General features: G+C 36.5%; 1 protein-coding gene and 2 pseudogenes across 1 annotated transcript; 1 reads left to right on the top strand and 2 right to left on the bottom strand.

Annotated features, from left to right (window-relative positions):
• Window positions 1-11,090: 11,090 nt before the first annotated feature.
• Window positions 11,091-19,329, bottom strand: LOC123845699 (cytochrome c oxidase subunit 1-like; annotated as a pseudogene).
• Window positions 19,330-30,761: 11,432 nt separating this feature from the next.
• Window positions 30,762-58,459, top strand: LOC123845393 (complement factor H-related protein 2-like). The gene is made up of 5 exons (XM_064593525.1): window positions 30,762-30,962; window positions 34,044-34,238; window positions 35,285-35,461; window positions 56,977-57,159; window positions 57,615-58,459. Exons 1-5 carry the CDS (start codon window positions 30,905-30,907, stop codon window positions 57,809-57,811), a joined length of 810 nt encoding a protein of 269 aa, XP_064449595.1. The 5' UTR covers window positions 30,762-30,904; the 3' UTR covers window positions 57,812-58,459.
• LOC123845392 (protein BUD31 homolog) lies at window positions 45,663-46,104 on the bottom strand (annotated as a pseudogene).
• Window positions 58,460-59,136: the final 677 nt, after the last annotated feature.

Genomic DNA, 59,136 nt, shown 5'->3' with positions numbered 1-59,136 from the left:
CTGTTAGCCATTTGTATGTCTTCTTTGGAGAAGTGTCTGTTCATGTCTTCTGGCCATTTATTGACTGAATTATTTGTTTTTTGGGTGTTGAGTTTGAGAAGTTCTTTATAGATCTGGGATACCAGCCCTTTATCTGTAATGTCGTTTGTAAATATCTTCTCCCATTCTCTGGGTTGCCTTTTAGTTTTGTTGACTGTTTCCTTTGCTGTGCAAAAGCTTTTTATCTTGATGAAGTCCCAAAAGTTCATTTTTGCTTTTGTTTCCCTTGCCTTTAGAGACATGTCTTGAAAGAGGTTGCTGTGGCCAATGTTGAAGAGGTTACTGCCTATGTTCTCCTCTAGGATTTTGATGGATTCCTGTCTCACATCGAGGTCTTTCACCCATTTTGAGCTTATCTTTGTGTATGATGTAAGAGAATGGTCCAGTTTCATTCTTCTGCATGTGGCTGTCCAATTTTCCCAGCACCATTTATTGAAGAGACTGTCTTTGTTCCATTGGATATTCTTTCTTGATTTGTCAAAGATTAGTTGACCATAGAGTTGAGGGTCCATTTCTGGGGTCTCTATTCTGTTCCACTGAGTCCAGGGCCAGATGACTTCCCAGGGGAATTCTACCAAACATTTAAAGAAGAAATCATACCTATTCTATTGAAGCTGTTTCAAAAAATAGAAATGGAAGGAAAACTTCCAAACTCGTTCTATGAGGCCAACATTACCCTGATCCCCAAACCAGACAAAGACCCCATCAAAAAGGAGAACTACAGACCAATATCCCTGATGAACTTGGATGCCAAAATACTCAACAAAATCCTAGATAATAGGATCCAACAGTACATTAAAAGGATTATTCACCATGACCAGGTGGGGTTTATTCCTGGGATGCAAGGGTGGTTCAACATTTGCAAATCAATCAATGTGATAGATCACATTTATAAGAAAAGATACAAGAACCATATGATCCTCTCACTTGATGCAGAAAAAGTATTTGACAAAATACAATATCCTTTCCTGATTAAAACTCTTCAAAATATAGGGACAGAAGGAACATACCTCAATATCATAAAAGCCATCTATGAAAAGCCCACAGCAAATATTCTCAATGGGAAAAAACTGAGAGCTTTTCCCTTAAGGTCAGGAACATTACAGGGATGCCCACTCTCACCACTTTTGTTCAACATGGTACTAGAAATCCTAGCCTCAGCAATCAGACAACAAAAAGAAATAAAAGGCATTCAAATTGGCAAAGAAGAAGTCAAATTTTCTCTCTTTGCAGATGACATGATACTTTATGTGGAAAACCCAAAAGACTCCACCTCCAAATTACTAGAACTCATACAGCAATTCAGCAATGTGGCAGGATACAAAATCAATGCACAGTTGCATTTCTATATATTAACAATGTGAGTGAAGATAGAGAAATTAAGGAATTGATTCCATTTATAATAGCACCAAAAACCATAAAATACCTAGGAATAAACCTAACCAAAGAGGTAAAGGATCTATACTCTAGAAACTACAGAACACTTATGAAAGAAATTGAGGAAGACACAAAGAGATGAAAAAATATTCCATGCTCATGGATTGGAAGAATGAACATTGTGAAAATGTCTATGCTGCCCAGAGAAATCTACACATTCAATGCAATCCCTATCAAAATAGCATTGACATTTTTCACAGAGCTGGAACAAACAATCCTAAAATTTGTATGGAACCAGAAAAGACCCTGAATCACCAGGGGATTGTTGAAAAAGAAAACCAAAGCTATATTACAAAGCTGTGATCATCAAGACAGCATGGTATTGGCACAAAAACAAATGAATCACTTCTTAAAAGCACCACATTAGGGGTGCCTGGGTAGCTCAGTGGGATGGGTGTGACCTCAGGGTGTGGGATTTAGTCCCGCCTCAGGCTCTCTGCTCAGCGGGGAATCTACTTCTCCTTCTCCCTCTGCCCCTCCCCCCACCACTCATGTGCACTCTCTCTCCCCCTCTCAAATAAATAAAAATCTTTAAAAAAAAAAGCACCACATTAAAAATTGACAAACCAAAATGCTATGTGTCCTATTCATAAAATATCTATGGCAAGAAATTAGGTTCAATCACTTCAGGGCCTGCTTCTATCCATCTTTTTCCTAACTTTCTCAAAGCTCCCTCCATGACTTCTGAGGCTTCCTGAGACCCTGTTTCAGCAGAAATGGGAGAAAATGCTTTTCTCCATCTTCAAAATAATATCATTTCAAAAACACATAAAACCTAACTATGTCATATCTATGTTAGTAATATGACGTAAGTAGTTATCACTTACTTTTGCTTATCAATAGATGTATATACCAAAAAAATGATGAAATGCATGATCTCCTACAAGATGACTCTCTACCACACATAAAAATTAAATCATAAAGAGAAAGTAGAATCTAATTGTGTGTATAACTATAATAACATGACATGAAAAGTGACCAAAAAATCCAAAATCAAGTGTAAACACAAACACATACACACATACCCCATGCTTTGAACACTGAATGTTTACAGAACAAGGTCAGCAGAAGTACAATAGAATATTTACAAAAGCTATGGTTAGCTATAGTTAGAAATTAGTGGTCAGAGTTGGTATTTAATTCCTTAATACTCAACAGTATTCTCCATTTTTTTTCTATCTTTAGCATATATCACCTTTGGACCACGAGAATATATTAGTTTAGAATAAAGATATATTAAAAACTAAGATAATACATGTTGAGACCTATGAAAACTTCTTTGTGATGATCATCAGATCTGAAAACATTTTCATGATTTTGCTGGTATTGAGGGTTTTGGAAACATTCAATGACAAGAGTCTGAAATAGGAGTTTTATGTTCATACATTTCACATTACATAATTAGTTAAAATCATTTGACTATAAGCATTTTAAATTTCTATGAAAGCATGAAAACTTTAAGATGAAAATAAGGATATAAATAATTAAGGTAAAAAAATTTTATGGTGTTATCTTGTTCATATTGCATCAAATCAGGTGGCACTCTAAGCATGTTGACTAATTAGAATTTAAATAAAAATTTGGGGAAAAAATGGATGAGAAACCTGGCTATCACCAATAGAATCATTTATCTAAATTTGACTCACAAATGACAGCCAGTTTTCTCACACTTAAATGGCAAGTTATCTTTGCTGTCAATATTAACATTGGTGTATATATTATTTGTCCAAACCTTTCACGTAATGCTTATGGAATCTGTTTATAACACTTAACCTACAATTAGTATATAGCGTATAACCAACTATTGCATTGTTGGCTGCAAAGTAGTGATTTTTAAAGATCAATTCTATAATTTTTCTGCACTTACTCATTGTCATTCTTGTGTAAGGATGAGTGTTAATGTACCAAATATTTTTAAAATTTTCACCTAACAAGATTTAATAAATGTTTATTTTTGCTCTTTAATTTCCAATTTTTGGAGTGAGGACTTGATGTAATGGTGACCTTCTATGATGGCATTAAAGATTCTTTTCTTTCTTTTTGAAAAATATTGTATCAGTGTGGATTAATGAATTTTTATTCAATTTGTAACAATCAATTATAGTATTATTCTTTGAAGCTTAAGTTATGCCAAATTTGGCTAGTGAGTGCTTCTTGCAACTAGCCCCTGATTGCTTTGTTATATCCCCATTTCTTTGAGCATTTCTTTTTTAAAATTATTTTTATTATTATTAACATATACTGTATTATTATTATTATTATTAAGATTTTATTTATTTATTTGACAGAGAGAGCAACATAGCACAAGCAGGGGGAGCAGTAGAGGGAGAGGGAGAAGCAGGCCTCCCACTGAGCAGGGAGCCTGATGAGGCGCTCGATCCCAGGACCCCAGGGATCACGACCTGAGCCGAAGGCAGACGCCCAACCATCTGAGCCACCCAGGTACCCCTATGCTGTATTATTTGTTTCAGGGGTACAGGACTGTGATTCATCAGTCTTACACAATACACAGTGCTCACCACATTTCTTTTCTTTATAGCACAACACAATGTTCCAGGCTCATGGTATACTTCCCCTACCCAACACCCATAATCAAAGATGGAAGACAGCAGTCAATACCACGCTGTGTTGGTTAGTAGTGCATAACTTGCTTTATGATGTTCTTTCAAATGAGGTTAACACTCCCCTGTGCTTTCTGTAAATGAACAAGAGGAAGCCTTTCTCTATATTCCACTTTATCTTGAAACAGTAAATTACAATCTAGGTACACAAATCAATCAGCATTCTTTCACTGCTTCTATGAAATGAACACAGACAAAAACTTTGGGTTACTATGTAGACATGAGATAAAATTTCCTTTTATGCCTATTTTTTTACTCCTTATGATGAGCAAGACAAGAATGAAGGGACATATTGAAACTCAGAGAATAGCAGCATAGATATTATGGAGACATATATCCTTGCAAGTTGCAAATATTTCAGTTTTAAATGATTTAATTTATTCACATTGTCCTTATTTTAAAATCCCAAGTAGTATTTGATTGTATTTTTCAATGTAAGCATTGTATTGGTGCTTGACTCTTTGATCTCTGTTCTTCATATAGAAAACATTCCATGTTGGGGCGCCTGGGTGGCTCAGTTGGTTAAGTGACTGCCTTCGGCTCAGGTCATGATCCTGGAGTCCCTGGATCGAGTCCCGCATCGGGCTCCCTGCTCGGCAGGGAGTCTGCTTCTCCCTCTGACCCTCCCCCCTCTCATGTGCTCTCTCTCATTCTCTCTCTCTCAAATAAATAAATAAAAAATCTTAAAAAAAAAAAAAAGAAAACATTCCATGTTCTCAACCATCTCATATAGAACATGGAATCGTGAAAGCATCTAGTTCTTCAGAAGAAAGGAAACAAACATTTAAACTCAGGCTTTATGCACATGGCACTAAATTAAGTTATATTTGTGAAGATGGTTTCAGGATATCTGAAGATGGGATAATGTGCTACATGGGAAAATGGAGTTCTCCACCTCAGTGTGTAGGTGAGGACAGGATGCAAACTAAAATTCTATTTTCAATACAATTCATTGAAAATAATCAATTGTCATCAAAGATACAGGATACTTCTGATGTCTAAATATATAGAGCCATTTTTATATTTTACCATTACAATGTTTGCATGATCAAATCATCCTATTTTTATTAATATTATTGGTTCATTCTGGCATTTTAAAAATTCTGGCACTAAAAAACCCTGAATGTAATGGTGATATTAAGTCTACCTATTCCTATAGGTATACCTATTCATCATGCTACCTATTGCTGCCAGATTTAAATAAATTTTTTATCAGATGTCTTGTTCATCATTTAGGTTTTTTATAATGGACCCAAAACATAAAACAGCATAGCTTTGAAGAACACATGTCTTTGGATGTGAAGAAATGCTAAATATAGTTGGTTAATGCCTATAGTCAGTATTATTAAGCCTAATTGACTTCAAGTAGAGAAAGCAACTATTTTTTAAACCTTATTTTGAGTAAGAGAACAGATTGCTGTAAATAGCATGGTGACAGCTTCTAGGCAGTGTTGGGGTTTGAATGGCTTTGTTATTTTCTATCTGGCTGGAAATGGATTAGTAAGAAGACACCTGCTACAACTATTGTACTTGAATGAAGAAGTAGGGCTGAGACGGATGTCCGGCCTTCTGTGGCTGAGGAAAGTCAAGGGTGAGGGCCAAATTGGGTGGATTTGCCAGTTTTGGCTAAAAAAAGTCCAATTCAAGGATGATTAACATGATTGAGGTTGGATATAAAACTTAGTTGAAAGTCTCATGAATTTAAATTAAACAGAAGTCATGCTATTGGTCTAATAATCCAGTATCTCCAACACAGTTGTATAGGATTGCTTGGAGGGCAGCAGGGTTTGCATCAACTTGGCCCATAGCATCACCTGATTAATAGAAATGATATATTCCTACTCCTTCCCATCTGATGAAAAGCTGGAAAAGATTGTTTGCAGGGACTGAGATTAGTATAGTCATAAAGAATATAAGTAGGTATTTGAAAAATTGGTTAATGTTGGAGTCTGAATGTATATATCATGTTGAGAACTCTATAATTGACCATGTAACAAAAAGTGCTACTGATATACATATTACAGAGAAATAGTCTAATTTAAAGCTAAGTGGTAGTTTTAGGGTTTGAATTTATTCAGTAACAGTTTGGATTATTTCTTGGCATGAGTAAATGAATATTGTGGGAATTAAGCTGGTGATGAAGGCATATGAAATGATAGGTTTTACATAGTATGGATATAGATTGTCGCAGATATTAGAGGTGGTTACTATGATTGGTAAAATTAACATAAATAGTAAAGTTAGTAGAGAAGGGGTGAATAGATTTATTAGTTTAATTTAGAGTTGCACGCATTTTTTGGTTCCTAAGACCAGTGGAATACGTCTATTGGTTAAAAGCTTGAAAAAGCCATATTATTATATATGGAGGCATGACTTAGCGGTTCTTGCATACTTCTTGATAAAATAACTTCTATAAATTTTTATTGTTAGATTCAGAATCTAATGTTTTTAGTTAACTCTATGGTTTATAGTTCCCAAAAAGGATTAAGTGATAAAAGTGGAAGGGGTAACAAATGTAAGGTTATGAGGGCATATTCTTGTGTAAATGATAGCTTAATGTTATTGATATAAAATGTTTATTTGCTTTGTGATTAATATATAAAGGGAATATAGGGCAGTAATCACAAGATTGATTCCTATTAGGATGATAGTAATGTTCGAGAATGATGGTATTAATATGAATAGTTTTCCAATTAAATTGATGTTGGAGGTAAAGCTAAGTTGGTAAGGCTTGCTAGTGGTCATCATGCTGCTATTAGTGGAAGGAGTATCTGCAGTTCATGAGCTAGAATTACAGTTTGGTTGTGAATTAATTCATAGTTTGAATTTTCTAGACAAATAGTACTGATGATGTAAGGCCATGGGCAGTTATCAGGACTGTAGCTCCTATGTAACTTCATGGGTGAGAATGGCTACAATCCCTAGTGCTACATGGCTGACAGAGAACTATGCAATGAGTGATTTTAAGTCTGTTTGATGTAAATAGATGAAGCTGGTTGTAATTGTTCCTCACCAGGAAAATACAAGGAAAGGGTAAGGCATGTAATTTGTTAAGGGGTTTAGTATTTTAATTTGTAGTGTACCATGGCCACCTAGTTTGAGTGGTATGGCTGCAAATACTATGGATCCAGCAATTGGGGCTTCTACATGTGCTCTTGGTAATCAGCGGTGCAAACCATAAAGATATATTTTTACAAAAATACTAATATGCATGCCAGTCATAGGAAAATGTTGAATCAAGAACTGAGTATTGTTTGGTTTCAAATTGAAGTATTGGAAAATATAATGAACTTATATGATTTTGGATTAAAATTAACATGATGAGAAGTGGAGGTGATCCTACTATATATAAAATAAGAAATAAAGTCTTTCATTTAATCGTTCTGTCTGATTTCTTTAGTTGGTAATAATGTTAGGGTCGGGACTAATGTTGCTTTGAATAAAATGTAAAATAGGACCAATTCTTTAGCAGTGAAAGTCATAATTAAGAATATTTGTAATATACGTAACTAATGAATCATTGAACACTACATCAAAAACTAATGATGTACTATACAGTGGCTAACTGAACATAATAAAAAAAATAATGTAATTAGTATTGTATATATAATTTTTTTCAGGTTAGTGATTCTTTGGACAGATGACATTGGCTGGCTGTAAGTAGTAATGGGAGAAGTCATGTTGTTAATGTTAGCAGAGATGCTGATGGAGAGTCAGAAGATTAGTGAAAAGGCTATTATCATTAAGTTGATTCAGGAGAATAAGTTGATAAAGCTGATTAATAGGCTATAAGTTGCTATATTAATTCAGATTATGTTATTTTTTGATAATCATGTTAATGACATTAGTGTTATGGTTTGAATAATAATTTTTAGCATGGAAGAAGGTTAAGATTTTGTGCTAAGTCAATACCATAGATATTGGATAGTGTAACTGGTAATGACAGTCCTAGTGCAGCCTCATAGGCTGTGAATGCTAATAAGATAATAGGCGTTATGCTAGCTAATGTAAAGTGAATGTTTAGCATTATTACGGTTGCTATAATGAATAATGATAATATTACACCTTCTATGCATAAGTGGGATCAATGGATACTGCAAATGCTAAAATAATATTAAAAACTAAAAAATTTGATAGTTATGAAATTAATCATAATTTAATGAGCCAAAATTACCTGCTTTAATTTAATTATCATATTCATTCTAATCCTGTTTGAAGTCATAAGCTAAATTTATGGCTAGTAATAAAATCAGAACTAACAAAAAAATCAGAACTACCATCATAATAAGTATAAATTTTAGGTTGTTTGGGATGCTCAGGGTAGGGGTAGGAAGAAGGCAATATCTAGATCAAATGATAGAAATGGAATGGCTACTAAGAAAAATTGTGTGGAGACGGGTGGGTGTGTTGATACTATGGGGTCAAATCCACATTCGTATGGGCTTGATTTTTCTGCATAGTCAATGGTCATTTAGTTGAGGAAATCAGAATGCAATAAATATAAGTAATGATGTTAATAGTGTATTGGTAAATAGTGTCAGTATGAGGTTTGTTAATCCTTTCAGGTTATACAGAAACGAATTGATTGGAAGTCAATTTTACTACTTAATACTGAGAGAATAAGATCCTCATCAATAGATAGAGACACATAGGTCTGTGAAATGTAGTACCAGGCAGCTGTTTCAAATACAAAATGGTAATTAGATGTAAAATGGAACTTTAGTTGACGTATAAAGCAGACAATGACACAAGTAGAACTGATAATTACGTACAATCTGCCTAAGCCTGGCTATAAAGAATGGTGAGCCATAAACTCCATCTCAAATGGTAAATGATGTTTCATAATATTCCGAGGCTTATAGTAATGTAAAATAAATTCCTAGGAAAACTGTAACAAAGAGGGCTTGGAAGATACATTTTCAATTTCCTTCTTTTAGCCTGTGTTGAGCTCAAGTAATGGAGACTCTAGAAAGTAATAGAACTGAAGTACTAAGAAGTGATACTTCTAGGTGATTTAGAGGTGAGTGGTCAACAACCACCTAATTCAGGTTTCAGGGCTAACCTTGAAAGATAAAAAGCTCAGAAGAAACCAGTAAAAAAGACTTCTGAAATAATAAATAGGATCATTCCATTGCATAGTCTTTTTTGGACAGTTGGTGTGTGATGGCCTTGAAATGTACTTTCTTGAATGATGTCCTGTCACTACTGGTATATGGTTAGTACATTGGCTAAGGATAATAGGAATATTGGGTTAAAATGGAATCATATTACTGGACCAGAAGTTATGAGAAGAACAGAGAGGGCTCCCAGAGAGGACTGGGATTTACCATCTGATATGCATACATTTGTGAATCTTTAAGTATCTTTAAGTATTATCATGTAAGTAAAATAAATACACAAGCTTGAGTTAAGGCTACTGTGAATTTACAGATAGTAAGTGGGATAAGAATAATAAATATGATAAAATGGCTAGGGTTGCTAGCCCAGTTAGGTGAATTAGATATCTGGCAGTAATGTTAGCTGTTAATCATATGGTCAGACTATTGGTTGACTAAACAGGCTAATGATTTCAATAACTAGTACAGGAATAAGTAGAATAGGTATTCCTTGGGGTAGGGAATAAACCAAGGATGCTTTTGTTTTGTAGTGGAGGTCAGTATTTACTGTTCCTGCTCATCATAGAGGGATAGCCATTCCTAAATGTATTGAGAGGTGTGTGGTAGGTGTAAATGAGTGTGGTAGAAGGCCTAATAGGTTTGTTGAGCTGATAAATAAATGATGTAAGTATTAGGGTTCAAATTTGTCCTTTATGATTGTGTATAGATATTATTTGTTTAAATATAAGTTGAATTAATCATGGTTGAGTAGAAATTAGACGGTTATAAATTAACTGATTGGGTGTGGGAAACAGAATGCTTGGGAATCTAATAATTAGAATAATGGTAATCTGTTGGAATAGTGAAAGAGGGGAATATATTTGCATTTATTTTGTTTTTCAAGGGGTGAAATGTTCTTATGTTTTAACTGTTTTTACTTCTGGGTTTGAAGGATGGAAATGTTTTGAAATTTTTTGTTGAAATATAATAATACTATAATTATTGACATAATGGTAATAAATTATGTTGATGTATCTAGTTGTGGCATATCATTAAAGAGGTTTAAACTCTAAGTCTTTAACTTAAAAGGTTAATGCTATTTACCTTCTTGATGACTTGACAGTATAGATGCAGGCCATTTTTGGAAATATTTTAGTGGAACTATTCAAGAGCAATAGGTATAAAACTGGTTTGACCTACATTGTCCATAGTATAAGCCCAGTCATGTAGATATGCTGGCTGTTCAATTTAGATGTCTGGGGATGTCATCTGTTTTTAGGCCTAAAGAGGGGACAGCCCATGACTGTAGGAAGTCTTTGGATGAAATGAATACTTCGTTTATTTCTGTAGGTAAAACTACTCAATTGTCACCTTGAGTAGTCATAATTTTCCTGGTCTTAGGTCTGATATAAGAATTATATAGCAATTGAAGTATAAGTCTTCATAATTGGTATATTTATACCTTCAATATATAGTCAGGGAAGGGTTGTTGATTGTATTTATTATGTAAAGAATTTGTAGTGATGGTAGGGCAATTAAGATTAAGATAATGTCTGATAGGATAATTCAGACTGGTTTTACTTCTTGTATATCTATTGTGCTTGTGTGAATTAATTTAGTTGTTAATATTAGGGAAATGATATAAAGGGCTAAAGAGCTAATTAGGAAAACAATGATTAAGTGTATGATCATGAGAATGTAAAAGTCCTTCTATGATAAGTCATGTTGCATCTTGAAAACTCAGCTGGAATAGATATGCCATAGAGATATAAAGGGTCTGAACCTATAATTTGACTTTGACAGTTATGTAATTTTTACTAATTTCTCATTTGAGAAAGACACAGTGGTTATAATACTGACTTGAAACCAGTTGGAGGATTCTTTTCTTATTTTAAGTTTATGTAAGTAGGTTATTAGTGTCTTCAAATGTATGATATGGGGGGGCGGGGATTCCATGAAGTCATGCAAGATTAAGTAGTTAATTCTATTGATCCTTCTCATTTAGATGAAAATCTTTCTCAAATTATGAAAATTATTCAGTTATTGCTGTTAATGAGATAAAAGGACCTAGCATGATATGGTGTTTCTTGTATATATACATCTGGGTAATCAGAGTAATATCTTGGTACTCCTGAAAAGCCAAGAAAGTATTACAGAAAGTTACGTAAACACCTACAAATATAATTGTGAAGTGGATTTTTCACTCAGGTTGACTTGAGTGTATAACATGAGAATAATGGGAATCAGTGAACAAATCCTCCTATAATGGCCAAATACTACTCATATCAATAAGACATAACAAAACTGTGCTACTACATAGGATGTATTGTGGAGAACAACATCCAAGGATGAATTAGCGGAACAATCCCTGTTAGACCTCCTATTGTAAGTACAAAAATAAAACCTAAGGCTCATAATATGGTAGGTGGTCATATAATATTATTTCCATGGAGGGTTGCAGCTTCAATTCTGCTGGACTCCTTCCGGCTCTCTCCCCTAAACAGAGGGAGAGTAGACTGAAGCCTGCTGACTAGGGTGTTGAGCTATTAACTAAAAATTTGTGGGGTGAAAGCCTGCCAGTCTAGAAAGGATTTAGCTTAATAAAAGTGTCTGATTAGCATTTAATTGATGCAGAGTCAAGTCTTGCAATCCCTATTTTTCAGGAATTAAATTATATTTACTTAGGATTTTGAAGGCTCTTGGTCTATACTAACTCAATTCCTAGCCCAGCACTGATGATATTGGTGTTAAAGGGAGAAATAATGTTGAAACTATGATTAGTGGTGATAAAAAGGTTGTTTCATGTTTTCCAATCGTCATTTTAGTTTTATATTGTTCATTGATGGAAATAGTGGAGTAAATTAATTGTATATAGGAATATAGATTAAGTAGTTCTATGATAGCTATTAACGTTGACAAAATAATGTTATTATTTTCTGTTATTTCTTGAATAATTGTTCTTTTGGGTAAGAATCCTGAAAGTGGTGGGAGGCCTCCTAATGCTAATATAATAATAAGAATGAATATGGTAATCAAGGTATTTTATTTCATATTATGAGAGCAATAGTATTGTGGTAGATAAGTTATATATAAGTAATATAAATATAGTATGTTTTATTATAATGTAAGCTAATAAAGTTAGGGTTGTTATAGTCGGGTTACAAATTATAATAGCTGTTATTCATCCTATGTGAGCAATTGATGAATAAGTTATAATTTTTCATGATTGAGTTTGATTAACTCCTCATCATCCTCCTAGTATGATTGATAAAATAGCTATGGTTAATAATATAATTAGATTAATGGATGATGAAAATTGATATCAATGCAAGTGTTTATCATGTTAATAAAATTACACCTGATATTAATGGGATAGCTTGTGTAACTGTGGGTACTCAAAAGTGGAAGGGGGAAAGTCCAAGTTTTATAATGAGGGCCATTGTTATAAAGGTAGATGCTGTTGGATTAAAATTTTTTGTAATTATTCACTGGCCAGGATATGTTAGATTAATAATAATGGCTATTGTAAGAAGTATTGATGCAGTGGCTTTTGTTAAAACAATAATTAGTAGATGTTTCCATGTCTTGTGGATTAAATTTTTAAATTAAGACTGGAATAATGGCTTGTATATTTATTTCAAAGCTCATTCAGTGTGAGCTTATTATTATAATTATAATTATGGTTTCTGAGATGATGGCCAGTAATATGATGATGAAGATAAGGGGATTTATTAGTACAATAAGGATATAAATCAACAATTTTGGAGTATGAGCCTGATAGCCTAGTTAGCTGACCTTACTATAGAATATGACATAATATGGTAGCTCAGTAATGGCTGTTTCCCACGACTTCCATACTTTACAGTATTGAGTGTCTTGGCAGGGGTCCCCATCCTGGCATATGGGGCCATGGGCCCTACTGATTGGTCATTCAAATGTATTAAAGCCAAGGACAGTATTTGAGTCCACCCAGCCAAGGTGGTTTTACTTGTTAATAATTTAATCTGCTGTTTTAATACTCCATTTTTTCTTTCTACTAACATTGCTGTTTGTGGATTAAAGGGGAGATGGAACCTTCACTCAATGTCATGTTCTGTTGCCCGGTCTTACACATCATGGCTTTTGAAATGTGACCTCCGGTCACTATCTTTTCCACAAGGGTATCTATACATGGTACCCACCTTCTCTAATCCCCTAATGGTGGCAGCCTGATTTATATGACAGCAGGGGAAAGCTTGGGTTAGGCCAGATGCAGTATCTACACAAACCAAGGCATATTTAGAACTCTCACTCAGAGGGAGGGGCCAATAGAACCAATTTGACAATCCCTCACTGGTTGGAACTCTGGTGGATGGCTTCAGGTTCCTTCAGCAGTTGCTTTGGGTGCTGTTTAGAACACACAGGCCATGCTTTTACTGTACTAACCAAGTACTTTAAGGGCCATCTGGCATCCTTAGCAATATGCCATTTTATTGAGGCACTATGGTGGCCATTCTTTCTAGGCACCCAACCTGCTGTACCTACTGAAGGGTCAGTAGCTCGTGCCTGACACCTGCAGTAGGACATCAGCTTCCTGATTGGAAGCGTCAGTGCCTCATGAGCTGGGACGCGGAAAACAAGGAGGGCTGCTTCAGCCTCTTGCAGATGTCCCCAGATGTCTTTCCACATATCCTGACCCCCCATGGGCTTATTTTATGATTATCCATCCCTCAGTTTCTCATTGTCCAAGCCATAGGATTAATCTCTTTAGAACAGCCCAGTGGTCAGTACAAAGGGTTAATGACCAAGGCTCATGAGTAATCACCAGCCAAACTGCTCTAAGCTCAGCCCACTGGTTGCTGTATTGGCTGCTGTGTAGAGGTCCTACCTTGAGGAGCTCTGTGTACATCACTAGAAGCTGTTGCTCTATGCGGGTATATTGGGCTTCTGCCCTCTTCCGGAGCTGGGACCAAAATCCTGGGTGTACTCTCCCCCTCTGTTGTCTCTGCCACAGTGCCTGACCCATATCTTCCAGAGTGTCTAGACACATCTAACTTAAACACATCTAGCCCTGCTTAGGAGATGTCCAGAGCTTTAATCTGCCTCACTAGTATTTTTGCTTTCTCAAAGGTGGCTTGCTGCTCTGATCCCCAGTCCCATAAATGCCCTTTCTTTACCAGGCCATATAAGGGATGGAGGCAGCATGCCGGGGCAGGGGGGAGGGGGGATAGAAGTCCTCCCAAACTGCAAAATCCCTACAAAGGTTTGAATCCTTTTCACATTCTTAAGGTTTGGATGACCTTGTACTTTATCAATCACAGCTTTGGGGACAACATGCATCTTACTGACCAGATGACTCCCCAAACCAGATGGTGGAACCTGGGCCTTGGATTTTTTGTAGGTTTATTGCCCACCTTCTCCCTTGCAGATGTTCATCCTAGCAGCAGAGGCAAATTTTCACCTGTTAACATTATATCACCAATGTAATAGGCCCATTTTATCAATGTGGGAAAGGAGAACAGGGGCAGGTCTCCAGCCAGTGGTGGGGCTATGCAGATAGCCTTGGGGAAGCATTTGAAAGGTTTATTATTGTCCCTCCCACATGAAGTCAAATTGATCTCAGTTATCAAAAACTTGTCAGTCTTTTCCATGAATTTCCTTGAAGATGAAGCACTTCTGCAGCAACACTTTGCCAAAGCAAGAACAGTAAAACAGTAATTGTCTTCAAATGACAAAAGACTTAAAATGGCCATGATTAAAGATGTGACAAGAGTTCATTATAATGCAATTGACAGAAGAATTTGGTTATTTTTGTGACAGATTTTGAAATTATGACTGATACCATTATACCAGGACATAGGAGATTTTAAACATTTCATCAAAATATATCCTAAAAAATGTTTAGCATCACTTTGTATTTGGTAATACTTCCCATGAAATTTAACATGCATGAAAAGTTACATATTTGTAAAAAATCTTAGCTCTTTTAATAGAGAAGACCTGGTTTTCTTAAGTAATCAAAACCTGATAAAGACAAAACACAGTGTTTTCTAGGCAGATTACATTAAAGGTAAAGAAGAGATCTTTGCTTACAATTTTTTATGAAGAACAGGTCAATAATCTAAGAAAACTTTTTTCTTTTAAGAGAAAAGAAAACCAAATTTTAATTTTACACCAGTGTACTTTTGATATTAAAACTCTCCCCTTTTTTTCTGTTTAAATTACATAAATTCATTCCAGTTATAGCTTGACTACACATAAAATTCCTTTCTCAATGTTCTTTTTCCACAAACCTTCTGCAACTTTCTATATCCATTCAGCTTTTATTCCCAGACTCTAGATGTGAGTCTGGCATCCACTCACATGGCTTGTGACTCTTACTCGTGATCTTGTGGAGGCTGGAGACTGGATTTGGGGCAAGGGAAATCCTACGGCAGTCTGTATTTTATAAAGCCCTCCCACACCCCATGCTTTTGTCAGTCTCTGTGGGCAGTATTTTGGTTATCTTCTGGGTAACCAGGATACACTTCAAAGACATGATAAGATTTGCAACTTCAGGGGACAGAGAAAGAATGCAAGTTTTCTCCTAGGAGTTATGGGGCAATAACTATTTAAAATTTTCCTTTGTATTAGGGGTCAGAAGTCATTGAGCATTTCAATCAACACAACATCCTCTTCTTCATTCTCATCACTTTCCCAGGGATTGCTAGCTCTTGGCGTCCTAATCAGGCTCTGTCACAAGTGCCTGGATCTTAATCTGAGGCATTTTGGACCCTTCTACCTTTGCAGAACTGCGCGCTGAAGCCTCTAACTTATGATCCTGGTCTGCCATCTGCTCTGCCAGCCCCGAAGCTCGCAGAGTAGTGGACACAACCACTTCCTTCTCTAATCTCAGCTCTTCCTCTAACTTTCAAACTTGAGCTTCAGCCTCCAGCCAAAGTGGCCACAGTAGAGGCCAGCTCGCTGCAGCTACTGTTCACTTCCCTTGTCTGCCACAGTGAGCTCTGTGTGGTTCCTCCAACAAATGCATGAGACTGGCTGGCATTTTTGGGGCATCCTCGTACTCATGCGGTGATCCACAGGCATCTGACATATGGGTCACCCCTCCCCACATAGAGGTTGATGGCCAACTTGAGTTTTCCTCCCATGGGTGTCTCATTCCCAAGGCCCATTTCTTCAGTCTCCTGGCTGACTCACTGATTGCTGGTTGACAAGCTCCTCATCAGCTTCCCTGGGCTCCTCTGAAACTGGCCCCTGTACTTGGAGGGCGGGGAAAGACTGAAGAGTCAGGCCACTCCAGATTGGTAGATGGCAGTTTTAATAAGCAAAGGAACTTACATATGAGACTTGTCTTGTGGGGCTACAAGATGAATAGATCCCCGCACCTGCCTGCCAAATCTTAAAAGTTTATAAAGAGGCCCAAACTGGGTTCAGTCATGTATACTGTGTAGGTGTTCTCATCATTATCTCAAGGCTATGCTGCCTTTGGAGAAGCCTCTGGTGATGAAAAAGGCAAGTAGAAACCTACATTCCAAGGACAGGAGAGGGGATGTGGAGCCTCTAAGTGCTGGGGTCCAGCTCACTGGTCAACCAATGGTCACATCTTCTGATGACCTTCCCCAACAGTAATGGAATTCATATTGTTAGGGCTAAAGTGAGGGCTAGGATTGGTGCAATAATAAATCTGGGTATTGATGACATACTAGTCATAGTGGTTTTTAATGAATAATTTGACAGCATCAATGACAGGTTGTCACAGGCCCTAAGGGTTGATGATGTTTGGTTTTATGGAGTTGTAGATAACCTAAAACGTTTCATTCAATTAGTGTAAGAAATGCTATGGCAAGTAGGATAGGGATAATTAATAAAAGAAGGTTAATAATAAACATGCTGTTAGGGAGGAGAATTGAACTCTGGCCATAGAGGTTTGAGTTTTATATGTCTGTTACATATGATAATTGACATTATGAATCTTTGATTATAACATTTAATCATCATACATTAAACATATTATCTCATTTTATATCATCAATTGTTTGTTGATTGCTGGTTGATAAGAAACTTAATGGATTTGCATAGATTTCTAGGAAATTCCTCAGTATCTAAACTCTAGTGACATGCTATCCAGGAGATAAACATGTACCTATCACATGGGCCACAGCCATGATCACTCTTACCATCCAAACTTAGGAAGCAAATAAATGTGTATAATAAGCCATGCAAGTTTTAATATCGGTTCAGAATACGGGAACAGTTGGCTTTTTCAACCCTATGTGTCTACTACATATTGTTAGGCCTTCAGTCAATTTAGACTGAAGACCAGAGACAGTGTTCAATTCACTTTTCAAAGCTATATTCCTCCCCAAACTCCATATAAACTGGCCATCTCTAGCCTGAGTTTCTTTCTCTTCTCCCTTTGATGTCTTTCATAAATGAAGCAAGAAGCATCCAACTCACAACCTCATTCTGCCTTTTTCCTCAATAATTGCCCTAAAAGGATTTACAGACTTTTTAGTTTCCAAAGAATGACAGATGAAGGCTTTATCAAATATGATACTATGGAATTCACAGGCTGATGAAGTTCTAGTCCTCTTTCAAATATGACTTTCTTTCAGACAAGTATATGGATAGGAGCTAGCAATATTTCCAGATATGAACATGTGTTCAACAAAATTCAAATGACCTGATGAGCATTGTGCGTTTTGTTTAATTTGGGGGCAGGAAGCAATAGTAGTTTATTTTTAGTCATCTGTGGAATACTTCAAACGATCCTTCCCTGTTTATTCCCCAACATTTTACTGTTTGTTAAAGATTAGATTTTTGTTTCTATCAGCTGACTTCTGTTAGTCATATGTTTTATTACTATATGTAAAATCCTAGTGGCCCAAGCCTTTCTGTCCACAGCTCTACCCTTGGAGACATCCTTTCTTCATTTTGTATGGTCCCTGTCCCTTTCAGTTCAGTCTGGAAGCATTTCTGCTAGTATAACATTATCAAAAGTCTCGTCAGTCCCTAGTGCCTTAATAGGGTACAAGCTTTCAGACAAGATGGGACATTACAGGTATTTCCTAGATAACAGCATCTCTATTTCTGGCTTAGGCTGAGATGATTTCATTTGGATCCATGAGCCACTTGCTTAACGTTTTTAGCAAATGATTGTCTAGCCTCACCCTTGGCTCTGTTTGTGAGTACACTATCTGGACAGGCTGAGAGTTTTCAAATCATCTAGTGCCGGTTCCTTCTTGCCCAACAGTTCATTCTTCAATTTATCTCTTCTCAGTTGCATCTTACTATAAGCAGCAAGAAGAAATCAGGCGAATTTTCCATCTTTTTTTTTTCTCTCCATCATTTGGTTGGGAATGTCCTCAGTGAAATATCCAAGTTCATCACCATGGTGATTCATTTTGTGTCAACTTCGCTAGATTATTGTACCCAGGTGTTTTGTCAAATTACCAGTCTAGGTGTTTCTGTGAAAATGTTTTTAAGATATGATTAATATTTAAGTCCAGACTTTAAATAAAGAAAATTACCTTCCAGCATGTAGATGTACTTCATACAATATGGTGAAGGCCTTAAGAGAAAAGATAAAATCCTTCATGGGAGAAGGAACTCTGTCTCCAGACTGCTTTCAACCTCAAGACTCCACCATATGCCCTTCTTGGATTTCCGGTCTGCCACCTGCCCTGCAGATTTCAGACTTGCCAGCCTCACAGTCATGTGAGCTAATTCATGAAAATAATCTCTCTATGTCTGTCCGTCTGTCTCTCTGTATCTCTGTCACTGTGTGTGTGTGTGTGTGTGTGTGTATGTGTGTAGGGACTTAGAAGGAACATGATTGGAAAATTGGTGACAGTGAGGTCAAGGGAAGAGATATGTGGCTGGATCTCTGAGTGAGCTAAAAATGTGAGGATATTTATGTCTTATGTGAATGCTCAGGACACATCTGAATCACCAGATTCAGATTTAAAAAATCAGGTAGACAGGGTGATCTGTTTTGTGGATACCAGTCAGACTCTTTCCCCAGTCCCTCCTGTCATTTCCCAATGGGTTCATGAACAAAAGGGCCATGGGGACAGGAATGGAGTTATGCAGGGGTCAGAAACATGGACTTCCACTCACCAAGGCCTATCTGACTGCAGGTACTGCTGAGTACCCATTCGGCTAGCAGCAGAGACCAACTTGATTTCCTGACATGACAGTCTCTGGGGGTGATCAGCCAGCTATCTGCTGGTGGGGTGATTACATTGGACACTTCCATTTGTTCTTACTGGGATAGACCACCTGGGTGTGGATAGGCCTTCACTACACACAATGCTTCTGCCAAAACAACCATCTGTGAACTTATCCACTATCATGGTAATCCACACAGCATTGTTTCTGATTAAGGAACTCAGTTCACTGTAAATGAAATGCAACAGTAGGCCTACACGTTTGGAATTCACTAGTCTATTCATGTTCCTCAGCACCCTGAAGCAGTTGAATTGATAGACCAGTGGCATGGCTTTTTGAAAACTGTTTCAGTGAGCTGTGGCAAGATTCTCCAGGCTGTAGATGCTCCAAGTCAGCATCCAATATATGGTGGTGTCTTTGTCTTGACCAGGATTGGCAGGTCCAAGAGTCAAGGGGTAGAAATGGGAATGACACTGTTCATATTACCCCTACTGATCCATTAGCAATTTTTCTTTTTTTCCTGAACCTGTGGCCTTATGGTTTGCTGGTCTGAAGTTCTTAGTTCCAAAGGAAGAAATACTTCCATCAGAACAATAATATCTGAATTAATTAATTAAGAATGATATTTGGTTCTCTGTCTAGTATAAAATCTATTCTGTTGTTTATTTCTGATCAACTTTATTACCACAGCTATAGCTGAATTACCTCCTGAACACTATTTTCAAGAAAAAATGCAGTTAGAAATGCTTTAATGAGGAATTTACCTTCTCTCAGAAACAGAGGTTATGGGTCCTCAATGAATTTTGATTATACTAATTAAATTTTATTTGATCTTTTGTTCAATCAACTAATCCTACCAAAATTGAGCAATATAATCTACTTTGAAATGTATAATTGTTCATTGTAATATTTTATTTAATATTTTATGTTTGAATGAATCACTGGGTGATTTTTTTCATTTTTCTACTTAAAAATCCTATCTATGTAAATGACAGCCATCTATTTTCTATTTCATATACTTAAGTCTCATCTGTCTAATACAGAGAAACTAAAAATTTGTTGTAAACATACTTATTTTACAAAAATTATATTTATTCAATGTTTATGTAATAATCCTAATCATAATTCCTTCACTTATTTTTACATTAACTTTTCAAAGACTTCATCTAAATGATCACTGCAGTTTTTCTTTAAATCTAAAATTATCCCATAAAAAAAGCTTTATTTAAAAAAACATAAAAATAAGAAAAAATTTCCACTTTGAATATTTTACTGTTTTCATTAAATTAAAAAAAACTATAAAAATACCAAATAATGTGTACAAGTTTCTAAAACAATATCCTTTGAAGAACCTTTTTACCTTCATGCATAATTCCATATCCTTTCCTTTGCCATACCTTAAAAATTAATCAATTAATAAGGATGGCTTACTTAATTTTAATAGCACAATTGACAATATTGATATATTTCTGATGTCCTTCACCAAGATTCTGGGTAACTGCTCTTTACATTTTATGCAATTAACTCTGAAAACACCTTGTGCTACTTTTAAAAGTTAACTATAGTCCATATTTATGACCGACCCAAGCTGGTTACATAAGCAATGATACCAGAAAAGGAAATATTTTTTTCAAGAGTTTTTTTTTTTTGGATTTCAAAAAGTGACAACTCCATTTTAAATACTATCAGTTATTTGGAAAATGATTAATATTTAAATTCTTTACAAAATTACTTATAGAAAGAGTAAAATTTCATTGTAACTTTTTTTTTAAAGACGTTAAGTTACCTCTACACCCAACATGGGGCTCAAACTCACAACCCTAAGATCAAGAGTTGCATGCTCTACTGACTGAGTCAGCCAGGAGTCTGGAGGACATTTTTATTCACTTGTCATTCTTGGCTAAAGTTCATTGCCCAGCTGATTTCTGCCATTCGGACACTTTGAACTGATCACTTGATCAAGTGTTATCTCCTTTTAATTTCTTCTTATCATTATACTAAAAACAGTGCTATAGCTTAAAAATATGGTGTTGCTTCTCAATTTTGTGTTGTTACGTAGGAAACAACATAGTGAGATGATTCTTATTAGAGTTTGTAAACACTATGTGACAGAATGCAGTTTTCAAATAGTTTCTTCAAGTATCAAATGCATATCAACAAAGCTGCTAGTGTTTTACTTTAATTTCACTTACTATTAATTATTTCATTGCTTCATTAGCAAAAGAGTTGGGAACTTAGGTTTATTGACACAAAGCATTTTCTTTTCTTTTTTTTTTTTTAAAAAGATTTTATTTATTTATTTGAGAGAGAGAATGAGACAGAGAGAGAGAGCATGAGATGGGGGAGGATCAGAGGGAGAAGCAGACTCCCTGCTGAGCAGGGAGCCCGATGCGGGACTCGATCCCGAGACTCCAGGATCATGACCTGAGACGAAGGCAGTCGCCTAACCAACTGAGCACCCAGGCGCCCAGACACAAAGCATTTTCAACAAAATCAATGAAGCACAATTTCACAACTTAGATGATTACAGTTGATTTTTTTTCTGACACTTAATTTTTTACATGTTTATATATGTAACTCACATATAACCCATATAAGCCACCACCCGGATCAAGACAGAAAATTTCCAGCACCCCATAAGCAACCCTGTTGTGATACCTTCGAGTTAATATACTACTCATCTCCAAAGGTATAACTAGTGTTCTGAACTTATAGAGCATGATTAATTTTCACTGTTTTCTAACTTCATATGAGTGGAATTATACTCTATTAACATCTTTGCTTCAGACATTTTTCTCTCAAGAAAATGTCTGTGATTTCCATCCAAGCTGTTGCATGTGGCAATAGGTCCTCCTTTTTATTGCCAAGTAGTTTCCATTGGATAAATATAGCAAAAAAATATTCATCTATTCTCCTAGTTTCAACATTTTCTGCTATGGGCAATCTAGTCTATAGCTCTTGATGTATAGACATACTTATTTTTCTTAAAAATCTACCTATGTGTGGAATGTGCTCTGGTAAGCGCTGTGAATTGTGCAAGACTGTTGAATCTCAGATCTGTACCTCTGAAACAAATAATGCAATATATGTTGAGAAAAAAAAAAAAGAAGAAGAAGAAGAAGAAGGTAGCGGGAGGGGAAGAATGAAGCGGGGGAAATCGGAGGGGGAGACGAACCATGAGAGACGATGGACTCTGAAAGACAAACAGGGTTCTAGAGGGGAGGGGGGTGGGAGGATGGGTTAGCCTGGTGGTGGGTATTGAGGAGGGCACATTCTGCATGGAGCACTGGGTGTTATGCACAAACAATGAATCATGGAACACTTCATCTAAAACTAATGATGTAATGTATGGGGATTAACATAAGAATAAAAAATTAAAAAAAAAAATCTACCTATGTGTGGAATCAGTTGCCAAAGAATTTCCCAAAGTACCATTTTAATATTCTTGCAGTAATGTATAGAAGATCTTGTTGATCCTAATCATTAAAAAACATGGAAATGGCAGGGTTTTTAAATTTATTTTTTATCATAGAAGCTACTTTTTATTTGATACAAGATTTCATTTGATATATAATTTATATAGATATTGCATTATTTATGTATTTTTTCTTACTTTAGAAATATTTTACACCCTCAGCATGTGTAATAGAAACCTAATATATTCTTTTTTAAAAAAATTCAAGTTAGTTAACATATAGTGTATTATTAGTTTCAGGGTAGAGTTCAGTGACTCATTAGTTGTATATAACACCTAGTGCTCATCACATCCAATGTCCTCCTTAATGCCCTTCACCCAGTTACCCCATCCCCTCATCCTCCTCCCCTCTAGCAACCCTCAGCTTTTTCCCTATATTTAAGAGCCTTTTATGGTTTGCCTCTCTCTCTGTTTATATTTTATTTTCCTTCCCTTCCCCTATTTTCATCTTTTTGTTTCTTAAATTCCCCATATAAGTAAAATCATATAGTATTTATCTTTCTCTGACTTATTTCGCTTAGCATAATACCTCTAGTTCCATCCATATCATTGCAAATGGCAAGATTTTATTCTTTTCAATGGTACAGTAATATGATACTTAATGTATTTCTCTTTTGAGTTTCACTGGTGAGTAGTGGTACAGAACACATGGTGTATAGGTGAGAGGGATTGCCTTGAATGTATAGATTCCTCTAGGTAGCATAGACATTTTTTTTTTAAGATTTTATTTATTTATTTGACCGAGAGAGACACAGTGAGAGAGGGAATACAAGCAGGGGGAAACAGGCTTCCCACTGAGCAAGGGCCCTGGGAGTGGGAGAGGGAGATGCAGGCTTCCCACTGAGCAGGGAGCCCGATGCAGGGCTCGATCCCAGGACCCTGGGATCATGACCTGAGCCAAAGGCAGACGCTTAACGACTGAGCCACCCAGGCGCCCCTAGCATAGGCATTTTAACAATATTTGTTCTTCCAATCCAAGAGCATGCTTTTCCATTTCTTTGTGTCTTTCTAAGTTTCTTTCATGAGTGTTCTATAGTTTTCTGAGTATAGTTCTATAGTTTTCTTGCCTCTTTGGTTAGGTTTATTCCTAGGTATTTTATGGCTTTTAGTGCAATTGTAAATGGGATTGACTCCTTAATTTCTTCTTCTTCTGTCTTATTGTTAGTGTATAGAAATGCTACTGATTTCTGTGCATTGATTTTATATCCTGCCATTTTGCTGAATTCCTGTATGAGTTCTAGCAATTTGGGGGTGGAGTCTTTTGGGTTTTCCACATAGAGTATCATGTCATCTGTGAAGGGTCAGAGTTTGACTTCTTCTTTGACAGTTCAGATGCATTTTATTTCTTTTTGTTGTCTGATTGCTGAGGCTAGGACTTCTAGTACTATGTTGAACAACAATGGTGAGAGTGGACATCCCTACCATGTTCCTGATCTTAGGGGAAAAGCTCTTATTTTTTCCCCATTGAGAATGATTTATTCACTGTGGGATTTTTGTATATGGCTTTTATGATATTGAGGTGTGTTCCTCCTTGGAGAGAATTTTTACATTCATGTTCATCAGGATGTTCATCAGGAATATTGGCCTGTAATTCTCCTTTTTGGTGTGGGTCTTTGGTTTTGGGATCAAGGTAATACTGCCTCATAGAAAGAGTTTGGAAGTTTTCCTTCCATTTGGATTTTTTGAAACAGCTTTGGAAGAATAGGTATTAATTTTTCTTGAAATGTTTGGTAGAATTCCCCTGGGAAGCCATCTGGCCCTGAGCTCTTGTTTGTTGGGAGATTTTTGATTACTGCTTCAATTTCCTTGCTGGTTATGGATCTGTTCAGGTTTTCTATTTCTTCCTGGTTCAGTTTTGCTGGTTTATACATTTCTAGGAATCATCCATTTCTTCCAGATTGCCTAATGTGTGGGGATATAGTTGCTCATAATATGTTCTTATAATTGTTTGTATTTCTTTGGTGTTGGTTGTGATCTCTCCTCTTTCATTCATGATTTTACTTATTTGGGTCCTTTCTCTTTTCTTTTTGATAAGTCTGGCCAGGGGTTTATCAATCTTATTAATTCTTTCAAAGAATGAGCTCCTAGTTTCATTGATCTATTCTATTGCTCTTTTAGTTTCTATTTCATTGATTTTTGCTCTAACCTTAATAATTCTCTTCTCCTGCTGGGTTTAGGCTTTATTTGCTCTTCTTTCTCTAGCTCCTTTAGGTGTAAGGTTAGGTTGTGTATTTGAGAACTTTCTTGTTTCATGAGAAAGACTTATATTACTATATACTTGTCTCTTAGTACTGCCTTTGCTGCATCCCAAAGATTTTGAACAATTGTGTTTTCATTTTCATTTGTTTCCACGAATTTTTAAAATTCTTCTTTAATTTTCTGGTTGACCCATTCATTTTTTTAAAAGATTTTATTTATTCATTTGAGACACAGTGATACAGAGAGAGAGAGAGCATGGGCAGCGGGAGAGGCAGGGGGAGAGAGAGAAGCAGGCTCCCCACTGAGCCAGGAGCCTGATATGGGGCTCAATCCCAGGACCCTGGGATCACGACCTGAGCTGAAGGCAGATGCTTAACCATTTGAGCCACCCAGGCACCCCAACCCAGTCATTCTTTAGTAGGATGCTCTTTGGCCTCCATGTACTTGAGTTCTTTTCAAATTTCCTCTTGTGATTGAGTTCCAGTTTCAAAACATTGTGGTCTGAAAATATGCAGGGAATTATCCTAATCTTTTGGTACTGGTTGAGATGTGATTTGTGACCTAGTAAGTGATCTGTTCTGGAGAATGTTCCATGTGCACTCCAGAAGAATGTGTATTCTGTTGCTCTAGGGTGGAATGCTCTGAATATACCTGTGAAGTCCATCTGGTCCAGTGTGTCATTCAAACGCCTTGTTTCCTTGTTGATCTTCTGCTTAGATGATCTGTCCATTACCGTGAGTGGGGTGTTAAGGTTCCCTACTATTATTGTATTATTATTGATGTGTTTCTTTAATTATGTTATTAATTGGCTTATATAATTGGCTGGTCCCATCTTAGGGGCATAGATATTTACAGTTGTTAGATCTTCTTGTTAGATAGACCCTTTGATTATGATATAGTGTCCTTCCTCATCTCTTCTTAAGTCTTCGGTTTTAATCTAATTTGTCTGATACAAGTGTTGCCAACCCAGCTTTCTTTTGATATCCATTAGCATGACAAATGGTTTTCCACCCCCTCACTTTCAATCTGGAGGTGTCTTTGGGTCTAAAATGAGTCTCTTGCATATAGCATATGGATGGGTCTTACTTTTTTATCCAATATGATACCCTATGTCTTTTTTTTTTTAAGATTTTATTTATTTATTTGAGAGAGAGAGAGAGAATGAGAGAGAGAGAGCATTAGGGGGGCAGTCAGAGGGAGAAGCAGACTCCCCTCCGAGCAGGGAGCCTGATGTGGGACTCAATCCTGGGACTCCAGGATCATGACCTGAGCCAAAGGCAGTCACTTAACCAACTGAGTCACCCAGGCGCCCCTACCCTGTGTCTTTTGATTGGGGCATTTAATCCATTTACATTCAGAGTAACTATTGGAAGATATGAATTTAACAGACCTGTACCCCTGAAACAAATAATACATTATATGTTAATTAAATAAAAAAACAAAAACAAAAACAAAAACAAAAAAGCAAGCAAAAAATAAAGTGGGTTTCCTGTAGGTGGGGGAAAAAAAAAGAATGATATGAATTTACTGCCACTGTATTACTTGTAAAGTCACTGTTTCTGTATATTGTCTCTGTTCCTTTATGGTCCATGTTACTTTAGGGCTCTCTCTTCACTTAAAGGATTCCCTTTAATATTTCTTGTAGGGCTGGTTTGGTGACACAAATTCTTTTAGTTTCTGTTTGTCTTGGAAGTTTTTTATCTGTCCTTCTATTTTGAATGACATTCTTGCTGGATCAAGTATTCTTGGCTGCATATTTTTCTCATTTAGTGCTCTGAATATATCATGCCAGTCCTTTCTGGCCTGCCAGGTCTCTGTGGATAGGTCTGCTGCTAGTCTAATATTTCTACCCTTGTAGGTTATGGACCTCCTGTCCAGAGCTGCTTTCAGGATTTTCTCTTTGTCTGAGAGCTGCCAGTTTCACTATTGTATGTTGAGGTGTCAAGCTATTTTTATTGATTTTGAGGGGGGTTCTCTGTGCCTCCTGTACTTGAATACCTGTTTCCTTCCCCAGATTAGGGAAGTTCTCTGCTATAATTTGCTCCAATATACCTTCTGCTCCCCCCCTTTCCTCTTCTTCTGGGTTCTCGCTTATTCTATTGTTGTTTCACTTTATCACATTCTCTGAAATTCTCTCCCTGTGAGCCAGTAGCTGTTTATCTCTTTTTTTTTTCTCAGCTTCTTTATTCTCCATTATTCTCTCTTCTACATCACTAGTTCTCTCTCTTTGCCTCATTTATCCTAGCAGTTAGAGCCTCCATTTTTGATTGCATCTCATTAATAGCCTTTTTTATTTTGACTTGATTAAATTTTGGTTCTTTTGTTTCTCCAAAAAGGGATTCTCTAGTATCTTCTATGCTTTTTTCAAGCCCAGTTAGTATCTTTATAATCATTATTCTGAACTCTAGTTCTGACATCATACTTCTATCCATACTGGTTAGGTCCCTGGCAGTCAGTAATGCCTCTTGTTTTCTTTTTTGAGGTGAGTTTTTCCATCTTGTCATTCTTGCAGAAAGTGGTTGCTTCTCTATTTGTAGAATTGAAGCTATTTTCTTAGATGTCTGTTTGAGTTCACAGGTGTTCAGAATGATTTGATAGCTTCTAGTTGAATTCCTGGGACCAGATAAAACTAAAGTCTCCTACTCCTCCACCATCTTGGACTATTTCTTGGCCCCATTGTTTTTGATGAAAAGTCTGCTGACAGTATTAGTTCTGTCTCTGTGTTGGCATTATCTATGTGTTATATATGTTCTTCTCCATCCTTTTTCCAGTTGCTTTCAAATTTTTCTTTTTAATGTTGGTTTTAGCAGGTTTTTTTTTTTAAATTACAGTTTTCTGTGTATTTGTCATTCTTGATGTTAGCTGAGCTTCTTGGTTCTGTGGCTTCATGTCTTTAATAACATTTGGAAGATTGCTATCTATAATTTTTCAAATTGGTCTTCTGCCTTAAACTTTCTCTTTCTTCTTGTTTGATCACATGATACTACCCCACAGGTCATTGAGTCTTTAATTTTCTATTCTTATTTTTAAGATATTTATTTCTGATAATTTTTATTAACCTATCTTTAAGTCCATTTATTTCTTCTTATTCATTTCTCATTCTGTTATTATTTTTCTCCAGTTTTCATGAATATTATAATTTTAATTCTTGGATTCACATTTGGTACTTTTTTAGAAACTTAGATATACCTCTATTCTGAAACTTGACAACTCTTAAGCAATTATATATATATAACTTTTCTTTAGATTCTTTAACTTGTATTTCATAATCATTGAAAAGTTATGTTTATCTTATTTATTTTAGTGTACTATTTATCTTTAGGTCTGTTTCTTTTGATAGCTCTTTTCCCCTGACTGTGGCTCATATTTTCTGCTTCTTTTCATGTCCAGTAAGTTTTACTCTACACTAAACATCACCAACAGCACATTGTAGAGATTTATAGATTCTGGCATTTGCCTCTGAATAATATAGATTCTTCTTCTAATAAAAGTTCTGTTGTAAATATTTTTCATTTTCCGTTTATTATGATGGTTTGATATCTTACAAAACCTTCTGGCTGAGGAGAGACTACTAAATCTTAGAGATAGCAAAGAGCCCAGCCAGAAGCCTGTCTTTGATCTGCAAACTAACCAACCAGAGCCATACCTCTTCTATCTGGCCCCTCAACCTTCCCCTCATTCCTATTTCTGCCTCTGTCTCTAGGACTTGTGAGTATAATAAACTTTGTTTTTTCCTAAACCTATCCTCTGTCTCCTCTTATGGCTATATTTAGCTGACTATCTCATAAAAGAATATAAAACAGAAGTTATGTTCCTGGTGGAATACTATAATTCTGTGAGGTCTTCATTTTAAGTTTTTTTTTTTTTTTTTTAAGGTTGGTCTATTTCAGTGTTGCCGCAATACAAGGATATAGCCCTTAGTCAGCTCCTGGGGCATAGTATTTACTCCTAAGACATATCTGTCTGGGTGGTAAAATGTGAGGTATTTAATAAACTGTGCTGGTCTTGAACTCCAAACTTGTTTTCTTCCACACTAGGTACTACTTGAATTTTTCAAAGTTTTCAGCCTTGCAGCAATTTCTCCCCACTGGGCTGCTTTGAGTTTGCAGGCTCATATAGATTAGGAAATAATTTAAGAGGACATATGGAGATTATTGGGGATTTCCCTGATGGGGCTGCATACATTTCTCTTCTCACTTGGCAGAGGTTCTCCCAGCTGCATACTCAGATCTCTAAATTGTCCCACAAGTGAGACTCCTGCTTTCTGCCTGAGCTTATCATCCATGTACCAAATGGATGTGGGTGTGTTCTAAATTCATAAAATGGATAAATATGGACCTCACAGTTTAATTCCATTCTTTCAAAGATTGGACACTATCCATTTTCTGCTTGCATTTACTCACTCAAGCAGTTCATTTTTATAATTTATGTTAAGTTTATATCTGTTACTTTAATACAAGCTCTTTTGCTATTCTGGAAGTATTAATTATTATATTACTAAATTATTTAATATTTTAGAACTATGTAGTTATAGTAAGGAAATAAATAAATTTAAATGCATTAACTCTATGACATTAGTGACTGATTTATTTTCTCCACCTTTATAATAATATTTTCCATATTCATTATCTGCTTGAAAACAATTCTCTTATATGAAGTAATTGTATTTTAGAAGATGACAAATATAGTTGGCTACATATATGTAAATATACATGTATAGCTAAAAAATAAAGAATAAAATTAATAAATCAGTGAAAGGACAGCTGTGAGGACATTTGAGCTATATTCCTACATGAAAAGGGAAATCATTGCATGCATCTGAATATATTGTACCCTAAAAGAAAAGGTGCCTCAAAGCACATTAGATGAAAAATATTTCAGTGCAAGAATATGCTGAAGCTCTTGTACTTAGTACTATAACCTAATGTGAATTTAAAAGTAAAGCAATCAGAGGGGGAGATGAACCATGAAAGACTATGGACTCTGGAAAACAAACTGAGGGTTCTAGAGGGGAGGGGGGTGGGAGGATGGGTTAGCCTGGTGATGGGTATTAAAGAGGGCATGGAGCACTGGGTGTTATATGTAAACAATGAATCATGGAACACTACATCAAAAACTAATGATCTAATGTATGGTGATTAACATAATAATAAAAAAAAGTAAAGCAGTGTTTCCCTAGGCATAAGAAAATACAGATAATGGAATGGGGTCCAAATATACACATTGGTTTTCATAAACCCTTAAGTAATGAAGTAATGAAGGTAAGTAAAGGACAAGAGAAAAATATAATGACAGGGATTCAGTTGTTTGCATATGATTCACATGGTTGAGAAAGAGCTGTATTGATTTTCAATGGGTGTTTAACTTAGTGTTTTATTTATTTATTTATTTATTTATTTTAAAGATTTTATTTATTTATTTGAGACAGAGAGAATGAGAGAGACAGAGAGCACATGAGAGGGGGAGGGTCAGAGGGAGAAGCAGGCTCCCTGCTGAGCAGGGAGCCTGATGCGGGACTCGATCCTGGGACTCCAGGATCATGACCCGAGCCGAAGGCAGTCGCTTAACCAACTGAGCCACCCAGGCGCCCTAACTTAGTGTTTTACATCACTTTTGGAGCCAGCCTGTTATTGTCCGTAAAGAAAGCTGTACGGTATGTATCAGGGAATGAATTCAAGAAATCATTGTGAAACAGTTAACCAATAGGAATTGAGGGATTTTGCAAAGTTCTTTGAACTTTGATATTTACTGAGCAACCACAATTAACGAGCTTCATGGTAGTGCACTTAAATTCAGGGTCACACTTGATAACTGCTAATTAACCAGATTTACAACCCCAAACAGCACAACTGGAATATTTGTATTAATATAGCATTGGAATAACTAACATGCTGTTACTAATCAGTATTATTTTCATCTTGTGGGTTTCCTGTGCTCATGGACAAGGTAAGTTGAAACAGATCTGAACACTTACCTTCTCTCTTAAACGTAACTTCATATCATATCTACTTTCATATATCTATATTTTTTAATGAATTTACTAGTAAAAATAGTCTGTATTGTGATACCATAATGGAGCATAACTTTATAAAGGAAAATTATCTTGTGTCTATCTAACGGGAAAATAAAATAAATTCTGTTTTCTATTTCCTAAATTTGACAGGACACACAATGCTGATTATGGAGATGTGTGAGTATGCTCACACAACTTTAGGAAATATGTCACAAGAAAAGTGAGATTCTGACCTCAAAATATATGGAGGTTTCTTATTTTTAATGCAAGAAATGGATATCTACATAATCTTGTATATGGTGATGGTTTTATGACTTTGTATGTCAAAACTTCTTAAGTTTAGCAGAAGTAGAATATTTGTCATATTTTTTAACTATTGAGAGTCACTTAAAAATCTGAATTAAACAGTAATGATCAACACTTAATAGTAATTTCTATTAATGCAAGAGGATGCTTTTTGGTTGAGATAAAGTCATTCTAAAATATTTTGGATTTGTAGGGGCACCTAGGAGGCTCAGTTGGTTAAGCGACTGCCTTCGGCTCTGGTCATGATCCCAAGGTCCTGAGATCAAGCCCCTCATTGGGCTCCCTGCTCAGCAGGAGAGTCTGCTTCTCCCCCTTCCTCTGCTCATCCTCTCTCTCTCACTCTCTCTCTTTCAAATAAATAAATAAAATCTTTAAAAAATGTTTTGGATTTGAAATAGTGTAAAGTCTGTGTTGTAATTTATAATATGTGGGTATATAATTTTTTAAGTATACATTTATATACATATCACTTAACTAAAACTACTTAAAACATAAAAATATCTATATAGTACATAATATGTATTTGTCCTAAGCTAGTAGTTTAGTTAAATAAAGTAATTGATATTTTATTTGGTGAAAACTGCTTTCCCAATTCACTCACACAAAGAAACTTATTAAATCAGACATTTCAAATATATGCAGTTTACCGTATTTCAATTATACCTTAATAAAGCTGTTACGAGGAGCATCTGGGTGGCTCAGTTGATTGAGCCTCCAGCTCTTTGTTTCAGCTGAGGTCATGATCTCAGAGTCCTGGGATCAAGCCCCATGTTTGGCTCTGGGCTCAGCAAGGAGTCTGCTTCTCTTCCACTCCCCCGCCCCCTCCCTCTGCTTTCACTCTCTCTCTTAAATAAATAATAACTAACTAACTAAATAAATAAATCTTTAACAAAACTAAAGCTGTTACAAGCGATTATGATCAATTTAATATTTCAACAAAATTCGCATCAAAACAATAAATTTTAATTTACATTTCTGTAAATTAAATATTTACTGGTAAATATTGAGTAAATAAATAATTTTCAGAGCATTAGCTGTAGCACATTGCTCACTGATTTGTTTTCACCTTTCGAGTAATGTATTTTTTAGATTATGTCTCTGAATTCAGTCCTTGTATATTAAAAATGATATCTCATGACATAACAAATATAATTGGTAGATTTTTAAACTTTAGAGAGCAATTTATTTTTGTGTACTAGTTCTAATAGCTTTTTGCTGCATGTGTAAAATCTTTAAGGTTTTTATTTATACAATTACATTTTTCTCCTTTCTTAATGTCTTTATAAATTCTTCATTATGATATCTTTTTAAAGGCTCTTTCTTTTAAAATCAAAAACTCTCATTTCCAAATTATTATAAATGAAATCTCTAAAGTGCTTTAAGATACTTCATTGCACCATTTTTGAATAGAATATAAATCACAGTGCCTTACTCCTGAATTTACTAAAATTCATTTGGTAATTTGCTGTATATAGAGTTTTATATGCTCTTTAAGACTATATCCAGGTAATTCCCTTTACTAGCAACAATAATAACAAGACAACAAAACATCCCATCTAGTTTGAAACTATTCTTCCTCAGTGAATTCTTTCTGAAAGCAGCCTTTGAGATGAATGCCCTGTAAGTTTGGGTTGCACCAATGTTTCTCAAAGGAGAAATGAACTCACTTGGTGGAAGCACACTGTTTTGTATACAGAAGACATCTTTGTGTGTTTATTGGCATGGGTTGAATTGCATTCCTGCAAAATTCAAATGCTGAAATCCTAATTCCCAGGACCAAAGAGTGTGACTGTATACAGAAATAGGGTCTTTAGAAAGGAATTAAGTTAAAACAAGGTCATTAGGATGGATCCTAACCCAATAAACCTGGTGTCCCTGTATGAGGAAGAAATTAGGACAGAGACACATAAAGGGAAGACTCAGGGAGAAGAGGCCATCTACAAGCCAAGGACAGATGCCACAGAAGAAACCATTCCTGCTGACACCTGATCTCTGACTTCTAGCTTCTAGAATTACAAGAAAATAAATTTCAGATATTTAAGCCACCCATTCTACAATTATAGTTTCATATGTGTATATGTTCATATATCCTATGTAATGTGTTGTCTAGAGTAGGAGAAGAGGGATGGAAAGGGCCAAGATTTCTGAGGGGAGATCTGTAGAAGACACAGAAAGAAGAGACACAGAAAGTGAATAGAGAACTATAAATAATCTGACCAACCCATCCCAAGTGAATTTCTTAGATCTGAGAAGCCTACTGGATAGAACCACTTTTATTCTTTCCTCAGTGTTTACATTTTAATCTTGGAAATACTTCTGAAGAACTTAAACATCACAAATGTCTCAAATACCTTTATACTCTTAGTTATAGATTGTCCCAGTTCTTGAATCACAAACCTAAGTGGAACAATTAACTTAAATAGAATAATAAATTCGGGGCGCCTGGGTGGCTCAGTTGGTTAAGCGACTGCCTTCGGCTCAGGTCATGATCCTGGAGTCCCGGGATCGAGTCCCGCATCGGGCTCCCTGCTCGGCAGGGAGTCTGCTTCTCCCTCTGACCCTCCTCCCTCTCATGCTCTCTGTCTCTCATTCTCTCTGTCTCAAATAAATAAATAAAATCTTTAAAAAAAAAAAGAATAATAAATTCATCAATATGATTATTAAAATAAAATATAATTATTCATGTATGATACTGTTTTTTTCTTAAGGAGGAACTTGTGATTTTCCAGAAATAAAACATGGAAACATATATGATGAAGACACATATAAACAAAGCTTCCCCGTTGCTATAGGAAAATATTTCTACTACTCCTGTGATCACAGCTTTGTGTCTCCTTCACAATCACTCTGGACTCAAATAATCTGCACAGAGGAAGGATGGTCACCAACACCAAAGTGTATCAGTGAGTAAATACCTGGTCATTATCTGGATGAATTATTCAGTGCATTCAGTGGGGCAGATGGGGATGAGGGGGATGTCAGGGGGGCTCACAGAGTTTAGACAATCACAGAGTTGGGGACTGGAGGATCCAGCAAAGGCAAGATAGTCATTCCTCTTTTGTAAGAAGCTGTTTGTGGAAACAAATCAGAAAAAAAAAACAAAAACAAAAACCAAGTACAAACTTTTGTGGAATATCTAGATCTTTTCATTTTAAATATTAATGGTCAATACTGTTAACTGCTACTATTTAATTCAAACACACTCATTTGGTAATTGTATGAGTGTAGATTGTCTCAAGAGAGTTTATTTGTGAAGCGTCTGGGTGGCTCAGTTGGTTAAGCAACTGCCTTCAGCTCAGGTCATGATCCCAGAGTCCTGGGATTGAGTCCCGCATTGGGCTTCCTGCTCAGCAGGGAGCCTGCTTCTCCCTCTCGCTCTGCCTGCTGCTCCCCCTGCTTGTGCTCTCTTGCTCTCTGTCAAATATATAAATAAAATATTTAAAAAAAATAAAATGAAAAATCTTAAAAAAGAGTTTATTTGTATGTGTAATATCTGATTCAAAATGTGCTGTTCCTTCAAATATTCAAGAAGAATTTTTAAGCTATTTTCCTTAATTTTGTGTTTTTTACTGATTATATCTTTGTTTTTTAAAATTATATTTGTCTTACCCTCTCAATGAGTACAGAGAAAAAGCAGAGAAGAAAACAGTGTCATGAAATAGAAAAGTCACAAAGGCAAAAGAGAGAAAAGTCATCTCTTCCTTCAAAAATCAATTTAGACAATCAAATGAGGAATAAAAACTAATTTTTCTGATATCTAGAGGAATTTTACAAATGTAAAAAGTTTTATATATGCATGTGGTGATTGATGACATATTTTTTTCTTTTTAACTTGCATGAACTAATTTTTAAGAATCGAATTTTTTGCGCTTGATTTCTCTTTTGAAGTTTGCAAAATGTACTACTCTTTCCTTGCAAGATTTGTATTTGTCATCTTTTCGGTTTTTAGGGCAGTGCTTTTTCCCTTGGGTGGAAAATGGTCATTCAGCATCTTCAGGACAGACACACCAGGAAGGTGACACCGTACAAATTGTTTGTGATACGGGCTACAGCGTTCTATACAATCAGAGCAGCATCCAATGCACAGAAAGTGGCTGGTCCACTCCTCCTAAATGCAGTCAGCGAGGTAAGTAAAATAGTGTCCTTTGAGATCCTGTATTCTTTTCTATTTTATAAAGACTTAGCAGCAGGAAAGATATGCAGCATTGCTGTTGTTGTGATTGTCCCCCTTTTAGGTTTAGGGTTCCAATTGTGTCTAAGTAGATATGAAAATCTCTGGATAATCACTAGAAAATCATTTTGTCCCCTTACATGAGTTAAATGTAGGCAATATTAGAAAACACTAGTCAAGAACACAATGAAAATCTTTGAAAGATCCTTGCATGTTTTAGTAACACAAATTTAATGTTTATAGTGAAATTAGATAAAATCAGTTGACACAGCATGAGGATAAATTAAATTTTACATAGTGTAATTGTTAAAATACTGCATGTGCAAGATCTTATTGCTAGGAAACATAGCTACTTGGCACTTATCTTTTTTGGCAAGTGCTAAATTGATCTCATTTAAAGACTAGCACAAACGTATTGATAATTTCCACATCGTTAGAACTTTGTATTTCTGAAATTCAGATTTCCAGGGTATAATTTAGAACCTGGAAAACTCCTTCATAAAAAACCACATCAAAAACAGGAATATATTGGAACTGAAGTTGAGTTGGTGTTTCTCATACTTTTAATGGAAACAAAGCAGTTGCTGGATGTGAATAAGGGTCTCGGGAATAATAAGATTCCTAAAGCATATCAAAGCCTCTAAGGGAACAGTGTCTATTCTAGCCCTCCATATTTTCCCACTCATTATTAATTCATCTAATCAATATTGTGAACTTGTGTATGCCAAGCAGTACCACAACTGTTGGAGATTAGTGCTCTACAAGAGTCAGTGTATCTTTATTCATAGACTATAATGTCAAGTGGAAAACTGACAGTAAAAATAATAATTTTACAAAGAAGAAAATAGAAAAAGATGATGAATCATGCACATTATAAAAGATAATAATAATAAAGTGACTGGAAGGAATTCATATTTCACATGAGATAGTTTTTGAATCTTCTCCAACCTTAAGGATGGCACCTGGAGAAGAGTTAGATCAATCATCTGAAGGCATCAAAAGGCTTGGACTCAATGAAAGAAAACAAGGAGGCCAATGTGGCTGGCTCATGATGAGGCAGAGTGTTGAATTAATTTAGAAGTTATAAACCATAGCACATATTTTGGACTTTAGTCTATGTGCAATTAGAAACCTCTGGGAGATTTTCAGCAGGCAAATGACACAAAATGAATTTAAAACAAGATCATTATGAATGCTATTTTGAAAATGAATCTGAAGTGACCAAGAAGAGAAGAAGGGAGGAGTGCCAGTAAAAACATTACCATCATCTAGATGTGGCATGTTCTGGGGTACAATAAAATGGAGAAAAGAAGCATTTTTCTGGAGTTGCAGTTTATGTTATTTGCAATGTAGAAAAGGAGAGAATTGAACTGTCTGATACAGGCTGAATATTACAGTATGCCAAGCATACTTTTAAATAAACGGAAAACAAAAAAAATCAAGAAGAATCTTAATGCCTTAAACTTATGTAATGTTATTTGTCAATTACATCTCAATAAAGCTGGGGGAAAAAGAAGCAAGTCTCTTGTAGATAGCATATACATGATTCCAAACATTTTTAGACCTCTTTCTCCAAAACTTTTGCGTTTTAATTGGAGAGTTTAATTCATTTAAAGTAATTACTGATAATGAAGTTCTTACCACTGCCATTTTAATTTATTTTCTGTATGTCTCATATCTTCTTGTCCTCAGTTTTCCATTAATGCCTTTTTTTAATGTTTAATGGATTTTTTTGTAGTGAACCAATCTGATTCCCTTCTCATTTGCTTTTCTTTCTATTCTTTAGTGATTTATTTTAGTGGTTTCTCCAGGGATTACAAATCACATCTTAAATTTACAATTACCTAGTTTGAATTAGTACCAGCCAAGCTGAAGTAGCATCTAAAAATCTGCTCCTGTACATCTTCATTCCTTCCCCTTTATATGTTATTGTCACAAAGTATATCTTTGTCATTGTGTTCCCATTAATATAGATTTATAATTATTGTTTCATGCATTTGTCTTTTAAATCATATAAGAAAAATAATTTAAAAACATAAACACAATAATAATGGCTTTTATATTTCCTTTTATTACCTAGAGTTACCTAATGGTACCTATAGTGACCTTTACCATTGTCCTCTATGTCTTCATTTAGCTTCAAGTTACTGTCTGATGTCCTTATACTTCAGCCTTCAGCATTTCTTATAGGTCATGTCTACTTATAACAAATTCCCTCACTTTTTGTTTATTGGAGGATGTCTTCATTTCTCCTTCAATCTTGAAGGATATTATGGCCCAATATAAAATTGTTGCTTGATAGTACTTTTTCCCTTTTAAATATTTCTTATCACTGCCTCCTGGCCTCCATAGTTTCTAAGGAGAAATTGACTCTTGATGTTAATTAGGACTTCTTATATGTGATGCGCGGCTTCTTCTTTGCTACTTTCAAGATTATCTCTTTATCTTTGGATTTGATACTTTGATTCTAATGTATCTCAGTATAGACCTCTGCATCTGAGTTTTTTTCTCCTTGGAGTTTGTTGAGATTCTTGGATGTGAAGATAATACCTTTTATCAAATTTGGGAAGGTTTCACCAATTAATTTGAATAGTGGTTCATTTTTCTTCATTTCATTCTGCTCATTTTTCTTCATTCTTTTTTCTTACTGCTTCTCTTTTGACCTACCTTCAAGTCCATTGATTCTCTTTTTTGTTATATTTTCTTTTCTTCTTAGAGACTTCACCTTCAGTCATACTTTAAGGGTAATTCTGCTGGCAACAAATTTGGTTTTCCTTTGTCTGAGACTATCTTATTTTTCTATATTCCTAAAGGATATAGAATTTGAGGTTGGTAATTCTTTTGTTCCACCACTTTTAAAATATTGGGCCACTTGTCCTGGCTTCCTTAGTTTTGGATGAGTAGTTCACTCTCATTTGAATCATTGTTTGCCTATTGGTTCTGCATTATTTTTCTCTAGCTGCATTTAGGATTTTTTTTCTTTTCCTTTAATTTTCAGCAATTTGATAATGATGTATCTTGACATGGAGTAGAGCTTTCAGTTTCCTGAAGAGGTATATTTATATGTTACATGCATTTGGAGAAATTCTTGACCACAATTCTTTAAATATTTTTTTTAGCTCTATACCCTTTCCCCTTTGTGGAATGCCAGTCTTAATTATTTTCCCACAAGTCCCTGCAGTCTGTTAATTTTGTATGTTTACATTTTATTTTTAGATATGATCATTTCTATTCATCTATCTTCAACATCAATGATTCATTCTTCCATCATCTCTAATTTATTACTGAGCTCCTTCCAATGAGGGTTTTTTAAATGTTGTCTTATTGTATTTTTCAATGTATAATTCTTATTTGGTTCTTTAAATTAGATATCAAAGAGTTCCACAATCTGAGTGATCTCGAAGTTAGCATCTGTTCATTTTCTTTTCTCTTTTGAGATTTTCCTGAATCTTGGTGTGATGAGTAATTTCCAATTGTATCCTGGACCACTGGGGTATAATGTAGTAAGAATTGGGATTTTATTTAAACCTTCTATTTGATCAGGCCTCCACTGATACAACTCTTGCAGGTAAAGGAAGCAATGCATTATTAGTGCTGGATGGTAAAGGCCTATCACTTGTCTTTGCTGACATCTCCCTGGACTGGGGTTGGGGCACCACCTTATTACCAAGCAAGGTGCATTTCCAACTATGCACTTGCCTTCCACTGATACCATGGGAGAGAAGAGGTAATTTATTGCTGCAACTGTGGACATAAGTATAGCATAAGCAGTGAGCCTCTGCTCATATCATGGGAAGAGCAAGGAGCACCTTGTTTGGTAGGGCAGGTTGAAAATCTAATCTACCCACTTAGCCTTTCCTGATAGGCAGATTGCAGTGTTTCTATGGTGTTTTTCTAGGATAAGTTAGGTATTATTTAAAAAAAAAAAAAGCATCTGTCTTTGTAGGCTGTTTTTCTTGGCCTTTGCCTAGAAAGAGACCGTTCTCTTTCTCTGTTCTTTTGGGGGCTTTTTTTTTTTTTTGGTGCAAATTTTATGGCTCTAGGTTGAAAGTTTCTCTCATCACATGTCTGGGATATGCAAGAAGTAAAAAGAAACCCAAGCAATTCACAGCTGTGTTGCTCCTTTTGTTTCTATATCACTAGCAAATCTGACTTCTCTACATTGTTCAGAGTTTCCTTATGTTTGTTTTATATAATATGTCAGACTTTTGTGTTATACTTAGCAGAGGGAGTTAGAAATGCTTCTTGATTCCATCTTTCTGAAACAGGAAGTTAGTATACCCTTTTTACCTTCTATAAATTTGTTTCTTTAATTTTTGCAAGGAGTTGATTTTTAAAAACAAAAAAAAAATTAAATGACTAGTGTCCCAAGAGACATTGTAGTAGGTTGTATAAGAGTACAGGAGCTTTAGGGGTGCCTGGGTGGCTAGTTGGTTAAGTGGCTGCCTTTGGCTCAGGTCATGATCCCAGCATCCTAGGATCGGGCCCCACATTGCGCTCCCTGCTCAGCATGGAGTCTGCTTCTCCCTCTGCCTCTGCCACTCCCCCTGCTTGTGCTCTCTGTCAAATAAATAAATAAAATATTTTTAAAAAAGAAAAGGTACGGGAACTTTATATGATGGCTAACTATGCAACTGCCCATCATTAGTCATTGCAAATATCATTTTTATACCGGAATATGGCAAAGCAGAAATACTTATTTCTAGTGTAGGTGTGATTTAATGTGGCACGAATGGAAGGGCTACAAGATATTGCAATCCTCACTTTATATGATTAGAACTTCACCAATAAATTATTTCTTTCCTCAGAATCACACAAGTCCTGAAATTACATATTGTGCTGCTTCTCAGATATACAGGATATTTTGTATATAATTCCTAATAATTTCACATAACATAACAATACATTAAAAGAAGCAAGTCAAAGTAGGGTTCTATCATAATACTTTTAAAAGGTGGCACAGTTTGATTACTCTGACAAGATCAGTTGTCAGGAGTGGATGGTATATAGAAAGGAAACTGTTACTTGCGTCCATGTTTACCAGATTCTCATTGGAGAGAGCTCGCCTGAAGCATGAGATTCACAGACAAGGCAACTAAAAAGAGGGCGAGAAGCAAGAGCTTTATTGGGCAGAAAGAAAGACTCTGGCATGGGAGGGGTTTAGGGGAGTTAAGCCGGGGCAATGATGTTGTCTAGGGGTCTTTACGGGTTTTACCTGGGCAAGGGGCAGAGTTTGTGACCCCCTCCTCCAACAGTTTTCCCATTGGTCAGTTTAAGAACTTTTCTATATAAGACTATGGCGCTATGGACTTGGTGGGCATAGTGCTATGTCCTAGCTTCCTGTTATCTGGGGCCATTGTTTAGCCTTACACAGTCTATTGTCAACTTTTTTTTATCTTCTTTAGGTCCCTTGGTGGATTCTTTGTTCAGTGGCTGTTTGTCCGGTTTTAGGCATGGAAAGCTTGACCCACAGATGTTTGTGCAAACTTGCTTCAGCCCAGGTCCCTGACTACCAACAATTCCTTAAGGCCTATCAAAATAAAGGGAGGGGAGAAAACTAGCTTTATTTTAATTGTGCAAAACCAAGTTGTAAAACTGAAAATTTTCAGTTATCATATATGACTTTTATTTTAGGCCCACTGAAGATGTCTGTTTGTAATCCTGACTGAAATTTGCTCTTCAAGTGGTATGATGATCTTTCCTATTATGATGTGTGTTTTTTCCACACCACCAAACAATTATCTGACACCAGGAGGGTGTCCTACAATTCAACTCAATTCTGACACTATTTACCTGGAGATTGCATAATCCCACAGATTAAGGGCTCAGTCCTACTAGACTGCCTCTATCCCCTTCACAAGACAATTGCAAAAATTCAGTGTGTCATCTAACCAAATAGCTATAGATCAGAGGTTCCTAGGCCCTTCTCCTCAGGTTCAATTAATTTAGTAGAGCAGCTCACAGAACTAAAAAAACAAAACAAACAAAAACATTTTATTTACTAGATTACTAGATTACTAGTTTATTATAAAGGATATTAGGAATAGCCAGATGAAAGAGATGCGCAGGGCAAGATATATGGTAAGGGGCATGGAGCTTCCTTTGTCTTTTCTGAGTTCACTATCCTCCCAGCAGCTCCATGTGCTTACCACCCAGGAAGCTCTCAGAACCCTGTCCTTTTGGGTTATTATGGAGGCTTCATTACATAGGCATGGTTGATTAAATCATTGGGCATCAGCAATTGATTCAACCTCCAGTCCCTCTCCCCTCTCTGGAGGTCATGATGGTGGGACTGCAAGTTCCAACTCTCTAAAGATAGGGCTGGTTCCTCTCTGGCAAGAAGACCCTATCCTTGGAGTTTTCTAGAAGTCACCTCATTAACGTAACTAAAGACACCTTTATCACACTCATCACTTAGGAAATTCCAAGCATTTTAGGAGCTCTGTGCTAGATGTGGGAACAAGGACTAAATATATATTTATTATAAATCATAATATCACCACTGTTAACTTTGTTGCAAGAAAATTGGGATTGTAGCATATTGGCAGCATAGTATCTCAACAGCTCTGCTTTGTTTGCTTAAAGAAATTTCCTTCTTTTTGTGTTTGCAAGAATTTTGTTTATTGTATTTTCTTTTTTGACTATTTGTCTTGAATTGTATTGGATTATCACTTTATCTGCATCTGTTAAGATGCTTAACCACTAATAATTTTCTTTCTCCAGGTTTACAAGTTTGTACGCTGCTAGTTTAGAAGGTAGGTCATAAGATACAATGCTTTCACCAGGACCAAATCAATATTTCCCTTTACTGGAAGTTGATGGTAACTCTGTTGTTATCTTGGGCCTCTCATGTCATTGAACTAACAGGCATATGAGTGGATTGTGTACACAGGCTGGGATATTAAACTGAATTGCCAAAGGGTTATTGTTTACTACTACCTGATGAGAGCAGGGAAATTATATTTGAATGCAGAAAATTCTCTGAGGCTCCTCCTTTTGCACTTCTCTGTGTATTAATAAAGGTTAATAGAAGACATCAGCAAACTACTAAATATAAGGTTGCTGTGGATTCCGACAATTTGGAGAAGTGTGGTTAACCCCATCAGGTAGAGGACCTGGACTAGTTTAGATGCTGGCTGAAGAAGAAGGAAACATATAGTGAATGGGGTGTAGAAAAACATTTATAATATCAACCACAGCCTAATGATCAATAACTTACATGAGGACTATGACAATATACTTCTGTTTTGATTCTTATAGATATATTTGCATATTTTTAGCTGTTTTCTCTTGCTTGACCTTATGCTTTTGTGAAAAGAAATGATTTAGCTTTTAAGATACAGAATACCTCTGTGGGCTTGTGACTAAAATAAGGTAATAACATCACCAAATATCAATAGGATGACTTGGAAGTTCTGACTCCCATTTATAGGAAGAGAACAGAGACATCTTCATTATAGGAAGGCAAATTTGATCTTGCTATGTGGAGCTATCATTACTGTTACTGTGATGGACAGTGGTGGATTACGCTGATTATTTCATTGATGTCATCAAGCACCACATCCAAATTTCTTAAGATTTAAAGCATATAAACTACATTTCCTATTATTCTTTGTTTGTTGGTTTTCATTGAGTTTCACCCATAGAAGGAGTAGTTGGAAATCAGAAACAAGGAAGATCATTTTGGCTTTACCAGTGTGGCAGTTCCCAACAGTAGTTAGAAACAGATGTATTCAAGTGGAGATTGGGTGATCCAGAGGGAATACTACTTTTGGAAGTCCTGCTAGTTTGTTCCCGTTCTTCCCTAGACCCAGAACTAACTGCAAAACTCCTTCCAATAACAGAGCAACATGTGTAAGTTTTAGGTGCCATCTTGAAAGCAATAGAATCTTTTGCTTTTTGATATTATACTTATTGCTCTTTATGTCCTCCAGCTTCTTCATTCTCCCATTTGGTCTGGCAGACCTTTCTATACCTTTGCAACTAATTACCTATATTTAATTTTCACTGGGAGAAATAGCTAGATTGGTTTCTGGCTGAATGTGACTGAATGTGTCTAACTCAATAAGTGATAACAGAAAGAACATATTCATTATATGCAAAGTTTAAGATGTGGGGAGAGTAAATGGACCCAAATGGAAGTAAAGTCTCCATACTTTACTTGAAGTGGTAATGTGTGAATACCAGAAAGGAATGCTAAGCTATATATGTACATCTTAATACCTAGAGCTACCACTAATAGACTTATACAAGAAGTATACTCAGCAATATAGATGTATCAAAATAAAATTATTTTAAAATGTTGAAGAGACCTACAGGGAAGGCAAGAAAAGGAAACAGGAATTAAAAACAGAGAACACACACACACATGCACACACATACAGCCCCCAAATAATAAAATGACTGACACAGCCTTTAACACAGCAATAATTACTTTAAATGTAAATGGTCTAAATACTTCAGTTAAAAGACTGAGAATGGCAGGGTGAACACAGAAACAAGACTCAACTATGTACTGTCTACAAGAAACTCACTTCTAATATGAAAACATATTTACACTCAAAGTGAAAGATTAGAAAAAAAAATCACTTGATCTATTTTGTTGTCAACACTCTCCATTGCATTTTCAATTTCATTTCTTCAAGTGCAGAATTTGTCTGGTTCTTTTTTGTGATTTCTATATCTCTGCTAAATTTCTCATTTTGTTTGTGTATTGTTTTCCCAATTTTATTGAATTGTCTTTCCGTGTTTTCTTGTGCCTCACTAAGCATCTCTAAGACAGCTGCTTTGATTTCTTTATCAGGTAAATTGCAGATCTCCAATCTTTAGGGTTGAAGATTGCTGTGTCCCTTTGGTGGTGTCATGTTTCCTTGATTTTTTTATGTTCCTTGAAGTTTTAAGGTGTTGCCTTTACATTTGAAGTAGCATTCACCTTTTGTCGCCTTTAGTGATTGATTTCAGCTGAGGAATACCTTCTGTCAGCCATCTTAGGGATTCTGATGATTTCTCAGATCTTTTTGTGGTTGTGCCTACTTCACACTTCTTGCTTCTCCCTGTGACAGAAATATTAAACTTGTATACCTTCTCAACCCTGCAAAGCCAGGCCAGTTGCTACAGCCTTTATTAAAATAATTTTCTTGTGGTTTATAATTCATTTAAAATTTATGTAATTTATAATATTTATGTTATTAAACCCAAAGGGAAATATCCAGAAAAACTCTCATTTTTAATGGATCTCTACCAAAAAAAAAAAAAAAAAGTCTATCAAACTTCTAGTGAAGGATGGGAGAGAAATTTAAGGTATAGAAACTTAAATCTTATAAAAAATATTGTTTTAACTCCTTTTCCTCAATCTTACATGTAAATTTATTAAAATTAGCAGTTTTTTAAAATGACAGCTTAATTATTGATTTTAAATCCTGCTTGAAATAGACTTGGAATCCCATTTGCTGAATGGCTACTCAAATTATCATTACATTGGATATACATTTATTTTCTAATTGATGTTTCTGGTGTGACTCCACCCATAGTGGAAAATGTTATTCTACCAAATAAGATGCCTGGGTGGTATCCTTCTAGTAAGACAGTACATTATGAACTCATCAAGCCTTTAGATTTGTTTGGTGAAGGAGAAGTGATATGATTTTGTTTTTGTTTTGTGAGAGACAGAGCATGAAAGGGGGCAGAAGGAGAGAGCAGACTCCCTGCTGAGCCGGGAACCCCATGTGGGCCTCAATCTCACAACCCTGAGATCATGACCTGAGCCGAAATCAAGAGTCAAATGTTTACCCAACTGAGCCACTCAGGTGACCCCAAAGTGATATGTTTAAATGGAACTGGACAGAACCACCTCAGTGTGAAGGAAGATTATCTCATTTCCCCCCAAGTTTTATTTATTTTTAAAGATAAAGTATGTTGCTATAAATATGTCATGAAATAGTACTTATGGAATTTTTTTTTAAAGGTTTAAAGTTTTATTTCTACAAATCACAACTGATAAACACCAAAGCCTTTACCTGTAGAGACCATGCTCCAACTCAGGCTGGGAGCTTTGCTCTGTGAGAAGAGCTACGCTCCCAGGAAAGAGGGTGGCGCAAGAGGCAGAAACCTGGGAAGTCCAAAGTTCAGGGTAAGCAGGGGTCAGGGCCTGAGGTCCTCAGCCTGAGCAGCCCCAGCTGCTGCAGTGTGTACAGGCGATGATCCGGCCCACTTCCTGCTTGCTTTTGGAGACCCGGAAAATGCAGTTCCTCCCCAAAATTGGTGTCCGTGTCTGAATGCAGCACAAGCAGCATAAATTCTCATACCCCTGCTTTTTCCATTTTGCGATCAGGTTTTTATCTGATTTTATCATAGCCTTCTTTAATACAATATTCATATCGTTCTCTGCTTATGGCTTTCTGCTTCTAAAAGAGGTCAGAAATATAGTCGGTTTTCTGGTGGTGGATCCTGAAGATATACCACAGAGATTCCACTTTTTTCTTTCCCTCATGAGGTTCTGTTTCAGCTTCTCTCATCTTTTGATCTAATTCATCCAGGGTTGGCTCCATCAACTCCCAACCATCTGGGGGAGCTTTCTGGCTTCTTTTGACTTTAGGCATTTTTCCCACAAGATAATTTGCAAAGATCATCTGCTTCCCAAGAGTATAACAGAAAGACCTCTGGTTTCTTCAGTTACAGGCTTGGGTTCTTGTCCAGCTCTACCAGTTATTACTCTGTGACTTTGGGAAGGCCATATTCCCTTTCTGGTCCTCAGTCTCATCTGAACCACTGTCACCATCAGCTGCCATTTCTCTTTTATGGAATATTTTTAAAAATACAAATAAAATGATGGTACTTAAAATTCAACTTTTGGGGGGCAGACTGAACTAAGTAATGTAGTATATTTGTTTCATGAAAGATTTGGCCAGATTAAAAGAACAGCTGGAATCATGGAAAATTCCCTGTCATAAGCATTAGACACTGAATTATTTCCTGAGAAACAAATGTATTAAAGCTACCACAAATACATTTGACAACCCAAGAAATTCCACTTTGAAACATGGAATAGGCAGCTGGGGTGTGATCATAGAAGGTGATATAAATTTGGGTTTCTTCAGCATGTGGATTATATTTCAAGGTAGCTTACTTACTACCTGAGTTTATCCCAGGGACTAGTGAATACAGGAAAAAAAAAAAAGTCTCAGTATTTCGTCATAGAACTCTCTAGTATTTAGAGTTCAGGAAATAAAGGGAATCAACAAAAGTGTTATTATATTAACCCTTTGTAGTATTTCAAATAAACTTTTGCCTGGCATATATATTTTCCAGTCTTTTACTTTGAACCCACCTATGTTTTCATGTTTGAAGAGAGTTTCTTATAGATGCTATATAGCTGGGTCTTGTTTATGTCATCCTGCCATCTTTAGTCTTTTTTTTTTTTTTTAAGATTTTATTTATTTATTTGACAGAGAGAGAGAGACAAGCGAGAGAGGGAACACAAACGAGAGAGGGAACACAAGCAGGGGGAGTGGGAGAGGGAGAAGTAGGCTCCCCACTGAGCAGGGAGCCCGATGCAGAGCTCTATCCCAGGACCCTCAGATCACGACCTGAGCTGAAGGCAGATGCTTAATCGACTGAGCCACCCAGGTGCCCCATTTTTAGTCTTTTAACTGAAGTATTTAAACCATTTACAATTAAAGTAATTATTGATAGATTAGGGACTGTATCAGCCATTTATTATTTGTTTTATGTGTGTTTCCTCTGTTTCTCATTCCTGTTTTCTTGCCTTCCCTGTGGATTTTTTGAACCTTTAAAAATCATTTTATTTTGATATATCTATATTGTTTTTGAGCGTATCTCTTTGTGTAGTTTTATTAGTGTTTCTGTGGGTATGAAAATGCACATATATAGCTTATTACTCCCGTCAGGATTGACATTTTACCACATCAAGTGAAATGTGGGAACCTTGCTTCCATTTAGGTCCTTTTACTCCCCCCACATTTTTAACATAAAGCTCTTAGGTATTTCCTCCACATACATTAATTAGCATGTGATATAGTTTTGCTCAGACATCAAATCATATCAAATGATTTAATTTTGTACAAACATCAAACATAATCTAGCCAACTAACTAGGAAAAAGAGAGTCTGTTATATTACCCTATTTTTATTAGTTCCATTTTTTTCTTCATTCCTGAAGTCTTAATTCTTCTGTTATCTTTTCCTTTCTACTTAGAGAATTCCTTTATAAATTCTTTAAGAACAGGTCTGCTGGAGACAAATTCTGTTTCCTTTGCCTCAGAATGTCTTCCTTTTTCCCTTAAATCCTACAAGATAGTGTCACTGCATGTAGAATTTGGGGTTGACAGTTCTTTCTGACCCCATGGTCACAGATGAGCACCCCACTGATATTTGAGTCTTTTCTCCCCCATTGGTTTGCATAATTTCTATCTAGCTTTTGATACTTTTTTCCTTTTCTTAATAGTTTTCAGCAGTTTGATTATGATGTATCTTGGCATGAATTTCTTTGGGTTTAACCTGTTGGGAGATTTCTCAGCTTTTTTAGCATACATATTTATGTCTTATGACCAATTTGGGAAATTTTCAGCCACTTTTTTGAAATATTTTTTTCATTTCCAATCCCTTCCTCTTTCTTTTTCCGAGTGTCTACTCTGTTATCTTCCCACAGGTCCCTGAAGCTCTGTCCCTTTTTTGTTTGTTTGTTTGCTTGTTTTCAGTCTATTTTCAAAGTGAGTGATTTGTATTGCTCTACATTCAAGTTTATGTATCCTTCTGGCATCTGTAATCTATTATTGAGCCCATCCAGTGAGTTCAAAAAGAAATGGTTACAGTTTTCAGTTCTATACTTCCCACTGAATTTTTAAAAGCCACTGTCAAATGTTTCCAATATCTGTGTCATCTCAGTGTGGTCTTCTGTTGATTTTCTTTTCGCTTTTGAGATTTTCCTAGTCCCTGCTATGATTTTCAATTATATTCTGGACAGTTTGAGTATTATGTTTTAAAGCTCTGCATTTGGGGCACCTGGGTGGCTCAGTCGTTAAGCGCCTGCCTTTGGTTCAGGTCATGATCCCAGGGTCCTCAGATCGAGCCCTGCGTAAGGCTCCCTGCTTGGCAGGAAGCCTGCTACTCCCTCTCCCACTCCCCCCACTTGTGTTCCCTCTCTCACTGTGTCTCTCTCTGTCAAATAAATAAATAAAATCCTAAAATAAATAAACAAAACTCTGCATTTTTTGGAAATGTTTTATTTATTAGGCCATCATTACTACCATGCAAGGTACAAGTCCAGACTTCCCACTTGGCTACCACCAACATCATGGGAAAAGGGAGTGGTGTCTTGTTCTCTAGGAGTGTGGGTAGAAGTCTAGGCTCCTCCACCTGGCCTCTGTTGATCAAGGTGGAGAGAGGGGTGGTCTTAGGTTTCTTCTATGGTGTTTCTCTGGAGTAGTTCAGGTGTTGTAAGAAATGCCTCTGGACAATCTCTTTTTATGTTGGAAGCAGAAATGTTTTGACCAGATCTTGTCCAGAACAGGAAGCTAGCAGTTGCCTTTCACTTTATACAAACATGTAATTCTTTGAATTTAGGAAAGGGGGGGATATTTATTTTGTAATAAAAATGAAAATCAATAAAAAATGACTACAGATCCTACCACTTGCATCGACATGGATGGAACTGGAGGGGCTTATGCTAAGTGAAATAAGTCAGTCAGGGAAAGACAGTTATCATATGGTTTCACTCATATGTGGAACATAAGGAATAGCGTGGGGAACCACAGGGGAGGGGAGGGAAAACAGAATGGGAAGAAATCAGAGAGGGAGACAAACCCTGAGAGACTTTGGACTCCTGGAACCAAACTGTGGGTCTCAGAAGGGAGGGGGTTGGGGGATTGGGGTAACTAGGGGATGGGTATTAAGGAGGGCACGTGTGGTAATGAGCACCAGGTGTTGTTCACAACTAATGAATCGTTGAACACTACATCAAAAACTGATGATGTGCGGGGGCGGAGCAAGATGGCAGAGGAGTAGGAGACCTGGATTTCATCTCCTCTCAGGAATTCAGCTGGATAGGGATCAAACCATTCTGAACACCTACGAACTCAACAGGAGATCGAAGAAAAAAATAGCAACAACTCTCTGAACAGAAAAGCGACCACTTTCTGGAAGGTAGGACGTGCGGAGAAGTGAATCCGAGGCGATATTCGGGAGGATAGACGGCGGGGGAGGGGCCTCCGTCAGCCGCTTCTGGCAAGTGATAGAGCCGCGGAGCACAAAATCGGAACTTTTAAAAGTCTGCTCTGTCGAGGGACGTCACTCTGGTGGCTAAGCGGGGGATGGAACCCTCCGGGACAGTGTGGTCTCAGGACCCTCGGGGTCACAGAAAGACCAGGGGTGCCTGAGTGTGGCAGAGCTCCCAGGTATCGGAGCAGGGAAGCCGGTTGCAGAGGCGGAGCCCAGGCGCGGGCTCTCAGCTCGGGGTGGCCATAAACCGTGATCCGCCGCACAGTCGGGCCCCTGCTCCTCCAGCAGGGACCCAACAAGCGGCAGATCCGGGGAGACTCACCTTCCTCCCCCGGGAGGAGCCACGCGGGAGTGCACCGCAGGGATCTGCTGGGTTTGGAGACTCCAGACCAGGTCGGGTGCCAGAGATAGAAACGCGCGGTCACAGGCCGGTTGAGCACGGAGTGCAGCTGCAGACCGGGGAGACGGGAGTGACTGGAGGCTTTTCTCTGGGGGCTCACTGAGGAGCGGGGCCCCGAGTTCTCGGCTCCTCCGGAGCGGAGATTGGGAGGCCGCCATTTTCACTCTCCGCCTCCAAAGCTGTGCGGAAAGCTCGCAGGGAACAAAAGCCCCGGAGAGCAAACCCGAGCAGGTTACTTAGCCGCGAGGGGGCAAGGGCGGGGCAATTCCGCCTCCGGCAGAGACATTTGGAAACCACGGCAACAGGCCCCTCCCCAGAAGATCAGCGAGAACAGCCAGCCAAGACCAAGTTCACCGATCAATGAGAATGGCAGAACTCCAGCGCTAGGGGAATACTGCACATAGAATTCATGGCTTTTTTACCATGATTCTTTAGTCTTTCAAAGTTAATTTTTTTAACTGTTTTTTTCTTTTTGAATTTTTCTTTTTCCCTTTTTCAACCAACATCTTATCAATCCCTTTTTTTAAAAAAAACATTTTTATTTTTCATTTTTAGAGTCATATTCTATCCCTTCATAGTAGTTACCCGTATTTTTGGCTTATATATATGTTGTTCTCTCTTTAATATTTTGAGATAGTTTCTTCTAACAGATTAAAATATACCCTAAATCTCTAGTATGTGGTGTTTTCTATTCCCCTGCCTGATCACATCCTCTCCCTTTTTTTTTCTTTTTTCTTTTTTTAAATCCTCTTCTTTCTTTTTTCAAACAACTTCTTATCAATTCCTTTTATAAAATTTTTTATAGTTTCCATCTTTACAGTCATATTCCATCCCTTCATCATATCAACCCTTATTTTTGTACATATATAAGTTTTTCTTTCTTTAAAATTTTGGGAGGCACTTTCTTCTAAAAGACCAAAATACACCCCAAATCTAGTGTGTGGCACTGATCTATATACCAGCCTGATCATATATGATCACATTCTGGTTTTGTTGTTGTTGTTTTGTTTTGTTTTGTTTTTATCTTTTTCTTTTTCTTTTTTTTTTCTTTTTCTTTTTCTTTTTTCTCTATTTCCCTTTCTTATCCCACTGCTTCAGGTCTTTTCTGATTTGTTTAGAGTATATTTTCTGGGGACGTAGTTACTCTGCTAGCATTTTGTTCTCTCATTAATCTATTCTCCTCTGCACAAAATGACAAGATGGAAAAAATCACCTCAACAAAAAGAACAAGAGGTAGTACCGACTGCCAGGGACCTACTCAATATGGACATTAGTACGATGTCAGATCTAGAGTTCAGAATCATCACTTTAAAGATACTAGCTGGGCTTGAAAAAAATATGGAAGTTATTAGAGAAATGCTTTCTGGAGAAGTAAAAGAACTAAAATCCAACCAAGTAGAAATCAAAAAGGCTATTAATGAGCTGCAATAAAAAATGGGGGTGCTAACTGCTAGGATAAATGAGGTAGAAGAGAGAATCAGTAATATAGAAGATGAAATGATGGAAAATAAAGAAGCTGAGAAAAAGAGAGATAAACAACTACTGGATCACGAGGGCAGAATTCGAGAGATAAGTGATACCATAAGACGAAACAACATTAGAATAATTGGGATCCCAGAAGAAGAAGAAAGAGAGAGGGGCAGAAGGTATAATGGAGCAAATTATAGCAGAGAACTTCCCTAATTTGGGGAAGGAAACAGGCATCAAAATCCAGGAAGGACAGAGAACCGCTCTCAAAATCAATAAAAATAGGTCCACACCCCGACATCTAATAGTAAAACTTACGAGTATCATAGACAAAGAGAAAATCCTGAAAGCAGCTCGGGAGAAGAGATATGTAACCTACAAGGGTAGAAACATTAGATTGGCAACAGACCTATCCACAGAGACCTGGCAGGCCAGAAAGGACTGGCAGGATATATTCAGAGCACTAAATGAGAAAAATATGCAGCCAAGAATACTATATCCAGCTAGGCTGTCATTGAAAATTGAAGGAGAGATAAAAAGCTTCCAGGACAAACAAAAACTAAAGGAATTTGCAAACACAAAACCAGCCCTACAGGAAATCTTGAAAGGGGTCTTCTAAGCAAAGAGAGACCCTAAAAGCAACATAGACCAGAAAGGAACACAGACAATATATGGTAACAGTCACCTTACAGGCAATACAATGGCACTAAATTCCTATCTTTCATTAGTTACCCTGAATGTAAATGGGCTCAATGCCCCAATCAAAAGACACAGGCTATCAGACTGATTAAAAAACAAGACCCATCGATATGCTGTCTGCAAGAGACTCATTTTAGAACCAAAGACACCCCCAGATTGAAAGTGAGGGGGTGGAAAACCATTTACCATGCTAATGGACACCAAAAGAAAGCTGGGGTGGCAATCCTTGTATCAGACAAATTAGATTTTAAACCAAAGACTGTAATAAGAGACGAGGAAGGACATTATATCCTACTTAAAGGATCTATCCAACAAGAAGATCTAACAATTGTAAATATCTGTGCCCCTAACATGGGATCAGCCAATTATATAAGCCAATTAATAACAAAAGCAAAGAAACACATTGACAACAATACAATAATAGTGGGGGACTTTAACACCCCCCTCACTGAAATGGACAGATCGTCTAAGCAAAAGATCAACAAGGAAATAAAGACTTTAAATGACACACTAGACCAAATGGACTTCACAGACATATTCAGAACATTCCACCCCAAAGCAACGGAATACACATTCTTCTCTAGTGCCCATGGAACATTCTCCAGAATAGATCACATCCTAGGTCATAAATCAGGTCTCAACCGGTACCAAAAGATTGGGATCATTCCCTGCCTATTTTCAGACCATAATGCTTTGAAACTAGAACTCAATCACAAGAGGAAAGTCGGAAAGAACTCAAATACATGGAGGCTAAAGAGCATCGTACTGAAGAATGAATGGGTCAACCAGGAAATTAAAGAAGAACTAAAAAAATACATGGAAACCAATGAAAATGAAAACACAACTATTCAAAATCTTTGGGATGCAGCAAAGGCAGTCCTAAGAGGAAAGTATATAGCAATACAAGCCTTTCTCAAGAAACAAGAAAGGTCTCAAGTACACAACCTAACCCTACACCTAAAGGAGCTGGAGAAAGAACAGCAAATAAAGCCTAAACCCAGCAGGAGAAGAGAAATAATAAAGATCAGAGCAGAAATCAATGAAATAGAAACTAAAAGAACAGTAGAACAGATCAATGAAACTAGGAGCTGGTTCTTTGAAAGAATTAACAAGAGTGATAAACCCCTGGCCAGACTTATCAAAAAGAGAAGAGAAATGACCCAAATCAACAAAATCATGAATGAAAGAGGAGAGATCACAACCAACACCAAAGAAATAGAAACAATTATAAGAACATATTATGAGCAACTCTATGCCAGCAAATTAGATAACCTGGAAGAAATGGATGCATTCCTAGAGATGTATCAACTACCAAAACTGAACCAGAATGAAATAGAAAACCTGAACAGACCTATAACCACTAAGGAAATTGAAGCAGTCATCAAAAATCTCCCAAAAAACAAAAGCCCAGGGCCAGATGGCTTCCCAGGGGAATTCTACCAAACATTTCAAGAAGAATTAATACTTATTCTTCTGAAACTGTTCCAAAAAATAGAAATGGAAGGAAAACTTCCAAACTAATTTTATGAGGCCAGCATTACCTTGATCCCAAAACCAGACAAAGACCCCATCAAAAAGGAGAATTACAGACCAATATCCCTGATGAACATGGATGCAAAAATTCTCACCAAAATACTAGCCAATAGGATCCAACAGTACATTAAAAGGATTATTCACCATGACCAAGTGGGATTTATCCCTAGGCTGCAAGGTTGGTTCAACATCCGCAAATCAATCAATGTGATACAATACATTAACAAAAGAAAGAACAAGAATCATATGATCCTCTCAATAGATGCAGAAAAAGCTTTTGACAAAGTACAGCATCCTTTCTGGATCAAAAATCTTCAGAGTATAGGGATCGAGGGTACATACCTCAATATTATAAAAGCCATCTATGAAAAACCCACAGCGAATATCATTCTCAATGGGGAAAAACTGAGAGCTTTCCCCCTAAGGTCAGGAACGCGGCAGGGATGTCCACTATCACCACTGCTATTCAACATAGTATTGGAAGTCCTAGCCACAGCAATCAGACAACAAAAAGAAATCAAAGGCATCCAAATTGGCAAAGAAGAAGTCAAACTCTCACTCTTTGCAGATGATATGATACTTTATGTGGAAAACCCAAAAGACTCCACCCCAAAACTGCTAGAACTCATACAGGAATTCAGTCAAGTGGCAGGATATAAAATCAATGCACAGAAGTCAGTGGCATTCCTATATACCAACAACAAGACAGAAGAAAGAGAAATTAAGGAGTTGATCCCATTTACAATTGCACTCAAAACCATAAGATACCTAGGAATAAATCTAACCAAAGAGACAAAGGATCTGTACTCAGAAAACTATAAAATACTCATGAAAGAAATTGAGGAAGACACAAAAAAATGGAAAAATGTTCCATGCTCATGGATTGGAAGAACAAATATTGTGAAGATGTCCATGCTACCTAGAGCAATCTACACATTCAATGCAATCGCCATCAAAATACCATCCACTTTTTTCAAAGAAATGGAACAAATCATCCTAAAATTTGTATGGAACCAGAAAAGACCCCGCATAGCCAGAGGAATGTTGAAAAAGAAAAGCAAAGCTGGCGGCATCACATTTCCGGACTTCCAGCTCTATTACAAAGCTGTCATCATCAAGACAGCATGGTACTGGCACAAAAACAGACACTTAGATCAATGGAACAGAATAGAGAGCCCAGAAATGGACCCTCAACTCTATGGTCAACTCATCTTTGACAAAGCAGGAAAGAATGTCCAATGGAACAAAGACAGTCTCTTCAACAAATGGTGTTGGGAAAATTGGACAGCCACATGCAGAAGAATGAACCTGGACCATTTCCTTACACCACACACAAAAATAGACTCAAAATGGTTGAAAGACCTCAATGTGAGACAGGAGTCCATCAAAATCCTAAAGGAGAACACAGGCAGCAACCTCTTTGACCTCAGCCAAAGCAACTTCTTCCTAGAAACATCACCAAAAGCAAGGGAAGCAAGGGCAAAAATGAACTATTGGGACTTCATCAAGATAAAAAGCTTTTGCAAAGCAAAGGAAACAGTCAACAAAACCAAAAGACAACCAACAGAATGGGAGAAGATATTTGCAAATGACCTATCAGATAAAGGGCTAGTATCCAAAATCTATAAAGAACTCATCAAACTCAACACCCAAAGAACAAAGAATCCAATCAAGAAATGGGCAGAAGACATGAACAGACATTTTTTCAAAGAAGACATCCAAATGGCCAACAGACACATGAAGAAGTGCTCAATATCGCTCGGCATCAGGGTAATCCAAATCAAAACCTCAATGAGATACCACCTCACACCAGTCAGAATGGCTAAAATTAACAAGTCAGGAAATGACAGATGTTGGCGGGGATGCAGAGAAAGGGGAACCCTCGTACATTGTTGGTGGGAATGCAAGCTGGTGCAGCCACTCTGGAAAACTGTATGGAGGTTCCTCAAAAAGTTGAAAATAGAGCTACCATATGATCCAGCAATTGCACTACTGGGTATTTACCCCAAAGATACAAAAGTAGGGATCTGAAGGGGTACGTGCACCCCGATGTTTATAGCAGCAATGTCCACAATAGCCAAACTGTGGAAAGAGCCAAGATGTCCATCGACAGATGAATGGATAAAGAGGTGGTATATATATACAATGGAATATTATGCAGCCATCAAAAGGAATGAGATCTTGCCATTTGCAACGACGTGGATGGAACTGGAGGTTATGTTGAGTGAAATAAGTCAAACAGAGAAAGACATGTATCATATGATCTCACTGATATGAGGAATTCTTAATTGTAGGAAACAAACTGAGGGTTGCTGGAGTGGGAGGTGGGGTGGGAGGGATGGGGTGACTGGGTGATAGACACTGGGGAGTGTATGTGCTCTGGTAAGCGCTGTGAATTGTGCAAGACTGTTGAATCTCAGATCTGTACTTCTGAAACAAATAATGCAATATATGTTAAGAAAAAAAAAAAGAAGAAGAAGAAGGTAGCAGGAGGGGAAGAATGAAGTGGGGGAAATCGGAGGGGTAGACGAACCATGAGAGATGATGGACTCTGAAAAACAAACAGGGTTCTAGAGGGGAGGGGGGTGGGAGGATGGGTTAGCCTGGTGGTGGGTATTGAGGAGGGCACATTCTGCATGGAGCCCTGGGTGTTATGCACAAACAATGAATCATGGAACACTTCATCTAAAACTAATGATGTAATGTATAATATATGGGGATTAACATAAGAATAAAAAACCCCAAAAAACTAATGATGTGCTCTATGTTGGCTAACTGAACATAATGAAAAAAAAATGACAAGAGATCCAGTAGATACTACAATAAGTTGTATATAAAAACGACATTTCTGTATCTAAGCTATCCATCTGTTCAGCATATATTCTCTAAGCAAAGCATTTTTTAATACTGAAATAATGCAAAGCAGACATATTTGTTAATGCCTTATATGTGTTTTCATGTGGGGTGAAAGGAAAGGCTCAAAAATGTAACTCTCATTTTATGCGATTAAAATTTCTTCAATGAATCACTTATGTTAGCAGAAATCACATGTCTTAATATGAAGGACTGTGCTATATCTTTATTGCTTGCCTGTGTTTTCCTTTGGTCTTTCAATAAATCAAGTAATGTTTTTTTAGACCCTAAAGGAAAATGTGGTCCCCCTCCGCCTATTGACAATGGAGACATTACCTCATTCCCATTACCAGCTTATGCTCCAGGATCATCAGTTGAGTACCAATGCCAGGACTTCTACACACTTCAGGGAAACAGGACTATAATATGTAGGAATGGACAGTGGTCGAAACCACCAAAATGCTTGGGTAAATATTTTCATATTCTCATAGATCCTGGGAAAATTTGTGTACGGAATATGATGTTTTCCTATTTATAGAATTTTCATGGATTAACAAACAACAATTCTGTTGAATTCTTGACTACCAAATATTAATATATGAGGAAATCAAGTTGGAAAAATTCTTATTCAAGCAATAACAGCAACAAAAGATTCTTTAATAAAAGTTCTTCATGTGATAGTGGACATTTTGCATTTTGATTATAATATCTAATTATTATACATTAAACTCAGTACCTCATTTTTACATCCTCTGTTTAAAATGACTTAAATCTACATGATGGATTTTCAGTGAGTTGGTTTGGAACAAGGTTTGAGAATGAAGTGCTAGGCCAATGTAGAATAATCTACTTGAAAGTCTGAAATTCTGTGGCAAATATTTGTATGCTACTTAATGTTTTATGTTCATTTTTGTACTTTCAGATGCATGTGTGGTATCAGAAGAAATCATGGAAAAGCATAACATACAATTACGATGGAGACATGTGAAAAAATTTTATTCTAAAACAGGGGATAATATTGAATTTATATGTAAAGCTGGATATCATAGAAAGTCACCAGGTCATGCATTTCGAGTAACCTGTTGGGAAGGGATACTGATGTATCCCACTTGTGTATAAAGCAATGGTTAAGATGCAGTCCTAAAATTAAAATATGTACGTTTATCCCAAGTTTTCATTATGAATCCAATTCTTCTCAATTATTTTTTCAACTATTATTTAACTCATTTTTATTCATAAATCAGAATTTGTGTTAAATAGAATGTGGATGATATAACCTGAGAGACAAATGAATCACTTCTTAAAAAGCACCATATTAAAACTTGGTGAACCAAAATGCTATGTGTCCTATTCATAAAATATCTGTGTCAAGAAATTAGTTGCAATCACTTCCATGCCTGCTTCTTTCCATCCTCCTAACTTTCTCAAAGGTTTCTTCATAACTCCTGAGGCTTCCTGAGGCCCTCCATTTCAGAGGAAATGGAAAAAAAATGCTTGCATCCATCTTCAAAATCATATCACTTCACAAACACATAGAAACCTAATTGTGTCATACCTATGTTATTAATAAGATATATGAAATTATCATTTACTTTTATTTATCTCTCAATAGATACATATGCCAAAAAATGATGAAATGCATGATCTCCTATAAGATGTCTATCTAGCAAACATAATAATTCAAACAAATCATAAAGAGGAATTCAAATCTAATTAGGTGCATAACTATTATTACATTAAAAGTGATTTCAAAAGTCCAATATCAAGTATAGACACACACACACACACACTATGCTTTGAACACTGAATAAATGTTTATAGAATAAAAGCTGGCAGAAAGCACAAAAATTTATAATAACTATAATTGAATTTAGAGATAATAGAGGGAAGAGTGGCTGTTTAGCTCCTTTATACTTACCTGTATTCTCCAATTTTTCTATCTTTAATATATATCGCCTTTGAACCATAGGATACGTTATTTTAAAATAAAGATATGTAAAAAGTAAGACAAAACATATCAAGAACTATAAAGACCTCTGGTGATTATCTCCAGATCTAAAAACATTTTCATGATTTTGCTGGTATGGAGGGCTTTGGAAACATTCAATGACAAGAGTCTGAAATATGATTTTTATGTTCATACATTTCAAACAGCATAATTAAAATCAGTTGACTATAAACATTTTAAATTTCTACAAAAACAACTTTAAGATGAAAATCAAGATATACATAATTAAGATAAAAATATTTTAAGGTGATATCTTGTAACTTTGCATTGCATCAAATCAAGTGGCATTCTTGCTTAGAATGAGAAACCTGGCTGTCACCAATGGAGTCAATTTATCTAAATGTGAATCATTGGTGACAGCCAGTTTTCTCACATATAAAGGAACACTGTTAGAATTGGCAAGTTATCTTTGCTGTTAATGTTAATGCTTGTGTAT

Source organism: Mirounga angustirostris, unplaced genomic scaffold (genome assembly GCF_029215605.1).
Source record: "Mirounga angustirostris isolate CCGP_5_RB_7025 unplaced genomic scaffold, mMirAng1.0.hap1 SCAF_6, whole genome shotgun sequence".
NCBI classification, from domain to species: Eukaryota; Metazoa; Chordata; class Mammalia; order Carnivora; family Phocidae; genus Mirounga; species Mirounga angustirostris.
Note: the sequence above shows the minus strand (reverse complement) of the source record. Positions and strands in the feature narration are given on the sequence as shown.

Coding starts and splice junctions, on each gene's coding strand:
- LOC123845393 (XM_064593525.1), top strand. CDS start 30,905: ATGCTGTTACTAATCAGTATTATTTTCATCTTGTGGGTTTCCTGTGCT. Junction 34,239..35,284: donor ACCAACACCAAAGTGTATCA/GTGAGTAAATAC, acceptor TTCGGTTTTTAG/GGCAGTGCTTTTTCCCTTGG. Junction 35,462..56,976: donor TCCTAAATGCAGTCAGCGAG/GTAAGTAAAATA, acceptor ATGTTTTTTTAG/ACCCTAAAGGAAAATGTGGT.